This window comes from Corvus hawaiiensis, chromosome 11 (genome assembly GCF_020740725.1).
Source record: "Corvus hawaiiensis isolate bCorHaw1 chromosome 11, bCorHaw1.pri.cur, whole genome shotgun sequence".
Taxonomy (NCBI): domain Eukaryota; kingdom Metazoa; phylum Chordata; class Aves; order Passeriformes; family Corvidae; genus Corvus; species Corvus hawaiiensis.
This window is the reverse complement of record NC_063223.1, coordinates 2,558,222-2,617,842: the sequence shown is the minus strand read 5'-3', so window position 1 is coordinate 2,617,842 and position 59,621 is coordinate 2,558,222. Positions and strand designations below refer to the sequence as shown.

Here is a 59,621-nt window from a genome sequence, read left to right as displayed (position 1 = left end):
GAAGGCTCGAAGCAACGGCAGGGCAGGGCGGCCACAGCCCAGCCTCCAGCGGGGCAGGGAAGGCGGCTTTAGGATCCCGGTGTTGTTTTCAGCAGAAAGAAAAGCGTCCAAAAAAGAACCAGCAGCTCCTCTCTCTCCAAACGACCCAGCTGCCCACACACCCAGGTGAAACAAAAGGAGCACCCAGCGATTTGTATCTTAGTAACAGTTTGGGGGAAAATTCCTTTAACAGAAAAAACACTAGACCTCTTAAAACCCCAACAGGTACAGAGTCAACATCTGTTAACAATCCTGTTAAAGCATTACTGGTAGTGTTACTTTCCTTCACAAGCCAACAGCCTAGTTTATTAATAGTGATCAAGGCCTGTGCCATACCAACAGAGGCAACTAAGGAACTAAAAATTATTTTTGTAGGATTCCAGAATTAATCTCAGAGTTACAGTCAGGGCCAAGTGATTTAACGTCACGCTTATTTTGCCTATGTCGCAGTGTCCAATTAGTTAGTGCTTCGAGATTGGGATGAAACATGGTTAAACGACCAAAAGTAATGGACCTCGCAATGCTTTTCCTGGAATGCCTTCCCATGCTCTGTTGCCACACATCAAAAATATGTTATCGGGCAGGCTTATTGCATTGGTCCCTGTTGCAATTTGTGAGGCAGTAGTGAGATTGCACCAGGCAGAGGCATCACAGTAAATGCCAGTGCCGCTTCTATCAACTCCTGTGTTGTCTGTGTTTGGACCGTTAGCGTAATTAGGGTAGAAACACACAGGAGCTTTTATAGAGCCTAGTACATCCAGCTCTTGCGGCCGCAGTGAGAGAGCAGAAAAGTTACTTATTTTTCTCATGCTTCCATTAGCATTGCCCAAATGCCATCCCACAGACTGGCCAGCATCAGACTGCTGGGATCCCAAACACGCCCACGATGACCTATGCTAACCTGGAGTTGTACAATCACATCTCACTGTCTGATTGTATAACTTGTTCCATTCATCCTTTGTCAAAGGAATGCCAACCAGACACGTCTGAAATGGATCACTAGGACTGGTCATGGAAATACAAAGGGTAGATTGCTAAATTGCTTTGGCTAATGGCAGCCAAACATTGGTCTTGGGTTGTGGGATGCGTGCTTCATTCACAATCCTCGAGAATCTGCTGAGGATGACAAAAAAGGCTACACATGTTGTGCCAGAACCCATTGTAACCGATTAGCAAACTAAAATTGTGATGCCTTCAAGTCTTCATTCCTGCTGCAGCGGGTTTGACGTTCTTCGCAGGTAACCAATAGGGTCCTGTGGATAGAGAAACACAGCCATAACCATGTCCCCACATTAGCAAAGGCACAGGGCCTAACCATTGTCCACTCTGCAGACCTTTGTAATAGACAGGCGGTTGAGAATCTGTTAAGGCATCATGGGAACACCTTCTTTCACTTGCTGGAAATATTTCAAAAATTTAAAACAAATGTTGCTTTGTCCCAATTGTTCCTGAGCTGTTATACCAAGGGGATCCCCCCCTTTTTTTGTTTCAGAAGCATTTTCGTTAAAAGGGCATGTGTGCATTCCACAACAGCTTGACCTGTCGAGGAATGAGGTATGCCAGTTACATGACGTATACCCCAAGAATGAAAAAAGGCTTTCACTGATTGTGAAATGTGTGCTGGACCATTATCAGTTTTTACTACCTTTGGGACTCCTAAGGTGGCAATAGCTCGCAACATGTGCTTAATGACATCTCTGCCTTTTCCCCTTTATGAGCGGAGGCAACAAAAGATTTGGAATAAGTGTCAGCTGAGACATGCACATATTTTAAGGTGACAAAAGAAGAAATGTGTGTAACATCCATCTGCCAGACTTCTTGACACCTAACCCTCTTGGATTTGTACCTACCGTGGTAGATAAAGGTGTTAAGTGTCCACAACCAGGGCAAGAATGAACAATTTGTCTGCCTTGAGAAAACGTACAATCAAATTGTTTACTCAAAGCTTTTGCATTCTGGTGATAGAATTTGTGTGACACCTTTGGGCAATTTGATTTGGAACTGTTGCCATCATCGTTAGAGTGTCTGCGACTGCATCGCCTTCCACCAGAGGCGCAGGCAAAGATGAGGGAGATCTAAGATGCATAACATAATGCCTTCGGTTACAATGTAAGATGGAACCAAAAGTATGTATTCTATTATCATCTTCACAAGCTCTTAAAGCAGGTGGGGCAGTGCTTTTTGTCTCCTACCATCCCTGATAACTCTCTCCGGGGTCTATCTCTGTTTAATGGCATGTCAAGGACCCACCACATGACTCATAGAATTACATCAGCCCACTGGGAGATGCTCTGCCCAGGGGGAGGAACCAAGCATTCCCACCTGCATATAATCTGGCCTTTGGAACAGCACAAGCAGCCCTGCCCTACTGGATTCCCAGAGGACAAGAGCTGCATAACCGCCACTGGACCTTCAGAGGACCAGACCTTTCTACAGGATCACCACTTCAACAGAACCACTTCAGGAGGACTGCAGCCACTGCTTCATCAGACTGCTACCACCACCCTGCCCGGCAGGCTGTCGGCTCGTATCCTGACTCTGTCAGGTTAAGCCAGTATTTCTGTATTATTGCCTTGTTATGTATGCTACTAAAGAACTGTTTCCTATTGCTCATATCATTGCCTGAAAGCTCCTTAATTTCAAAATTATAATAATTCGGAGCGAAGGGGCTTACATTTTCCATTCCGAGGGAAGCTCTTGCCTTCCTTAGCAGACACCTGTCTTTCAAACCAGACACATAAAAGCAACACGATCAGCATCGAACATAATCTTACTGAGTAGACAACAAAATCAACAAATTCTTGTTGTGCACTTGCTTTAAAAAGGAATGTTCAATATGGCTTAGAATGCCAACTATGTATAAGGAACCTGATATTAGGTTGAAAGGTTCATTTGAAACAATTGCAAAGCCTCTACGGCGGCTGCTAATTCTACCAGCTGTGTTGACCCTGGCTGAAAAATCACAGAGTTTTCCCAATCCCCTGTGGAATTTTTCCAGGCAACAAATGCTTTCTCAGTTTTCCCAGAGCCATCGATGAAGACTGTCTTTGCTCCAGGCAGGGGTTTTGACCATGTTAGAAAATGCGGCTGCAAAGAAAGATCTTTTAAAGATTGCAAAAGTTTCCTTTTCAGCAAAGAATTAACATGTTTCCCAAAAAGTCTCTCAGGGCAGTCTCTAATGATTCCCAGAACATATCCTGAAAAGCGTCTGCAGGCAAAGGAATGTGGATGTGAGAAGGATCTTCCCCACTTAGGCTCTGGCATCGTTTTCGTCCTGTGGAAACAAGTCTAACAATCCTGTCAAGTAAAGTGGTCACTGGTTTTGAAAATGTGTGAGGTAAAAATACCCACTCTAGCACCCACAATTGTGATTTATCAACACACCCGTTGGGGTTTTAAGAGTTCTAGGTTTTTTTTCTGTTAAAGGAATTTTCCCCCATACTGTTACTAAGACAACAAATTGCTGGGGTACTTAAGGAAGACAAAAGAGCTACCCATTGTAGGTGGGGTGCGCCTGGCTGCTCTTTTGTTTCACCTGGGTGTGGGGTCAGTTGCTCTCTGGGTTCAAGAGAGAGAAGCTGTTTGTTCTTTGCGGCTGTTTTCTCTTTCTGTGGAGAAAGACCCCAGGATCCCCGGGGGCCCACCTTCCCTGGCCCGCTGGAGGCCAGGCTGTGGCCGCCCTGCCCTGCTGCTGCTTTGAGCTTTCGCTACGCTGTAGCCATGCTCGCCCTGCTTGCCTAGACCTCCGGGGGGTTCTCCGTTTGGATAAATCTCATCTGTCATTTGAGATTTGTGCTCGTCCCTGCCCCTCCAGCCTGCCATTCCAGCGGATCTGGGCAGACACCAGGGCCAGCTGCCCAGGGGTTTGTGAAGCCTTTGTTCCATCCTTCCCCTGACCCCAGACCACCGGTGCCGCGTGCTCCCCAAGCTCGCTCCGGAGCGCCCCCTGCAGCCGCGGGGGAACCATCGCACCTGCCCTGCTCACCGGGAGCCGCCAGCGCCCCTGCCGGCTGCAAGCGGAACTGCACCCGAGGGGAAAGGGCCTGACAGCCGAGAAGGCTGGGACTGGGTTTGTGATTGTTTGCTGTCACTGCCATAGTTACTGTTGTTTGTTTGACTGGTTATATATATATATATATATATATATATATATATATATATATATATATATATATATAAATAATAGTAAAGAACTGTTATTCCTATTTCCCACATCTTTGCCTAAAAGCCCCTTGAGTTCAAAGTTATAATAACTCGGAGGGAAAGGGGTTACATCTGCCATTCCAAGGGAGGCTTCTGCCTTCCTTAGCAGACACCTCTCTTTCAAACCAAGACAGATCTTGGTGCCCAACCGTGGGGCATGAGGGCATTGAGAGAGAGGTGAAAAGGGAATAACAGTTCCTGGATAACTTAATTTTGTGTGCTGGATATAGGAACCTTGCTAGGCAGCACTATGTGGTCTACTTTACCCTGGTTCGGGTGGCAGGTGGTTGTGGCTATATTCTTCCCCTTTGCAGCTCCTTACCTCCATGGGTCCTCTGACTAAGGCTACCGTTGCTGTTACCCAGTTTGCGCTATGGGTCAAGAAGGTGAGGAATTCATGGGTTTTTAACTTCCTCTGGAATGTGGGTACATGGATAAAGGGCTATCACACACTAAGTGCACGTTTTTGGGGTTATGTTAAAAATGGTACCTTCTGTGAGGAAATGACACATGCGGAAGTTTTCTCCCAGCCCCTCAACCAGTTCTTTGGGCCCACCCCACCAATTTTCGAAGGGTTTAGATTCCCTCTGAGTACTAACCAACTGCTGCTGCTAGGCCTGCTCTATTTAGCACTCAAGGATAAGTTGAGATTGGCTTGGATAACTACCCAGACACCAGCCCCAGAGACTAAAGATCCTACCCCAGAGCCTGATCCTGCCCCAGAACCTGACATGGCCCCAGAGAGTAGAGTTCCTACCCCAGAGTCTGATCCTGCCCCAGAACCTGACACGGCCCCAGACACTGGAGATCCTACCCCAGAGCCTGACCCTGCCCCACAGCCTGATACCGCCCAACAGCCCACCTCAGAAATGGACTACCTGAAGTGGGTGGGAGTACTGATGAAGTGGATGCAGGAGATGTGCCAGGAAATATGCCAATTCCTAAGGGAATACACCTCCTCAGCTAGTGAAAAACCCTCTCCCTGCCACAAAGAGGGTGAGTGTTGAAGGATAGTTAGAGGATCAGGGACATGGATCATTGATAAAACCAAAAGGTACAGATCGATAAAAGAACTGCACAAGCAAAGGCCTGCAGAAGCAAAGGCCTGCATGAGAAAATGCCTGCATGAGAAAATGCCTGTGTGAGAAACAGGCCTGAGAACCAAAAGGGAGTTTTAAGGAGGTACAGTGCTGTGCTGATAAGATGTACTGACCATGAGAGGGGAGGAGAACTTTGATTTCTCAAGTCAAAACATAAATAATAGAAGCTTGCCAAATGTAGTCTTTTATCTAACCCAATTATGTAGAAGTAAGAATGCGCTTTCGTAAGTTTAAACCAATTAAAGAACTGATAAGCATGTACTCTCACACTATATAAGTGCCTCTGTACTGCCAATAAATGAAGCTTGCTTTATCAATCACATTGATTGTCTGCATGTCTTCCCCCGCCGGTCAGCAAGTGGTGAGTCCGATGGTGCAGCAGTGGAACCCACGGATGTTACAACCGTCCAGGCTCCAGCTGAACCACAAGGACAACCACAGCCAGCAGCAGTCGCCCTTGTGCAAAGAAGGAAGTATAAAACCAAATCAGTACAACCAGTTAATGATGATGGGGAACCAGGGCCCTCACAACCAGCAGGAGAGCCAGAGCCAGAAATCATCACTGAGTCCCTGTCGTACGACAGTCTCCGTGGTATGTGAAAAGACATTGTGCGAAGGGGGCATGAGCCTTATACAACCTGGCTGCTTTGGGTTTGGGACCTTATGGGCACAAGTGTGCAACTGGATAGTGGTGAGGCAAGGTATCTGGGATCATTGACCCAGGACCCGGGTGTGGACCAGATATTTGTGAGGGAGCCAGGGCCCCTTTCTCTCTGGGAGCAGCTCTTAATGAGTGTGAGAGAAAGGTTCATTCACAAAGAAAGAATGCAGGAGTACCATCATAGAATGCAGTGGAAGACAATTGAAGAAGGGATCCAGCAGCTAAGAGAGGTGGGCCAGCCCTGCAGGACTTGGGGTGCGCAGGGGCCCAGCCTGGGCAGGTGGACATGGCTGATGGGGTGTTCCCAGTGGGACTGGGAGCAGCGTGCTGGCTCTGGGCTGGCCCAGCCGGCTTTGGCTGCTGTGGGCCTGGGCTGGGAAGCATGGTGGGATGGAGGGCCCCGCTTGCTTTGGGGGGTGCTGCCGTGTTCTTGTGTCTGGCAGCCAGAGAGTCTTGGGGTCCCTCTCCCCATAGGGAACAAGCCCTCTGGGCGGTCAGGGCCTGAACCTGAATATTGGTGTGACCTTCAGAGCTGTTGTGATGACTTGCCGAGGCCACTTACTGGCCATCAGGACAAGCATTATGGGAACGCTGTGAGCGGTTGCTGCATTTGTTTCATCATAGTATGCAAAGATGTGTCTCACAACTTTTGGCACCTGGAGGGAACACAGGTGAAGGTGGTGCTGCTGTGTCCAGGGCTGCCGAAGATTCCCATGTGCGGGTGACAGTCTTTGAATGTAATGTGTGTTTGTGTGTGTCTCTTTCTCATTCCCCCTCTCTATCTCTCATTCACTCTTAAATGAAATCCGTACTGTTGATGTTGGCATATGGTCTTGTTTGCACCTTAATTTGGGCCGAGGCATCTTTTAATGAGTTGATCCTACCATTATTTGGGTGTCAGAAGCAGGATCCTAACATCCTCTCTGCTGCCTCAAGGTGGTTTTGGGCACCCCCCAACCCTGGCTTTGGGAGGCAGGAACCTGACAGGGCTCAAGGGCAGGGCAATCCAGCCACAGGTCACTTACATCCACCAGCCACAGCTGAGAGAATTCCATGGCCACCTCCAGAAACTCCTTGGGCGCCTTCTTGTCCCCCAAACATTTCCTTGAACCCCCAACCCTCCCCCTCCTCAGCCCCCCAAATGCCCTTGGGGCCACTCAACCACCTTCTGGAACACCTCAAAAAGCCGCCGGGACGCTCAAATCCAATGGGGACCCTCAGCCTTCCTCCAGGATCCCCCAACCCCCTCACCTGGAACCACTGCAGACCCTCTCACTTGAGACCCCCAAACCGCCACAGGGACCCCCAATCCCAAGCTCATCCGTGATGGGGCTTCATGGCGTGGGGACCCTTGTCCCAGGGACCTGAGCCCACCTGTCCCTGTGTGCTGAAACCACCCGAGAACTGCGTGGGGAGAGCAGCTCGGGTTCCAAGCACACACAATTGTGTGATTGGAGATTTCCAACCGAGTGAGAAAGGCAGCACAGGAGCTGATAACTGGGACAGGAACAAACTCTGAGGGGAGTGGGCAAAGAGGGAAGAGTAGGAGGACGAGGATGAGTAGGATGAGGGTGAGGACGAGGAAAGGGAGGAGGGGTTGGAGGGGGAGGAGGGGAAGAAGGGGGAAGAGGAAGAGGAGGAGGACGACGACGACAACGAGAATGAGGAGGAGCAGGATAAGGAGGAGGAGAAGGACGAGAAGGAGGAGGATAAGGAGGAGGAGAAGGACGAGAAGGAGGAGGAGGAGGAGGAGGAGGTGAACGAGGATGCGGAGGAGGACAAGGACGAGGAGGAGGACGAGGAAGATGAAGAGCAGGAGGAGGAGGAGGAGGGAGAGGACGACAAGGAGGAGGAAGAGGAGGGGAAGGAGGATGAGAAGGACAAGGAGGAGGAAGAGGAGGAGGAGAAGGAGGAGGACAATGAGGAGGAGAAGGCGGAGGAGGATGAGGAGGAGGAGGAGGAGGAGAAGGAGGAGGATGAGGCGGAGGAGGAGGAGAAGGAGGACGATGATGACGACAGCGACAACGACGAGGACGACGACAATGAGGAGAATGAGGACGAAGAGGATGAGGAGGAGAACACTGAGGAGTAGGAGGAGGGGGACGACAACGACGACAACAACGAGGAGGAGGAGAACTAGGACAAAGAGGATGAGGAGGAAGACGAGGAGGAGGAGGAGGAAATGGAGGAGGAGGAGGACGAGGAGGACGAAGAGGACGAGGAGGAGGAGGAGAACAAGGACAAGGATGAGGGTGAGGACGAGGAGGGGGAGGAGGGAGAGGAGGGGGAGGATGAGGAGGAGGGAGAGGAGGGGGAAGACGAGGAGGAGGAGGAAAAGGAGGAGGACAAGGAGGAGGAGAAGGATGAGGAGGAGTATGAGGAGGAGGCGGAGGAAGATGAGGACGAGGAGGAAGAGGACGAGGAGGAAGAGGACGAGGAGGAGGATGAGGAGGAGGAGGACGAGGAGGAGGAGGACAAGGAGGAGGATGAGGACGCGGACGAGGAGGAGGAGGAGAAGGTGGATGAGGAGGAGGAGGACGAGGATGAGGATGAGGACGAGGAGGAGGACGAGGAGGAGGACGAGGAGGACCAGGACGAGGAAAGGGAAGAGGGGGAAGAAGGGGAGGAAGAGGAGGAGGGAGAGGACGGGGAGGAGGAGGAGGAAGAGGAGGAGGAAGAGGGGGACGACAACGACGATGACAACGAGGAGGAGGAGAACTAGGACAAAGAGTATGAGGAGGAGGACGAGGAGGAGGACGAGGAGGAGAAGGAGGAGGTGGAGGATGAGGAGGAGGAGGACAAGGAGGAGGAGGAGGAGGACGAGGAGGACGAGGACGAGGAGGAGGAGGGTGAGGGGGAGGATGAGGAGGGGGAGGAGGCAGAGGAGGAGGAGGAGTGCGACAAGGAGGAGGATGAAAATGACGAGGATGAGGCTGAGGACGAGGAGAAGGAGGACAGGGAGGAGGGGGAGGAGGAGGAGGAGAAGGAGGAGTGGGAGTATGAGGATAATGATGAGGAGTAGGAGGAGGAGGATGAGGAGGACGAGGAGGAGGACGAGGGGGAGGAGGAGGAGGACGAGAAAGAGGACGAGGAGGGGGAGGAGGACAAGCAGGAGGAGGACGACAATGAGGAACAGAACGAGCATGAAGAGGACAAGGAGGAGGACGTGGAGGACCAGGACGAGGAAAGGGAGGAGGGGGAAGAAGGGGAGGAAGAGGAGGAGGGAGAGGACGGGGAGGAGGAGGAGGAGGAGGGGGACGACAACGACGATGACAACGAGGAGGAGGAGAACTAGGACAAAGAGTATGAGGAGGAGGATGAGGAGGAGAAGGAGGAGGTGGATGAGGAGGAGGAAGAGGAGGAGGAGGAGGAGGAGGAGGAGCAGGAGGAAGAGAAGGAGGAGGAAGAGGAGGAGAAGGAGGAGCAGGAGGAGGCGGACGAGGACGAGGAGGACGAGGACAAGGAAGAGGAAGAGGAAGAGGAAGAGGAAGAGGAAGAGGAAGAGGAAGAGGGAGGAGAATGACGAGGACAATGAGGACGACGAGGACGACGAGGAGGAGGAGGATGACGGCGATGAGGATGACGAGGAGGAGGAGGAGGAGGAGGAGGAGGAGGAGGAGGAGGAGGACAAGGAGGAGCAGGAGGAAGAGAAGGAGGAGGAAGAGGAGGAGAAGGAGGAGCAGGAGGAGGCGGACGAGGACGAGGAGGACGAGGACAAGGAAGAGGAAGACGAAGAGGAAGAGGGAGGAGAATGACAAGGACAACGAGGACGACGAGGACGACGAGGAGGAGGAGGATGACGGCGATAAGGATGACGAGGAGGAGGAAGAGGAGGAGGAGGAGGAGGAGGAGGCGGAGGACAAGGACCAGGAGGATGAGAACGCGGACAAGGAGAACGAGGATGAGGAGGACGAACAGGCCAAAGAGGCCGAGGTGGAGGAGGAGGAGGAGGATGAGGACGAGGACGAGGAGGAGGTGGATTAAGATAAGGAGGAGGACAACGAGAAGGACAAGGAGGAACAGGATGAGGAGGAGGATGAGGAGGAGGCGGAAGACGAGGTTGTGGAGGACGACGAGCAGGAGGGGTAAGGGTAGAGATCTTCCTCATCCTGCTCCTCCAATGATGACATCAGGGAATTCCCTGGAGCTGCAAACATCTGCCTTTGCTGCTCGAGGATCTTCTCTAGCACCATGCCAAAGGCCTTCTCCTATGGCAGTGCTGCAGCATCCTGTGAGTCACAGTCTGGAACTGGCGCCTCCAGGAATGTTGCTGCTGGGAAACATCCGTCAGCCATTCCCTGACTGCAATGAGCTGGCCTCCTATTCCTCTGCAAGGCTCTTCCTGGCCAGCTGCATCCTCAGCAATGAGCCAGTTCTGCTGAGAGCCGCGGCTCTGAGGGAGCAGCGAGTCCTGTCCAAAGGGCTTCCTCCATCTCCAGTCCTGCAGCTCTCACGGAGGCACTGGGAGCCATGGACACTCTTGCCACAAGTAGCCCAAGCGTGGAGATCTTCCTCATCCTGCTCCTCCACTGCTGACATCAGGGAATTCCCTGGAGCTGCCAACACCTGCCTTTCCTGCTGGAGGATCGTGTCTGGCAGCTCTCTCAGGCTCTTCCATGGACTGGCATCTGGCAGCTCCAGGACACTTGCTGCTCCTAGGATGCTTTTCTCTGGGAAAATCTTCTTGAACATGGCCTTGCTCCAAATATACTTCTAGGCCTTTCCTGCCCATCTGCATCCTCAGCCACAAGCAGGTTCTGCAGATCGACGTGGCTCTGGGGGAGCAGGGACTCCTGCCAGTGGACAAATGTTGAGAGTCTTTCTGAAGAATGGCTAAAAAGCAAAGGTCATGATGACACAGCAGGCTTAGTAAAGATGCAGACTTGGCAAGGACACTGAATCCTTGAGTAGGAGGTTGTGCGGATAGCAGGATGTGAGTCCAGATAAGTAAGCAGAAGGAAACCATATGGAAGAGGAAAATAAGACCCCTATGTTTGCAGATCTCATAGAATAGCTCCCACCAATAAGGAGCTCAGCTTTTGCAATATGTATGAGCTAATTAGTAGTACTATAAGTATGTGTAGATTATTACAATAAACGAGACTTGCTGACCACAATGCCGTGAGTGCTTGTCTCCCGCGACTCCACCCAACATCTGGCGCTCGAACAGGAGATGTTGCCTTATGCGATGGAGGAGTTGCGTTGGGGTCGGGTCCTGCAGCTAGAAGGACGGTGAAAGAGGTCGCATACGGCGAAACGCAGCGCCCATCTGCGTCGTGCCTATCAACCTCCGCGCCCGAGCGACCGCACAGGCGGGCTCGCCGATACGTGCTGCCGAAGCCTGGAGAGCTAGCAACGGTACCGTAAGTATGGAAAGGCAAGCAGCACAGGAGCTTTTTAAAGCTTTTTTGCTTAAGCGTAACTTTAAAGGAATTGATCTTGACAAAGACCTCCCCGTTCTTTCAACGCATGCGCGCTCTTACAGTTTTTTCGCTGATCCCCACTCCATTCATGAATTAAGTCAGTGGCGCGCGTATGGTGATAAACTTTGGGATCTTGTCTTAGATGACGATAAGCCAGCTAAAAAGATTTCTAAACTATGGAGAGTTGTCCACAATGAACTTTTAATGGTACAGGCAGAGAAAACAGCGGCAGAAAAAATTAAAATTGCTCAGGATCGGAACCGTCATTACGGCGATCACAGTGCCTCTGTTTTCTCTGGCCCACCTAATCCCCCTACCTTTTCTACGGTTCATGTACCGCCTGAGGCTATTGCCTCTGAGTCGCCTTCCGCGCCTCCCCTCCCCCCCACCTCCTACTCCTCCTACGCCTTCCTTGCTGCAGCCTGCTCTGCCGCGGCCCCCCCCCCCCCGCCGCTCAAGCCGGGCGGGGAGCTGCTGCAGCCTGCACCGCCGCAGCCCCCCCCCCCCTCCGCTTGAGCCGGCTCGGGAGCCGCCGCAGCCTGCTCCTCCACCGCCCTTGCCTCACCCGTCTCCGCCGGACTGTTCTCGTTCGCGAAACCCCTTTGTTAGCCCTGAGCCTGTCCCTGGGGCAGAGTCTGACCTCGCGAAGGCCATGGCTAGGGGCCATAGAGAACTCTGGGCTGCGGTTGCTCGTGACGGCTTACAAAAGGGTGATTCTGACATGCTAGCGGCTGCACAAGACAGCATGGCGTTCCCTGTTTTATTTGTCCCGAATCCACAAGGGGGCGGCAATGTTGCGCAGGTGACTAACCTTGATTGGAAGCTGTTAGCGCAGCTCCGAGCAACGGTGGGGAATTACGGTGTAACCAGTGAACCAGTTAAACAGATGCTTGATTATATTTTTAACGCTTTTACCCTTCTTCCTGCTGACATTAAAGGCATTACTAAGCTCATGTATACCCCGCATCAGCGACTGCTTTTTGAGGCTCGCTGGAGGGAGGAAGCCGCTGTTACTGCTGCTATCCCCAGGCCAGCGGCAGATCCCTTGACAGGTGTTACAGTAGCTGAGCTCATGGGTGAAGGGGATCACATGAGAGTAGAAGCTCAAGCGGCACTAGGACCTGCCAAGCTATGGGAAGCTATGGCAGTTGCTAAAAAAGCCATGGATAAGGTCCGAGCCCCAGGTGGGATCCCAATGTATATGAGCATTAAACAAGGCAGAGAGGAGTCTCTAGGCTCTTTTGTTGACAAAGTTATGGAAGCCATTTCAAAAGCTGGGGTTCAAGAGCATATGCATGACCCGTTGCTTAAGCAATGCCTTTTACAAAATGGCAATCAGGCCACCCGTGCCCTTATTACTTCCACCCCAGGGGATTGGACTGTCCAGCAACTTTTAGAAAAAGCTGCGACCATGCCCACTGGCTCGCAACTATTTTTAGCACAAGCCTTAGAAAAATTAGGTGAAGGGCTTAAAGAACAGGCTATCAGCTCTCAAAATCAGGTTATGGCAGCCCTTGCTCCTCTCCAAGCGGCAGCAGCACGTCCCCGCCCAGCTCCAGGTGGCCCATGAAGTGTTATCGCTGTGGGACACCCGGTCACATTCGTCGCAAATGTACAGTCGCAAGAAGTCTGGTGCGTTTCGCCTTCTACATGATCTTCGTGCAGTAAATCAACAAATGGAATTTATGGAGGCGCTACAACCTGGTCTCCCCAATCCGGCTATGTTGCCCCAAAACTGGCCTCTTTTAATTATAGATCTCAAGGACTGCTTTTTTACTATTCCATTGCATCCAGATGACACCAAGCGCTTCGCCTTTACCTTACCTGCCCTGAATAAAGGAGAACCAGCCAGGCGATTTGAATGGACTGTATTGCCACAAGGGATGAAAAACTCACCTACTTTGTGCCAACTGTCCCCTATGGGTTCCGGCTAAATGGACTAAGCCTGTTGTCACTGATGAGCAACCCACAACAGAGGAAGGCGAGAAGAGTACAGAGGAAGATCTCACAAATCCTGCAGGAAGTTGAGCAACGGTTTCGCGTTACCTTCCTTGTGGAATCTGAACAGGAGATAGAGGATCATCTCCTTCCACATCTGCAGAGACATTTTTTACGCTTTTGCCAATCTGCTTGCTTTGCATGTAATTGTAGTGATCATAAGGCGTGGGTAAGATTGCTTTGCGGAGGTTGTAATTTACAGTGGTAGGTCCACCAACGACATCTATCAGAAGGGTTTTGGTGTCAGTCTTGCAGTTTTCACTGGCACCGTGAGACGGCTCAAGGAGCATTAGTACAACTCACAGGTAAAAATATCATTGACAGTTTGCACCTAGTTGAAAATCTTGAAGATCTGAGGCTAAGAGAATTAGCGTGGTCAGTACAGCATTTAGCAAAAAAGATCTTGGCCAATAGCTACTCTGTAGTTTTGCAATCCTCCTGCCAATTAAATATTGGGGTCCCCATTCAGTGGCAAGTTGAACCAAGAAAGTGGGATCATGTTTGCCGGCGGTTTAAGCATCGTGCTGCTAATCGCAGGCTCAGTAATGGGTCACAACCTTCCCTACCCTCCTAAGGTGTTTGACCCTAGAGATAATATCTGGGTCTCCTTGGCACGCGAATTAAACACCACAACATTCTGTGCCTCTTTAGCCACACCCAGTACCCCATTTTTGACATGCTTAATTGGAGTACCTTTAACAGAAAATACATGGCGCAACTTTGTAATTGAGACCCAGAAGCAGTTCAAACCTATTTGGCCGTTGAATTCCACAAAAAATATTACTCATGGCCTACTAGACTATGATATCTGGGATGATAGACTCCCGGTGGGCCCTGAGCCACAAGAAATAGAACTAGTTGATTCCCTTAATGCTACAGCCTGTATCTATATTAATAGTTCACGCAATTTATGCCAAGAGGGCAGCCTTGGTGGCTGTCAAATGAATACATCCAACCCCACCTTGATTAATCCTGTTGGCAATGCTTCACAGTGGGACTTAGAATGGTGCAACGTTACCGTGAGAAATCGATCTCTTGCAGCCCCTGGAACGTTTTTCCCTCGAAAGTTACCCAGAGGGTTTTTCCTAATTTGTGGGAATCGTGCCTGGTCAGGTATCCCATCCAAGCCTATAGGCGGGCCCTGTACCTTTGGCCAACTGAGTCTTGCACTTCCACAACACCATCCTAATGCTACACACCGAATACGATGGCAAAGGTCTTTAGCAGAAACTATAACACCTGATTGTGAGGATGACCTCACGTTATGGAGCAAATTAGAAGTGCTTTTTACCTCCCTTTTTGTTCCTGGTGCAGCTGCGGCACGAGCCCATCGTCACTTAGAAAAACTGACATGTTGGGTAGTTAAACAAGCAAACGGTACCAGCCGAGTGTTGTCTGACCTTGCAGCAGACCTGAGTTCAGTCCAGCACGCCCTGCTTCAGAATAGAGCAGCTATAGATTTTTTACTCTTAGCCCACGGCCATGGCTGTGAAGACTTTGAAGGAATGTGCTGCATGGATCTTGAAGATCATTCTAAGTCCATCCACGCCGAAATTAAGAATTTGATCGAACACTCCCAAAAGATAAAAAAGGACTCCGAATTTTTCGGATTAGAAGGACTTACAGAGTGGATGGGCTTAGAAGGATGGATGAAAAGTGTGATCAAATCTTTAATGCTGTTGCTAATAATTGTTTTGCTTGGTTTACTTATGCTTAGCTGTATAATGTCATGTATAAAAAATTTAATTTTGAAGTCAGTCAATATGACTATGATCATGCAAAAAGAAAACGGGGGAAGTGTTGAGAGTCTTTCTGAAGAATGGCTAAAAAGCAAAGGTCATGATGACACAGCAGGCTTAGTAAAGATGCAGACTTGGCAAGGACACTGAATCCTTGAGTGGGAGGTTGTGCGGATAGCAGGATGTGAGTCCAGATAAGTAAGCAGAAGGAAACCATATGGAAGAGGAAAATAAGACCCCTATGTTTGCAGATCTCATAGAATAGCTCCCACCAATAAGGAGCTCAGCTTTTGCAATATGTATGAGCTAATTAGTAGTACTATAAGTATGTGTAGATTATTACAATAAACGAGACTTGCTGACCACAATGCCGTGAGTGCTTGTCTCCCGCGACTCCACCCAACAGACAAAGAAAACAAAGACAACCTGTAAGAAGAGAACCTGGAGCTTCTAGTTAGAAGAGAAAGGACTATTCAATCAAGGCAGGGTTGATGGAGGAAACTTTCTAAAATGGACCAAGCAGCAGAAGCACAGGAGTTTTGCAGAAGAAATTCCCCTCGCAGCACTTGGCTTAGGGAAAAAGCCTGATGTTGCTAGGAGAGACTTGAGTTCAGGTCTAGTATTGGGTAGCAGACATCGGAACGTTTAGACTATTGGCTTGCCAGGCTCATGCTATTCGAACATGGGAGTGAAACTATTCTAAAAGCTAGAGATGCTTGGAAGAAATGTTTCTGCTCACACCACGACTGGGGACCGTGCATCATTCATACCTTGCACCTGTCCAAAGGCCTTCCTCCGTCTGCGCTCCGGCAGCTCTCACCGAGGCTCGAGCAGGGATGGAGGCTCTTGCCACAAGTAGCCCAAGCGTGGAGATCTTCCTCATCCTGCTCCTCCACTGCTGACATCAGGGAATTCCCTGGAGCTGCAAACACCTGCCTTTGCTGCTTGAGGATCTTCTCTAGCACCACGCCAAAGGCCTTCTCCTATGGCAGTGCTGCAGCATCCTGTGAGTCACAGTCTGGAACTGGCGCCTCCAGGAAAGTTCTGCTGGGAAACACCCGTCAGCCATTCCCTGACTGCAATGAGCTGGCCTCCTATTCCTCTGCAAGGCTCTTCCTGGCCAGCTGCATCCTCAGCAATGAGACGGTTCTGCTGAGAGCTGCGGCTCTGAGGGAGCAGCGAGTCCTGTCCAAAGGGCTTCCTCCATCTCCAGTCCTGCAGCTCTCACGGAGGCACCAGGTACGGTCAAGTCTCCTGCCAGGAGTATCCGACATGTGGAATTCATCCTCATCCTTCTTCTCCATTGCTGATGGCTCTAAGTGCCCTGCACATGGGAACATACGCCTTTGCTGCTGGAGCATTTTTTCCAGGACCACACTAAAAGTCTTCTCCTCTGGTACTGCCACATGGTTCTTGGAACCTTGGTTGGGGAACTGGTGGCTCCAGGACAATCGCTGCTCTGCCTCTGGCTTGTGGGAGTTCCTTACTGGAGGCCTCCTCTTTTCTATATCCTACTTAAACAAGAAAGGCTTCATAACTTGACTGCTCTATGCCACCTATGAGTACATCATCTCTTCTGGAACTCTTTTATAGTGGACACAGAGTTTGTTGAAGCTCATTCTCACAACTCTTATCGTGACTATGCCTCATAACTCTTACAACTCTTATTAGTTCATAACCTGGATTACACATCGTCTCTGTCCAGATTATAATTTTAAAATATACAATACAATTCTCAAGATCCTCTAGCTACAAGATGCAACCACACATCTTTGTCCTTTTTTATTTTTGCAAAAACATTGGCAATTGTTTCTCTCTTTTATATTTTTCCCTTCGGAACTCATCTTTTTCCTGTTTTCACTTCCTCTGCTCAGAAGACCTTTCCTTTGGTTTATTCTTGTACTGATTCTCCAATCTTTCCAGGCTACTTTATAAAGATGTAGCTGGTGCAACATATACTTATTAGATAATTTTTGTTGTTTTGATTTATACTACAGGAAGATGATAAAACACGCATTTTACATTACCTCAGACAGCAAAAAATTTTTTGCATTTTTAATGGAAAATATATTTTTAAAGTTTGGATAGCATAATTTTAAAAAAATAGTTTCATTACCTGTCCAGTAGCCATAACATAGATCTATATCCATCATCTAAAAGTAAAGCCAGCTTTTGATTTGATACACACATTGAGACTTTATCCTGTAGGAAATAAAGCAGAAAAAATATGCTATTAAGTTTTATCTTCAGCTGCACATCACTTCTAACCTTGAGTGAAGGCTCTGCATTATGGAATAGAACCAATTGAGGCAGTGCAGCTCTCGGTTAACACATGATCAGAACCTTAGACTGCTAAGGAAGAGCAGGAAATAGTTTGGCTGCCACCACGAGGCAACAGCACATTCTCCTGTCGACATTCTCATGGTCAGAGTGAAACTGGAACCGAGCAATCGCATTCCTTTACAACCACCCTTATGCTGCAGAGATGGAGCCCTGAGCTCAGCAATGCCATTTGTGACAGAGCTTTCCCAGGTGGGAAGGCATCCTCCCTTCCCAGAGGTATTGCAAGTTCCCCTCTCCCCACTCCATTCCATCTGGAAATGGAATACTGACAATCCATAAAGGTTACACACTACAACACTGGCATGGATTCTTTTCCTTAGGTAGATCTAAGGCAGTCTGGGAGTTGCTCAGCCTCTTGTGCCCTCCTCAAGGGAGCATTTGTAACTTTTCTTCCTACAATAATCCAACCAAACAACTTGGTTACTACTCCAAGTAATTACCAGAAGCTTTGGCTGTGTTTTCCCATTCGATTTTATTTAACCCAATATTTTGCAAATATTGACACTTCTATATTTGAAATTCCCAGCATATTACAGAGATTTCATAGGTGATCTTCAAACTTGAGAGGTGATATTGACCACAGAGTAGCAATAAATAGGAAATATCAGGACAAAAGTTAATCCAATACACACCCCCAACAACCCTCCAATTTTTTTTATATTATTTTTTTTTTATTCTGGAAGAAACAAATTTAACAGCACTGCCATGCATGCAACAAAGTGACCCAGGCATGAAGATGAGCAAGCTGTTGGTCCTTCACATTCCAGTTTTCAAGGGTGACATTAGTGGGACACTGCTTGGAGCACTGCAATGATATCAAAGTAATCCATTAAACTTCCTGCTAACTGGAAATTTCTTTTAAGATGCATAGATAATACATTGCTTATTACTTACACATACAGTCAAAAGGAAAAAACAAGTTTCACCACATTCTCATAAACCTCTGGAAATAAAGTCCTGTAAACTTAACTGCCTTTCTCAATTTGAGAAATTGCTACTGCCATAACATTACCTGTACAGGACCTTGTCAATTGGATGCTTTTGCCCAGACTCCTTGCTCCATATATGTCATTTACACCACAGAAAACAAGACAGAATCCTATCCAAGCAAAAATTCAGTGGGAATGGAGAATGACTTACTCGGCAACACCTGATTCTCTCTGTGCAACATGCACTACAGCTTTCTTTCGGGCTGATCAAACACTTCTTATGCTAAAGATCATCATCCTATAATCTGGACTACGGACTGACTTCCTGGCCCGACGTGCCTCATCGCCGCCACCCTGATCCATTATCTGGACATTGACAGAGCCTGACCATACCCTCTGCAACCACCACCTCCCTGGGCAACCTGTGCCAACGCCTGACCACCCCAACAGCAAAAAAAAAAATTTTAATATGTCATCCGAATCCCCACTGTCCCATTTGAAGGCCACTCCCTCTAGTAGCCCGTAGGCTTCTTTTTGGAAGCGATGTGAGGGGAAGGCGGCTCGCCGCTCGCTCCCCTTTGCCCACACGGCTGGCTCCCTTCCAGGCCCGATCCCACCCACGGCAAGGAAGGAACGCACCTACCCACACGCCTGGGGCCACTCCCCCACGGAGTGACCGGGGGCTGGTCACTCCCTCGCCGGGGGGGGTCACTGCCCCACCAGAACCCGAACCCGAACCCGAACCCGAACCCGAACCCGCGCCCGCGCCCGCGCCCGCCCCGCCGCCGCCACTGCCGCTCCCGCTCTGCCGCCCCCACAGCCCCTCAGCGGCACCGGCCCCTCCGGGCCCCGCCCCCGCCCCGCGGCCCCGGCCAATCCCCGCCCAGCCCCGCCCGTCCCGCGGCTCCCCATTGGTGGCGCGCGCTCCGCCCGCGGGCCGAGCAGCGCGAGCGACGCAGCCTCCACCCCCTGTCCCGCTGCGCGCGCGGAGCGCTCGGCCGTGCCCTGGGGAGCGGCGGCCGCGGGGCCCGCGCGGAGCGGCCGTTCCTCCGTGGCTGCGCCGCCAGCATGGCCGGCAACGTGGGCGCGCAGAAGGCGCTTCGGCCACCGGGCAGGAGGGATCACTGCAGAAACCCAAACGTTCTGGAAGAGTGGGAATTGGTGTCCAAGGACACAGTTTACACCTGCACTTGGCTCGCAACATCCCCCTGCAGCGCTACGGGCTGGTTACTTTAGGCGGCCACAGAGCCCTTAAAGGGAACTGGGCCGCCTTGACTTGTTAGCAAAGCGGCCACAGAGTCCCTAAATCAGACTGGGCTGCCTGGAGTTGTTACTAAACTCCCCACATTGCACTGACCGTTCTGTGCAATTTCCAATGGCCCCGCAGAAAAAGACCTGGGGGTGGTGGCCAAGAGCTGCTGAACACGAGCCCAGGTGTGCCCAGGTGGCCAAGAAGGACATTGGCATCCTGGCCTGGGTCAGCAACAGTGCGGCCAACAGGACCAGGGCAATGACTGTCCGTCCCCCTGTTTTGGGCACCGCTGAGGCCCCACCTTGAATCGTGGGGTCAGTTTTGGGTCCCTCACTGCAAGAAAGACTTTGAGGTGCTGGAGCGTGTCCAGAGAAGGGAATTGAGCTGGGGCAGGCTCTGGAGCACAAGTCTGAGGAGAAGCGGCTGAGGGAGATGGGGGGGCTCAGCCTGGAGAAAAGGAGGCTCGGGGAGGACCTTCCCTCTCTCTCCAACTCCCTGGAAGGACACCGGCTTGGGTGGGGATTCCTAACCATAAGGTATCTATCCCATGATCTTTTGCGCCAAGAGGATTGTCACTGTAACTAGGATTTGGCAGCCGGGAAACCTTGGGGAGGATGGAGGGCTTTGCTTTAGGGCACTTGTTTTTAAAGGCTGCCCAGGCAGTCGCACATCGTGCAAAAGGTGTACGCTCTGCCCGAGACTTACGGGAATCCTGGAATTCAGTGACTGCGGTGTAAAACTGCCTGCTTCCCTTCCGCCGGCGGATCGGGGCAGTCGCTTGCGTGGTTGCTGCGGGAGCTTTTGTGCATTCGGCTTCGGGACTTTGCTAGGCTGCAATTCGGCAATGTGATCGAATGTGCCTGCTTTCCCTGCCTGCTTGCCGCTCGGGAATGCACAGACGGTGCACGGTGTGCCGCCTGGAGCCGGGGCTGTGTCCGCCGTCCCCTGAGTGCCCGGGGAATCACTCCCTTCGCTCCGTTGTGTCCGAGCCCCAGCTGCCCCCGTCCCGCTGAGGGGCCAAGCGTGCAGCGGAGCGCCCCCTGCCGGCCGCGAGTGCCCCCGGCCCCGCCCCCCGCCGGCCGCGCGGGATCCCGGCCCCGCCCCGCGCCCGCCGCAGCCGCCAGCGGCCCCTGCCGGGCGTGGCCGTAACTGCAGCAAAGGGCAAACACGGCCCCCGGCGGGGGAACCTCCTGTGCGTGTGCTGGGGTTTGTTCTGTGCATATTCTGTGCTAAAGAACTGCTACTCCTTTCCTGCATTTTTTCAGTCCCATAATTTTCGAAGTTATAATGATTTGGAGAGAGCGGTCTTCTTGCCATTCCAGGAAGGTTCCCACTTCCTTAGCAGACATTTAACTTTTAAAACAGGACACTTTGTTAAAAAAAACCAAACCCGGGAACATTTCATAATTTCATGTACTACATGATTTCACGTCTAAAGAAACCGGGCTGTCTGCCCTCTTCTTCTCAGGCAATGCATTCCTCTGTCTTCAAGTACAAAAGCAACAAAGTGATTATAGGTAACAGTGGCAGAATACGCTGTGTTACTGTCACAGGGACTCCCGGCTTACTTCACCAGCTCCTGTCTGTTGTTTGCTGCTGCCCAGTGAAGAAGAGTCACATTTTCTTTTTCTGGTTGGCGAACATCATATCCTGCTTCTACCAGTTCTTTGCATCTCTCTGCCATTCCATACCTTAAATGAGACACCACTGATTTACTTACCATTTGTTAAATATCCTCCAGTTTGGAGACAGTCGCATCCTAAAGAAAAAATACATCTCAATAAGCATCCCCCAGCAGTTCCTACTTGAGCAGATTCCACACTGCATTCAATGGAAACCCTGTAAAAAGAGTGGGGCTGTGCCTTGAGGAGTAGAAACTTCTACTTAACAAATCTGTCTGAAATGCTTTTGGTTTATTTACAATAGTAGCTGTAAGTCATGTTTCTTCTTCCACTACAGGGAGAAAATGAAACTGAAGATGTTTCCTCTGTAAAAAAGGAAGCTTTGTAACAATGGACCTCCCGCTCCCGGAGGAAACGTGCCATGGCCCTTGGAGAAGTGGCAGTCATCGCTCACAGGCCATTGGAAAAGGGATAATTGTAACCCCCAGCTCAGCCTCCAGACCAGGGCTGACACACAGGACTCTCGCTATCCCCTCACGGTGGGATCCTGGCTGGAAGCATCACAGCTTGGGTCAGGACTTTGGGTAGAGACTTGGAGAGCCATTCAGGGCACAAGAGGGTTGGCAGCACTCAGAAAAGAAAAGAAAAATGAAAGAGCAGGCGCATTTATGAAAAAACCCTTTTTTTACCGACCCCTGTTTTGGTAGGTCACGGCAGTAGACAGAAGGTAGCACAGATTTGTAGCTGACACCCGGGCCTGTTCCTGTAACTAGACTGGTTACTGCACTTTCCATCTCCATCAGTTGTTTTTAGGGTAGAGGAAGATATTTGGGAGGGGCACATTGGGCCCAACACCATGGGAGCAAGTCCAGGATGTCAACAGCTTTCAGTTATGAATGAGCAGGAAAGCTAAGAGACAAAGTCAGGCTTTTTTCTCATCCTGAAGGTGGAGAAGGGAAAATTGAGAGCTGACAAAAATATACCGTATTGGGGTGCACAAGTGCAGGGAGAACCCTCCCTTGCTGGCCAGGAGGTGCTATGAGCATTCAGTGATTCTTTGTTGGCATAGCAAAGTCTCCAGAAGGGAGCTGGGGAGAAATACCACTCCTTCCCCCCAGTGTTCTAAAGCTCTGGGCTACACGGTGCAACAAAGTTACCAAGAATCACTCCGTTACATAACACAACTCCCGAATGTGAGACGGAGTTAGAGGCTGGTAACACCAGGGGGGTTCCCTTGGAGTCCCTAGGGATCACTTTCTCTGCCGCTCCTTCCTCTGCCACGGGGGTCTCCTCACGCTCTTTCCCTGCCCCAGCGTGGGAGGCTGAGCCTGCTGGAGGTGTCCATCTGTCCCAGAGTCTCTTTTGGCATCTGCGCATCCCTGCACAGCTCCTGTAGACACTGCTGTCCCCTGAATCCAGGCAGACCGGGCTGCATTTGCCTGCTGCCAGTGTGAGGGGAAGAAAGAGCAAGAGTTCATTAGGGCTTGACCTGAAATGACATTTTGGTGCTTCTGCTTTTTGTCACAGCTTTGGAACCTGAGCAGCATCTCTGTCCCTGCCACCCGCTGGCCCTTGGAATGCACACATGAGCCCACGTATCACTTCTGGTGAACCCAAGTGGCCGCGTCAGTTTGAAAGGGCAGCTGTTGTTTCACTGTTGCATTTCTTGGCTGGTTACAGCCCCTCCGGCCTGTACTACAGTCTGTGCTTGAAGACACAAAACTGCCATGATGCCTTGAGGAAAGGCATCAAAAGCTTGACAAAGGCTGAAGGGAACACTCTGATTACCCCTTTTCCCAAGAGGGTTCTTTAGCTGAAGTTGCTAAACAGGACCAGACTTGACACCGCGGCATGTTTTATTTCTCGAGCCCTCAGTCCTGCGTGGGACTCGGTAACCGGGTGCTGCAGAGGCTCCAGCAAGGCATCAAAGACGCCTGCCCCGCACCCAAGGGTGGCGCAAGATCTCCTCCAGCGCTGGCCTGTCCGCGGGGTGCTTGGACAAACACCAGCGGATCAGATGTTGGCACTCTGGGGAGAGAAGCCAGAAAGCGCCGGTCACTTGCAGAAGGCTCCTGCCCAGCTGCTCCCGGTGCCCACAAGGCCCGGGCCGTGCTGCGTGTGCTCAGAGCTGTGCCGGCCTCCCGGCTGACTCTGCCCTTTGCGGGACAGCGGCACGGCAGGACACGCGCCACCTCCTTCAGCCAAGCGGGCCACACCGACCCTGTTGTCACGGGCCGCCTCCTGCGGCCAGCCCTTGAGGGCAGATGGGCCTCCCATGCAGCTGCGTGAGAGCCACGCTGGGCTGCACGGTGCCATCTGCCAAAGCCTGCCTTCTTGAGGCCGGACACCAACCTGGAGAGACCTGCTGCCAGAAGAAGAGCTGCCCCGACACGATGTCACGGTCCTCCTGGAAGGGCATGTTCCCGCAGACCATGACGTACAGCAGCACGCCCAGGGACCAGATGGTTGCCGAATGGCCGTGGTAGCAGCCAAGGCAGATCCACTCGGGTGGGCTGTACATGTGTGTTCCTAGGGGACACAGGCAGCGCTGTCCAGGTGCAGGCTGCTGGCTTCCAGAAGCAGGGGCTGCACCGGTGGCCACAACTTCCCCCCGAGGCCACCGGGCGTCCCCCAGCCAATTGGCCAAAGCCAGGAAACCATTCTGCAAGGCAAACAAGGCCAGCAGAGCAGCCCAAGCCCTTGCGGGCCTGCCAAGCCGAGCGGCCGGGGCCTGGCTCTGTGGGCAGGGCTGGCAGCCAGCTCCTGGGGCACAGCATCTGCCCCGTGCCAAAGGGCAGCCGGCAGCCGGCTGAATGCCGCACCCCACAGCCCAGGAGGGAATGGGGCCATGCAGTGCCTGGCACTGGGAGCAGGGCCCGGCCTGTGGGCTCACCGGCAAATCGCGTGAAGGCCTGCTCCTGGAGGAAGGTGCCACAACCGAAGTCGATGAGCTTCAGGTCGCCGCTCTCCGGGTCCACGAGGAGATTCTCTGGCTTGATGTCACGGTGCAGGACGCCACAGGCGGTGCAGTGCCGCACGGCCTCCAGCACCTGGCAGAAAAGCCAGCGCGCCATCTCCTCGCACAGGAACCCCTGCTCCAGCAGGAAGGCCAGGAGATCCTGCGATGGCTCCGGACGCTCCATCACCAGCAGGAAGCTGTCAGGCAGCTCAAACCAGTCGAGGAGCTGGATGATGTTGTGGCAGCCAGAGCCCACCTTCTCCATGAGCACGATCTCCATGGGAACACGGGTGCCGTCGGGCTGTGAGGAGGAGACAGTGCCTCCAGCAGGCCTGATGCTGCCCCGTGGCTCCGCTGCCCCGTGCCTGGGATGCCCCAGTGCCCCCTTGGGCAGCCTCCCTGGTGCTTGGGCTTCCTCCCGCCCAGGGGATGCTTGGGGGGTGCCCCCCTGCCCGGCCCCACCACCGGTGTTCGGCATCCCCGGGCCCGCCATGCTCCGGCTCGCACGCTGAGCCCACGCCCGCTCCCCCCGCCCTGCGCCGCCTCCCGCCCTCGGGGCCCGGCCTTATCCCTGCCCGCCGCGCCCCGCTCTGTCGCGGTGGCCCCGCTCACTCACCAGCTCGTACCACTGCAGGACGCTCTCCCGGGCCACGCGTTTGATGGCCACCTGCAAGCCCACGAGAGACGGGGCTGAGCTCAAGCCCTGCCCCGCCCCGCCCCTGGCCCTCCTCCCGCGCCCCGCCGTCCCGGCCACTTACCGGGCTCCCGTCCGAGAGGCGGATGCCCGAGAAAACGGTGCCGAAGCCACCGCTGCCCAGCTGCGGGCCCAGCTGGTACAGCTCCTGCAGCTTCTTCTTTTGCCCTGCGACCGAGACCGAGCCATCAGCCTTGCTCCCAGGGCCCCCCCGGCCAAGTGCCCGCGAGTGAAGCGGGCCGAGCCACCGCGGGCTACGTTGCTCTGACCTGCTTCCTGCTGCGCGCCGGGCAGCGGCCACCGCCTTGCAGCCGTCGGGCTGGCGAGCGGCAGAGCTGGGGCAGGGGAGCGCGCAGAGGCGGCTGCAGGAGCCGGAGGGCAGCGGGGCAGGGCGGCACCGTCGCTGTCCCCGGCGTCGTGGGCTGGACTCTGCTGTTGAGGACTGCCGGGGCTACAGCCCGAGGACTCGCACAGGGGGGTGTCAGGAGCAGCTGCAAACCAGGGAGGGGTTTTTTGAAGCCGTGGCCTCAGAAGCACTGGAAACAGCCAGAGACTCTGCTGCTCTCAAGGGCCCTGGCCTGGCCTGGGGATGCCCCTCAAGAGCCCCGAGGGAGCCTCAGACAGCTCCTCAGAAGATCTCACCTGCTACCAGAAAGGCCTTCCTGGTAGTCGGTGGCCGTCTCGGAGCAGCTTCCTGGAGATGGACGAGCCTCCTGGGTCTCTTGAGGGTTGTCTCCGCCACCAGGCACGGGCTGTTGCCAGCTGGCACAGCCGGCACAGCGTCCTGGGAGCTGTGGGCTGGCAACTGCTGGCTCCAGCTCACTTGCTGCTCCGCCACCTGCTCCTGAGAAGGCTCCCCTGGATCGGGCTGGGCTCCCACTTGGACTTCTGGGCTTTCCCTGGCCACATCAGTTGTCAGGGTTGCGCCCGTATTGTTGAAGTCCGTGAGTCCAAGGGAGCTGGGAGACCTGTCCACAGGCTCTGCACCTTCTGCAGGCTGACAGGTCTCACTGAGCGTCTGCGGGGGATAGAGGCTGTCAGAGATAGCCGAGGCTCGTGGCAGGATGGAGGATCTCTGACAGCCTGAGCTTCTTGCCTGGATGGCGGGTCCCTCGTGGTGTGCCATCCTCGCAAGGGTTGAGGCTCTCCCAGGGATGGAGAATCTTGCTGGGAGCAGCCTCTTGAAGGGATGGAGGCTCCTGGAGGAGCTGGACGAGCCACAGCAGGGCAGGTGGCCTCGCTTCAGCAGCTCCTCCAGTTCTTTCCACAACGCCTGCCACATCCCAGAGTAGAGCGGCACCCATGTCCCATTGCGAGCCCAGAGCAGCAGCATCAGTTCCTGCAGCTCCTGGGCCACTGCCATGCAGGGGCCGCAGCTGCAGGGGCTGTGCAGGGGGCTCGCGGGAGCACGTGGCCGCTTGCGAGGGGTCGCCCGAGGCCTGGAGGACCTGGGAGCCACAGGGGCTCCTCGCTTCCTCCGTGAGCCTCTGGGCTGCACCCCGGGGCGCTTGCGCCTCTTCAATGTCCGTGCCTGCCGCCTCCGTGGTTGCCAGTGGCCAACGGCCCACCAGACAGCCACAGTGGCCAGCAGCAGGACAAGCACAATCACCAGGATGGCACCGTCACACATGGCTCCGGCACGTCCCATCGCGACTGCACTGGCAGCTGCAGGTGCTGGCCTGTGTTACATAGCGACTGCGCGGTGATGTCACAGTGCTGTGGGCCAGGACAGCCGTGTGACATCCCAGCCCTGCCTCTCGCCAGAGCTCAGCCCCTTTGTGCCATCACAGCCCTGCCTCACCCCAGTGCTCTCCAGTGCCACAGGAGGAAGAAAGGGGCTCCCTGTGGGCACTTGAGGGCCCTCTGGAGCAGAGTGGGTGGAAGATTCTTGTCTAAGTAGGACACAGGAATGAGGAGGGGAACAATGATGGTGTCACGCCCTTGCTGGCAGAGCATGGGACATGGATTGTCCAAAGGGACACTGTAAAGTCCTTGGGGAGGGCAAGCCCTGCTCAGCAACATCCAAACCACCCACGTGCTATCCACCACATTCCCATCCTGAATCCAAATCCAACTCTGTCCCACTTCCTGGGAAGAAAATGGATCCTATCCCATTGAAAACCAGTACATCAGCCAGTTCTTCACCCAGCACACCCTGTCCCTGCTCATCTCACATCTGGACACCTGCTCCAGAAGGATTCTGTGAGGGATAGGATCAAAACTCCTCCTAAAATCCTGAAATACAACCTGCAATGCCTTCCCATCACCCATGAGACAGGTGACCTTATGGCAGCAGGATAATCAATCAGGTAGACCAGAATTTCCCTCTGTTATCTCACGCTGCCTACGGCTGACACTGGCATTGTCCTTCCATCACTTCCCAGTAGTGCCAAGTATGACCTTCTCCACCATTTTTCCTGTAATCAAGATTAGATTAAGAGGGCTGGAGTTTCCTGGAAAGTCCAAGCACTTGCTGTCAAGTCGCATACAGCTGGAGAGCATTGAGCCAGCATGGACCTCCTTGGGCTTTCAGGAGCTTGGGTAGATGATTTAGAGGGTTCCTGCTGGGACATACTGGGATGAATCCCATCCAATGCCACAGCCTCATGGATATTGTTCTGGTCCAGGCTGGGCCCAGAACAATATCCAGCAATCCCAAATGGAAGATCACTGTCCCTCACACCACTCTGCCTCCCCCGTTGGACACCCTTCAGCACCCAGAGAAGCCGGTGGTACTTGGCAGAGCCAGGGTCTGTGGGACAAGGACACTGGCAACAGCTAAAAGCAGAGAGGATGCCCAGAGAGCCCAACTCCCACAGGATTCTGCCATCCTGAGTGGGTCAGCCTGTCCTGAGAGGATGCTTGCCATGGCTTTGGGCATCGCGGCCCTGCTGGCCCTGGTGGGCTGCACAGCCATGGAGGGCTGAGCTGAGTGTCAGCCACCCACGGAAAGCTGGGAGAAAGACGGCGGACAGGACGTGGGATCCCAGCGACCTCCCGCCCCCAGTGCAAACGTGGTGGCCACACCTGTCCTTCCAGTGGCCCCTCAACAACTGGTCTTCCAGTTGCTTCAGTGCCTGGAGGGACCCCTCAATCCCAACAAGGTGCCAAACCCCAGCGTCCTGCCATGGACCTGTCCGGGGGTCGCCACCGAGGGTCCATCCATAAGCAGCTGCTCCAGGAGGTCAAAGAGGAGGCAGTGAGGAGAGCCCAGCAAGGCAGGGAGGGGAGGAGATGAGGGGCTGGGAAGGGAAAGGGAGGACCACGCACTTGGTCTCAGAGGACCAGGCACTGCAGGCTTGGCATTGCTGGCTCTCAGGGTGCCCTGGATGGGCAAGGTGGTGCCAGGTGCCATCCCACCATGTGCCCCGGCTGTCCTCTTGTCCCCACAGCCATGACCTTGGGACAGATGGCTCTGCACATCCTTGCCCTCCTCTTCTGCCAACACAGTTCAGGGAAAATACTTCCACTACTCCACCTCAGTAAGGGCCCCAGGTGGCTCCATGCTGCTCAGGGTGCTGGAGGTGGTGGCAGAGGAGAACCCTGAAACCTTTAGGTGAGAGCCAGAGGGGCTGTGGTAGTGGGGTTGGGCATCCCACCACCCAGCCCGGAGCCCACTCCCTCTTCCTGGCAACTTCCGGACATCCTGGGGCCCCATGGTGGTCTCCATCCACGAGCTGGCTTCCAGCATGGATGACAGAACATACTGGCAGTGCCACAGTGCTGGGGACACCCTCAATGAAGATGGGTGGCCCAGGGTGGGGGAGCACCTGCAAACCACCAGCTGGGGAGTGCATCCAGGCCATCTTCAGCTCCTACTGATGCCACTGAAAGACACTGGGAGCCGCCATGGAGCAAGGAAGTATCATTCCAGCATGTCCCTGGGTATCTCTGTGTGGCCCTGGGAATGGCAGACAGTGCCACAAAGTAGGAGGTCCCTTGTATCCCCAGCTTCCAGGGCAGGAAAAACAAGGAGGTATTGTTTCTACAGTCCCACCCTGGCATAACTGGAGGGGAACCCAGTACAAGACACGAAGAGCCCCTAGGACACAGGTGGCAGGGATCCAGCAGATGGCCCTGCACCAGATTGGCTTGTGGCGCCAGGGTGGAGGATTTGGGTTATAAACCTCAGGGATCAAGGGGACCCCCAGGATCCAGGGGATGGGGTGGGCAGCACAGAGCAGAGCCGATCGAAACGGCGATGGGGAAGGGATCAGTGCCATCTGCAGGGCAGAAGGACACTGGATGCGGGAGTGACCGCAGAGCCACCGTTTGATGGAAATGGATTGTTAGGGGTGTCAGGGGCTGCCATCGTACCAGGGACTCACCACACTGGGGCCCTTGCTAACAGGCAGGCTGGGTGTGGACAGAGAGCAAGTCAGTTCCCTGGGACACACGGGACCTCTCGATCCACTCGCAACTTTAGGTCTAAGGGGGGAAACTGTCAAGAAGTTCTTTGATTATTCAGGGACCAAGTGGGATAGAGGAGCAGGTGCATTTTATTCAACCACTATTGGTAAATGTGGGGGATAGGTTTGAAAGGCATGAATTTCTGTTTGTTCCTGATTGTGATTGTAATTTACTGGGAAGGGATTTGATGGCTAAACTGGGAATGTAAATTAATATTGTGAAAGGTGATAAGGAAGCTACTACTGCTGTAACTGTCTGTCAAATGCCGGAGAAGGCCTATGCTGAAATAAACCCAGAAGTGTGGGTAGTTCCAGGGAAATGTGGAAAATTAGATATAGAACCTCTCCAAATCACTTTGAAGCCACCAGGACAAGTGTTGTTTAAAAAGCAATACCCTCTTTCAGGAGGGAAGGAAGGGGTTACAGCCTGTTACTGAGTCCCTGTTAAAGGCAGGTCTTTTGGAGCCACGGATGTCTCCCTATAACACTGCTATCCTGCCAGGTGAGAACCTGGCAGAATTTTAAAGTGTTAAAAAGCAGATGAACTGAGGCTCCTGCCCTAGTCCTTCCAGACAGGGAAGAAGTACTTGCATTTTATGTAGATGTTGAACAGGACCACGCCAGAGGAGTTCTAGTGCAAGAACACCACGGGGCAGTACTTGAAGGCCGATGGCCCATTCTTCTGAAATGTTAGACCCCTCGGCGAGGGGTGGTCCCATTGTTTGCAAAATTGTGCAGCCACGGCTTTCATGGTAACTGAGGACGGCAGGAGGCTCTCTAACCCTTAAGCTTCACATCAAGTTGAGGCTTTGTTGACCAAAAGAGCCTCTCATGGAACAGGAGGATTTAGAATTAAGTAGGGGGGAAGGGTTTAACCCCACCTCCTGTTTAACTGGTCCCGAGGGAGGAGACCTGAAGGAAACTCATGACTGGATTCAGGTAATAGATCTCCAGATGCCGAGGTGATATTCAATTATCCCCCTTGGAATTAATGTTTGGGATTTTTCTTTTTCTGGAGCAGTAAATCAGGATATTGATGGAGGTCTCTGGTTCTGTTCCCAACAGGACAGCCATTTGGCACAGCCCATGAACACGGTGTCGGAGTCCATAGAGGTGTAGGACGGATCCTTGTTGTCCGCTTCTTTCCCTCTCCCACTCCCCACTGCCACCAGCTCCCCCTGGGCAATGAGGGGGCTCCCGGCTGAGCGAGGGCAGCGCGAACGTGCAGCAGCTCAAGGATCCGCTCCCTGCACATTTCCCGGGACAGGGCTGCCCTGGGCCTTGGCATGGACAGACGGTCCCCCTTCTCTGCTGGGCGTGACCCTCCTGCCCCAGCCTCGCTCAGTTCGATTCATGTGCCTCCCGTGAGGGGCACCCTTCACACAGATCCTGCTTCTGATTCCTTGGATCCACAGCACTGTTTTTCCTGGATTTTAGCCACGGCTTCCCCTGTGTAAAGGATAGGCATACATAGGAGGAGTGTGTTGGGCTCCCCTCCACCACTGTTAGTGGTTTCAGGCCCCCAAGAGCTCTTGTGTCTCCCTTTTTCCCAACAACATCCCTCTGTCCCCTCCTTCCCGACGCTTCCCCTCAGCAGCACCGAGCCTTTTCCCGCCCTTTTCCCCTCAGCGCTGGCCCCGCCCCCGCTCTGACCACGCCCCCTCGGCACCTCTCAGGCACTGGCCACGCCCCCTCCCCGCCCTCCCCTCCCCTCCCTAATTAGTGACCTTAGTTCGTCCCTCGTTAATACGTCACTAATTAGGCCCCTGGCGGCCAAGAGCAGGGGTTTGGAGGAGCTCTGTGGGACACCCTGGCTGCGTGGGGCAGGCCAGAGGCGCCCGGTGTTGTCCCTCCACTCAGGGCAGGGATCCGGGGCACCGCGGCCACGCGGGGAAGATGCTCCGTTCCCAGCCCACACCTCCACGAAAGGGAGAGGAGGAAAGCAGGGTGCCAGAGACACAGAACCCCTCAAGACTTCCCCAGCTGGGTCTTCTCCGCCCCGCCCCGCCCCTTCCAGCTCTATGCCGTGTTTACAGGAGCTCAGAAAGAGGAAAAAAAAGAGAAACGAGCTCCACAGTGAATTCCTGAAAGAAAAATCCATCAATGGCCAGGAGGCTCCTGTGGCTCCTTCCTGAAAATCAGGGCTGTGGGGAACAGGGTGCAAGGTGTCCCAGGACACAGATCTGGACACTGATCCCTCCTGGATCTCCTTGGCACCCCTGTCCCAGGAAAGGATGGTCCTGAATATCCTCCTGGAGCTGTCCCAGAAAGGTCCCTGCTCCCTGGTGCGGGATGGGAGGGGTAGAGGTGGTCCTCTCACACTCATCCCACTCATTCCCCCCTGCGCTGGCTTTGCCTCTGGGGTGTTGATTCCCCTTTTTAGGGTGTCCAGCCCTGTTCCCATAGGGAACCTTGGCAGCACCCATGGGCATAACCAACCTTTGTGGGAGGCTGGGAGCACTGGTGAGGGAGGGGGCTGTTCCTGGTGACCTGGAACTTGGCTCCTGCTGTGAGCCAGGGGCTTTCTGCCTGCTGGGCTGGGGGAACACCCTCTCTGAGCTCTGTGACAGCCCCAGCCCCACAGCCACTCCTTGCCACAGCTCCTCCCAGACAGCATCCGCTACAGACATGTCCCCCACTACCGTCCCTTGGCCAGGGGCCTTGTGGCTCATGCCAGACCCTTCTTCCTCCCCAGGGAGCCTCCTCCCAGGTAAGGGGGGAGGCCCCCACAGCCCAGGACTCTCCAGCTCAGCCCCCCTGGAGCCAGGCCGCCGCCTGAGTCCCACATGCTCTGAGCCAAGTGGGGACTGGCGGCCGTCTTGGCCACAGTGACCACAGATAAATCGAGTTTCCAACCTCTGACAAGAGGAAAAGGGCCAGCAAAACCTCAGCTCGGGGCATGAGGAGAGCAGACTTCAGACTGCTCACGGAACTGCTAAGCAGGGTCTCCAGGGACAATGTTTTTGCAGGTGCTGGGGTCCATCAGTGCTGGTCAATTTTGAAACATCACCTCCTAAGGGCGCAGGACCAGGCGATTCCCAAATGTCGGAAGCCAAGCAGACGAGGCAGAAGGCATCTTCTCTGGGAAAGAGGATGGAAAAGAAAGCTGTGTGCCCAGTGGAAGGAAGGTCAGCAGAAGAATACAGATGTCAGGAAAATTAATCCACAAACACCACAGGTTTATGTCCAAACAAGAGACAGAGCAGTCCTGTTATTTTATTTGAATAAAGGGAGAAGTCATGGGCATTTCCCATGGGATCTCTCAAATTGTTAGAGGACGCAGCTTCCTTTTTCTCCTAATTTCCCAGCTGCATTTCCCTCTCTCCTTCCCCACTGGCTGAGGTACTTGAGAGGTACAGACTTCCCGAATGGCTTAATACAAACCCCCTTTCTAATGTGTACCCCCCACCCTCATTCTTTTCCTTGTGTCTCTGTTCTTTTTCTCTAAATCCAGGGATTAGCAGAGTCTTGAGTGAGTAACAGTCTGTGTCAATTAGTGGAATTCCTATGGAATTTGTGGTTCCTCGCTTTGCTTCTTTCACCTATCAGTATCTGGCTTTATCTACCATCAGGCCCACAGATAGTTTGTAAAGACACCTCCTTCTCATTCCTTCCACAGAGATGTCTCTTGCCACTGTAGGGAGAACTTTGGTGCAGTGAAAGCTCAGCTGGAGAGGAAGAAATGTGGGGCACAATAAAAAGAGTGTTTTTAAATATATTAGTGGAAAAAAACATTGTAGAAATAACATTGTCCCCTTTCAGGATGTGGATGGTCACCTCACAAACAGGGACAGGGACACAGCCCAGGTGTTTAATGCATTCTTTGCCTCTGTCTTCAACACTCCTCCCTCCCTTCCCAGTGGAAAACATGCACTGTACCAAGGGACACTGCAAAGTCCTTGAAGAGGGCAAGCCCTGCTCAGCAGAAACCAAACCACCCCTGTTTGATCCACAGCATTCCCATCGTGAATCTGAACCCAGCGTGTGCCAGCAATTGGGAAAAAAGGAACCCTGTGCCCGTCAAAACCAGAGCAGTGGGAGGACCATGAGCACTCCTTGGGAAATCCTGACTTATTTAGAAAAGAGGCAACGCAGAAGTCGGTGAGTTGTTACAGAAAACTCTTCCTGCCCTCGACAGCCAGTTCAGGAGAGCTCCCCAGAGACACAGGAACTTCAACTCCCTTTGTCTCTGGAAGATCTTCTCAGGAACAAAGTAGTGGGTGTTTCCAGTTGGTACCGCTGCAGTGTCCTGGGAGCCATGGGCTTGACACTGGTGGCAGCAGCACTCTTCCTGATGTGCCACTTGCTGCAGGGAATGATTCCCTGCAGCAGGCTGAGCTCCTGGTCTTACTGCCAGGCTTTTTCTGGCCATGTGCATCTTCAGAGATGAGCTGGTTCTGCTGATCCCTGAGGTGGGCACAGGGCTGTGACGGCACAAAGGGGCTGAGCGCTGGCGAGAGGCAGGGCTGGGATGTCACACGGCTGTCCTGGCCCACAGCACTGTGACATCACCGCGCAGTCGCTATGTAACACAGGCCAGCACCTGCAGCTGCCAGTGCAGTCGCGATGGGACGTGCCGGAGCCATGTGTGACGGTGCCATCCTGGTGATTGTGCTTGTCCTGCTGCTGGCCACTGTGGCTGTCTGGTGGGCCGTTGGCCACTGGCAACCACGGAGGCGGCAGGCACGGACATTGAAGAGGCGCAAGCGCCCCGGGGTGCAGCCCAGAGGCTCACGGAGGAAGCGAGGAGCCCCTGTGGCTCCCAGGTCCTCCAGGCCTCGGGCGACCCCTCGCAAGCGGCCACGTGCTCCCGCGAGCCCCCTGCACAGCCCCTGCAGCTGCGGCCCCTGCATGGCAGTGGCCCAGGAGCTGCAGGAACTGATGCTGCTGCTCTGGGCTCGCAATGGGACATGGGTGCCGCTCTACTCCGGGATGTGGCAGGCGTTGTGGAAAGAACTGGAGGAGCTGCTGAAGCGAGGCCACCTGCCCTGCTGTGGCTCGTCCAGCTCCTCCAGGAGCCTCCATCCCTTCAAGAGGCTGCTCCCAGCAAGATTCTCCATCCCTGGGAGAGCCTCAACCCTTGCGAGGATGGCACACCACGAGGGACCCGCCATCCAGGCAAGAAGCTCAGGCTGTCAGAGATCCTCCATCCTGCCACGAGCCTCGGCTATCTCTGACAGCCTCTATCCCCCGCAGACGCTCAGTGAGACCTGTCAGCCTGCAGAAGGTGCAGAGCCTGTGGACAGGTCTCCCAGCTCCCTTGGACTCACGGACTTCAACAATACGGGCGCAACCCTGACAACTGATGTGGCCAGGGAAAGCCCAGAAGTCCAAGTGGGAGCCCAGCCCGATCCAGGGGAGCCTTCTCAGGAGCAGGTGGCGGAGCAGCAAGTGAGCTGGAGCCAGCAGTTGCCAGCCCACAGCTCCCAGGACGCTGTGCCGGCTGTGCCAGCTGGCAACAGCCCGTGCCTGGTGGCGGAGACAACCCTCAAGAGACCCAGGAGGCTCGTCCATCTCCAGGAAGCTGCTCCGAGACGGCCACCGACTACCAGGAAGGCCTTTCTGGTAGCAGGTGAGATCTTCTGAGGAGCTGTCTGAGGCTCCCTCGGGGCTCTTGAGGGGCATCCCCAGGCCAGGCCAGGGCCCTTGAGAGCAGCAGAGTCTCTGGCTGTTTCCAGTGCTTCTGAGGCCACGGCTTCAAAAAACCCCTCCCTGGTTTGCAGCTGCTCCTGACACCCCCCTGTGCGAGTCCTCGGGCTGTAGCCCCGGCAGTCCTCAACAGCAGAGTCCAGCCCACGACGCCGGGGACAGCGACGGTGCCGCCCTGCCCCGCTGCCCTCCGGCTCCTGCAGCCGCCTCTGCGCGCTCCCCTGCCCCAGCTCTGCCGCTCGCCAGCCCGACGGCTGCAAGGCGGTGGCCGCTGCCCGGCGCGCAGCAGGAAGCAGGTCAGAGCAACGTAGCCCGCGGTGGCTCGGCCCGCTTCACTCGCGGGCACTTGGCCGGGGGGGCCCTGGGAGCAAGGCTGATGGCTCGGTCTCGGTCGCAGGGCAAAAGAAGAAGCTGCAGGAGCTGTACCAGCTGGGCCCGCAGCTGGGCAGCGGTGGCTTCGGCACCGTTTTCTCGGGCATCCGCCTCTCGGACGGGAGCCCGGTAAGTGGCCGGGACGGCGGGGCGCGGGAGGAGGGCCAGGGGCGGGGCGGGGCAGGGCTTGAGCTCAGCCCCGTCTCTCGTGGGCTTGCAGGTGGCCATCAAACGCGTGGCCCGGGAGAGCGTCCTGCAGTGGTACGAGCTGGTGAGTGAGCGGGGCCACCGCGACAGAGCGGGGCGCGGCGGGCAGGGATAAGGCCGGGCCCCGAGGGCGGGAGGCGGCGCAGGGCGGGGGGAGCGGGCGTGGGCTCAGCGTGCGAGCCGGAGCATGGCGGGCCCGGGGATGCCGAACACCGGTGGTGGGGCCGGGCAGGGGGGCACCCCCCAAGCATCCCCTGGGCGGGAGGAAGCCCAAGCACCAGGGAGGCTGCCCAAGGGGGCACTGGGGCATCCCAGGCACGGGGCAGCGGAGCCACGGGGCAGCATCAGGCCTGCTGGAGGCACTGTCTCCTCCTCACAGCCCGACGGCACCCGTGTTCCCATGGAGATCGTGCTCATGGAGAAGGTGGGCTCTGGCTGCCACAACATCATCCAGCTCCTCGACTGGTTTGAGCTGCCTGACAGCTTCCTGCTGGTGATGGAGCGTCCGGAGCCATCGCAGGATCTCCTGGCCTTCCTGCTGGAGCAGGGGTTCCTGTGCGAGGAGATGGCGCGCTGGCTTTTCTGCCAGGTGCTGGAGGCCGTGCGGCACTGCACCGCCTGTGGCGTCCTGCACCGTGACATCAAGCCAGAGAATCTCCTCGTGGACCCGGAGAGCGGCGACCTGAAGCTCATCGACTTCGGTTGTGGCACCTTCCTCCAGGAGCAGGCCTTCACGCGATTTGCCGGTGAGCCCACAGGCCGGGCCCTGCTCCCAGTGCCAGGCACTGCATGGCCCCATTCCCTCCTGGGCTGTGGGGTGCGGCATTCAGCCGGCTGCCGGCTGCCCTTTGGCACGGGGCAGATGCTGTGCCCCAGGAGCTGGCTGCCAGCCCTGCCCACAGAGCCAGGCCCCGGCCGCTCGGCTTGGCAGGCCCGCAAGGGCTTGGGCTGCTCTGCTGGCCTTGTTTGCCTTGCAGAATGGTTTCCTGGCTTTGGCCAATTGGCTGGGGGACGCCCGGTGGCCTCGGGGGGAAGTTGTGGCCACCGGTGCAGCCCCTGCTTCTGGAAGCCAGCAGCCTGCACCTGGACAGCGCTGCCTGTGTCCCCTAGGAACACACATGTACAGCCCACCCGAGTGGATCTGCCTTGGCTGCTACCACGGCCATTCGGCAACCATCTGGTCCCTGGGCGTGCTGCTGTACGTCATGGTCTGCGGGAACATGCCCTTCCAGGAGGACCGTGACATCGTGTCGGGGCAGCTCTTCTTCTGGCAGCAGGTCTCTCCAGGTTGGTGTCCGGCCTCAAGAAGGCAGGCTTTGGCAGATGGCACCGTGCAGCCCAGCGTGGCTCTCACGCAGCTGCATGGGAGGCCCATCTGCCCTCAAGGGCTGGCCGCAGGAGGCGGCCCGTGACAACAGGGTCGGTGTGGCCCGCTTGGCTGAAGGAGGTGGCGCGTGTCCTGCCGTGCCGCTGTCCCGCAAAGGGCAGAGTCAGCCGGGAGGCCGGCACAGCTCTGAGCACACGCAGCACGGCCCGGGCCTTGTGGGCACCGGGAGCAGCTGGGCAGGAGCCTTCTGCAAGTGACCGGCGCTTTCTGGCTTCTCTCCCCAGAGTGCCAACATCTGATCCGCTGGTGTTTGTCCAAGCACCCCGCGGACAGGCCAGCGCTGGAGGAGATCTTGCGCCACCCTTGGGTGCGGGGCAGGCGTCTTTGATGCCTTGCTGGAGCCTCTGCAGCACCCGGTTACCGAGTCCCACGCAGGACTGAGGGCTCGAGAAATAAAACATGCCGCGGTGTCAAGTCTGGTCCTGTTTAGCAACTTCAGCTAAAGAACCCTCTTGGGAAAAGGGGTAATCAGAGTGTTCCCTTCAGCCTTTGTCAAGCTTTTGATGCCTTTCCTCAAGGCATCATGGCAGTTTTGTGTCTTCAAGCACAGACTGTAGTACAGGCCGGAGGGGCTGTAACCAGCCAAGAAATGCAACAGTGAAACAACAGCTGCCCTTTCAAACTGACGCGGCCACTTGGGTTCACCAGAAGTGATACGTGGGCTCATGTGTGCATTCCAAGGGCCAGCGGGTGGCAGGGACAGAGATGCTGCTCAGGTTCCAAAGCTGTGACAAAAAGCAGAAGCACCAAAATGTCATTTCAGGTCAAGCCCTAATGAACTCTTGCTCTTTCTTCCCCTCACACTGGCAGCAGGCAAATGCAGCCCGGTCTGCCTGGATTCAGGGGACAGCAGTGTCTACAGGAGCTGTGCAGGGATGCGCAGATGCCAAAAGAGACTCTGGGACAGATGGACACCTCCAGCAGGCTCAGCCTCCCACGCTGGGGCAGGGAAAGAGCGTGAGGAGACCCCCGTGGCAGAGGAAGGAGCGGCAGAGAAAGTGATCCCTAGGGACTCCAAGGGAACCCCCCTGGTGTTACCAGCCTCTAACCCCGTCTCACATTCGGGAGTTGTGTTATGTAACGGAGTGATTCTTGGTAACTTTGTTGCACCGTGTAGCCCAGAGCTTTAGAACACTGGGGGGAAGGAGTGGTATTTCTCCCCAGCTCCCTTCTGGAGACTTTGCTATGCCAACAAAGAATCACTGAATGCTCATAGCACCTCCTGGCCAGCAAGGGAGGGAGACAAGGAAAAACAACCTCAAGTGGCCACAGACCTCCTCCTGCTTCTGCTGCATTTCACATTTTTCAGCCCCAGAAGGGCATCCATCTCTATTACCCTTTCTATTTGCTTCTACCCTTCCAGGAGATTTTTCTTTATAGCAGATGCTTTTCATGTTTAGAAACCACAGCATCCTCTGGGGGACAGGGAAACACTCCCACGTACAGATGAGGGAATAGGCCCCTGAGAGGAGGCAGCTGCTTGAACAAGATCTAAAGCAGAAAGTGAATCCAGAGCATTTGTCTCTAGTTTTGTCTCTCTATTGAGCAGAACAGCACTAGATGATCTTCACTCACGTACAGTCATTTCTTACAACCTTATTGGCTCTAGCAGCCTCATAAAAGGAGTTCATCTGCAACCTGTGTCCTGCTGCCCTTGCTACAGGGACAAGGTGTCTGTGGCTTCAAAGCTCTGATCAGCCTAGGCTCTTCTTTCCTTTCTATGCATTGTGCTGGGCTTCCTGCATGGTTTAAAGAAACCAGAGAGTTTGGGAAACTAGTTCTGGATGTACTGATACCAAACAGGTGCTGTGCTATAGTACGTGATAAATCAGTGTGTGTGGCATTGAGCAGAAGCCAGGCAGAATCAGGGAGAGCTGAAAAGCTTCTAATTACATCTGAACTGCCTGTTCCAGGGATTCTGTGATTCAATGGAAGCCTGGGAACCAGAGGAGAGGCCTGAAACTACAGAAACCAAATAATGAAACATCTCTTTTTCAGACAACTTGCAGGAGAAGGAAAGATGACGCAGGAGTTGGGATCCAGAGACTAAAGGGCACCTGCTCTGCCCCAGTGTTATCGTCACTGCAGCTTCAGGATGTCTGGGGGTCCTTTGAGGCAGGTGAGGCTTGGGGAAATGCACAGAGCTATACCATATAGCTATACCATAAAGCATTCATGCCAACAGCAGAGAAGGCAAAGAGACACAGGAGATGATGGGTTTTTCCTTGTAAGCCTGAGGAATTCACAGGAATCCCCATTTTCCCCAGCTTCCCTACAGTATCAGTGTTTAGACATCACCCTGCCATGGAGGATTGTAGGTACGAAAATGCTGTTAGCAAGGATTTTCTTGTTATTTTCTAAGTCGGTGAGAGATTTTTCTCTCTCACAGAAGCGGTAGCAGGGAATGTAAACAACCAAACCACCTGCAACCTTGGAAAGTCTTGTTTATGGTATAGTAGAAAGATATTTTGACAATGGATGTTTTAGGATTTTAGCCAATCACCCCCAAGGGGTGGCTGGTCCTTTGTCCAATTAGACTATGAAGAAAAAAGTCTATAAAAGAGTTAGTAAAATAATTAAAGAAATCAATCTTGCTGCACAATTCCTGCCTGTTGGATCTTCTCCTCCTCCTCCTCCCTATGGCTGCGGGACACGGTGATATACCGTAGGAACCAGGCCTGTGGTAATAGAGGATCCTCAAAAATCTCCCTTTATAGTGAGCAGAGAAACTGGTATTTCTCTGTAAGTGGCCACGATCCCCCTTGGCAGTGCAGCTGTTACTGCAATTTTACTTTGGGGAAGTTAAACACCAGTCTCATCTCTAAAAGCATCCTCACCCACTTTACAAAGTGCCTCAGGAAGGGTAAAAAGAGGGCCTTTAACACAAGCACACACCTGTTGGGGTCCCTCCCCCGCCGTGTAGCCCTGGGAGAGGGGCCCTGAGGGCACAGACACGGGGTTTCCCTGCCCCTGCTCAGCCTCGTTCCCATTGGTTGGTTTGTGTTCCCTGCGCGGGCGAAGGACCCTTGGTCCGGTGACTGGAACAGTTCCTCAGCAGAGCCCCGGCCATGCGGCTGGAGAAATAAACATCTCTCTGAAACATCTACCAAGAATCCGTCCATATATATAATTCCTTTCCACAGGACTCCTGGTTTGGTATATGCATGTTGCAGTATCCCCACTGCAACACACACCCTCCTCAGCTGTGCTGTTAAATGCCAGGTTGCAATCCAGAGACTTACCTTCTCCACTCGGAAAGGGAATTCTTTGGCTGATACTTCTATAGAGGGATCAATAAACTCACAAGTAAGGACTGTTTCTGTTATTGGCTCTGCGGTTGTGCTTTTCCCAGTGGTGGCTTCACACAGCACGTAATCCTGCGCCGCCTGCCTGCAAGAGACACTTGTCACCAGCGGGTGCTGGCATCCAGCAAATTGGCTCACCACCCACCACAGGCCCTATTCCTGCCACAGAGTTATGGTCACTGCCCCCTTTTCTTCCTGTGATGCAGCTTATTTATTCTGCACTCAATTGTCTCTAACACTGCACCCCAACAGCCACAAAAGGCACTTGTGAGACCTTCCCTCCCTTCTCACACAGCTTTTGTCTTACTCTGTGCATACCCCAGATAAACCACTTGGCACTTGTTTAATTCACTTTCTTCTTGGGCTCCTAGTCTAAGTGTAACTTATTTCTCTGTCTTTCCTTGCTGACTCAGCATGCAACACTGTTTGCCCAAAAGAGCAGTATTTCTTTCCACCCCTATTTTGGGATCAGCACTGGGTTTTGGTAGATGTGAAATCACGATAAAGCCTTAGCTGGCCTGATGGTGGCCAGCAAGGAAAACAACTGGTGCTGCCATGGAAACATGTGGCCTTAAACCAGTTTCTTGAAGGCCCCTGCTCATTCCCCTAGGCAAATGTCAAGGGACTGCGGAACAAGCCCAGGGGAGGGGATCTGATGGTTCCCCAGGCTCAGCCCTTGGTGGGGACCTCACCTGCGGAACACTGGAGAAGCCTTGCACCACCATGTGAGCTGACTCGTCTGGCTGCAGCTCCATTGACTGTGGCTGCAGCTGAAACAGGGGCTCTGGGAATCCTCTTCGTCCCTGGAGCTACTGACAGATGTGAGGCTCTGGCCCTCCTCCTCAGGTGGTCTGTAACATGCCATGGTCCAGTAGAGCCAATGGAAACGGTAGCCCCCATTTGTGAATTTGAACCGACAAAAGCAGGGAATGAGGCTAGAAGAGAAGACAAGATGGAAAACAGTATGGGAGTAGCGATATTTCCCTTGGTCATCAGATTGCTCCCAATGAACAATTTGAGGTGTTAATAGCTTGGAGACTGTCTTCATTTCCAGGTCTTAATATGGACCAGAAACAGTGTCTGATAAGCTGCCCTTCTGATGTCATCATTGCTAAGAGAAATATGTTTATAATGGCAATGTAGCATTTTCCAGGAGATGCTGACAGGACCTGATGTTTTCCTCCAAAATGTTTGTTCTGTGGTGATTCATCCTGTTACTGTATTTTGTATTAATCTGCGCCCAAAACTATTACTCAATCTTTGAGATCCTGCACTTGGGGACCCTGTAGGGGGGGTACGACCTCCATCCTGAAGTCTGCAGCGACAAAACCCTCATTGATGAGGTGAAAGGTTTGTGTATTACAACATAGCGCTGGGATCATGACAAATTCTATCAGTCTTGGACTTGGGTAGATACCCGCCCGCGTTCCAGTGCTCCGTAAAACCTGTCTCTGTTCCAGAAAGCAGGCAAGAAAGATTTGAAAAAAAAACAAACCAAACCACAACAGGGAAAGCTAAAAAAGCTTAAACAGCTCAATCCTGCTCAAGTTATTTCTTTAGGGACAACTACCACTCTCCAGCTGAAATTCTGGGCTTTTGGGGGAAAAAAAAAGAGGTTTCCACGCGTCGAGGGTAAGCTCTGGGTGAGCTTGTTGACCTAAAACTGTTCTCTGTGCCAGACGGAGCTGAGAATCTTCCCCTTTACATTTGGATGACAAGAAAGACCGAATGTGCTGGTGCATGTCGCTGAGAGGGAAAGTGCATAGCCCAGGCGTGTGTCAGCAGAAGAAGTTGGCTGGAGCATTTCGCTGCCGTCACGGTGCTCTGTGCGAGAAGTAGACGACGCTTCGACTCCAGCAGAATGAAAGCGCGACATGGCTACTAAGGAGGCCAAACGAAGGCGCAGAGCACCGGGCTCGTGTCCGCAGCGTACAAACTGAGAAAGGAGCGTAGCTGGCACTCGTTCGGCGTGCCTGCCTAATTCACGTTAGCATTGAGAAGGAGGAAGTTCAACGACTGCTACTTACTTGTGCTACTACTTATTCCTCTTCCAACCATCCCTGAAAACACTGGCGCTTACCTTTCGGCTCTGAGATTCAGAAAACACAGCCAGCGGTCGGTGCCAAGGAGAGGGGAAGTAGAGAGTGCAGCGGGGTGTTTAGGTGGCTTTACGTGAGGCAAGGGGAAGGTGCAGCCCAGCATTGGCTTTTCCTTCTAGTTCTTTTCTTCAGGAGAGCAGCTAGCAACCGAGCTGCGAGAGCCAACAATAGGATGGCACGTCTGTCAGAGAAGCCACGGTCTACAGTGCTGTAGACTGCTGTGCACAGTTTTAATGCTGCTGTCACTACATGGTACTTTTGGAACGTCTTCTCCCCTGACTCTCCCATCTCTGTGAGCTCTAGCTGCTTGAACTTGGCCACACTGAAGGTGTGTGGACATGACTGCGCTGCGAGTATCAAGTCTTCCAGAGACGAGGGATAGTCAACAAATGCTTTCTCACCTGGCCCATCTCTCAGTCTGAACTGTGGCTGCAAACGCTGCGCTGCAAGGGTGGACTTAGCCACTCTGAGAGAATGTGATGACGCTCTATAGATAGTTGCGAAGGAAAGTGCTGGTCACTGGAATGTTTCGCCTAGTTTACCGACTTTAGAGGGACTATGAAGGCCAACGCCTTGTTCTAGCACTTGTTCTCTGCGTGCAGCTGCTGGATGTTTGGAAGGGCTTTGGGATCCGCCAGAGGTGGAGGGTAGGATAGTACATAGAGCTTGAAGGAAAGTGCGTATCTCCAGGGCCTTTGATGCAGTTCAGTGGGTGTGAGTTACATTGAGCATGTTCATGATGGCACAGAAAAGGTTCTGAAAGAAAGAGGCCGTGCTGGAACTGCCTTGACTTTTGCCGCTTCGAAACTGCACAGCCAACAATGAAAAGATTCCTCTTGCTTCCCCGCGACGCGCAGGATCACATCCTTTTGTGTCTCCAAGAGGCAGGATGCACAGCGGAGCTCTTCCACCAACTGCTCGCACACGACTGGGGCCGCGCCAGCGAAGTGCTTGGCTTTTTCCCCGGCACTGTCAGCGCTCATCGAAACAACCGCACGATGGCGCTGACGACTTGCAAAAGAAGGCCAAGCACCTGGCGCTGCTCGAAACCACCCCAAGGGCAGAGGCAACTTGGAAAGGTCCTTGCACTCAAATCAACAGCACATCAGGACAAAAAGATTTCCCTCATCTTCCCCTTCCAAGAGCAGACTCTTCTTTACACCACACTCCAAGAGCCAGACAAACCTCTTTGGCCCAAACAAATCTTTTCCCTTTCGCAGATTCTGCCCACCAACTTGAAACCATCTGGCAAAAACAGAGCTCAAAACAGTGCCAGCTGAGGAAGCTCTTGCTGCCTGCAACTTCAACTGCACCCCTCAAACCAGCAGCACACATGCTGTTCTCAGCACTTTCCTTCTCAGCTCTAGGTACCATCCTATGCCTTCCCTCTCCCAGAGTCAGGATCCAAAGACAACAGCACCAGGGACTGCTCACACACTAAAGGCACCAGGACAAAAGGCTCACGAGCTTGGCCTTTGCATTCCCTCTGACAGCTCAACAGCTCTAAGCTAGAGAGAGCTCTGCCTCTTGGAAAAAGCCTTTAAAATCCCTAAGAGCACCTCATGTGCACATCCAAACCTGCTTTCCTTGCCAAAGAGAGCAACTACAAGCCCATCTTCAAAGAAACAGCATCCCTTCCTCCAAAATACAACACGTCCAGCGACTGATCCACCTCTAGTATTGAATATGTCCAACAATTGCCCCTACACGCCCAGGGGCCAGAAGAGAAATGTCTTGCTGGACTATTCCTCCCCATGGTACCTTAACATCTGCTCCAGCAACACTGGCACTATGTCCTTGCCTTCCCAAGGAAAGGCACTCCGAGTCTCTTGGCCTTGCCTTGCCTTCAGTACCTTTTCTAGTTCTTCTTAAGCTACCCTTGCTCTGCTTCCTTTGCCTACGTCTGCCTTGCCTCGCACTACCTACAACTTGCTGTCTTTGCTTTGCCCTGCTTACCACTCTTGGCCTTGCCTTCCATGCAGGCAAGGCGCTGCAAAGCAAGTGCAGGCAATTGTGGGCAAGTCAAGGGAGAGGTAAGCAAGACCAGAGCAGTGAGGGGAAAGCAAATGGAGTGGTAGGCAAGAGAAGGCCCAGAAGTTAGAGGCAAGGCTGGCCGTAGGAAGGAAAGTCCACTGATGGGTAGGCCAGGCAGAAACAAGAAGGACTCGGCAAGCCAAGGCCCTGGAGGAAAGCAGTAGGCAGGTCAAGGGCGGGGCATGGACGTGCAAAGGAATGCAAGGCTCCAGAGGGCTCCAGAGAGCTAGCAGGGCAAGGCAAGGAAACTGTTGTGTTGCCAAGGCAAGGCAAGGCAAGGCAGGTGAGAAGTACATTCAAGGACTGCTGGTACACAAAAGTGGCCAGGACCAAGTGCTCTGTGTGGCCTTGATCCCGCGTGGGTCATGTCTCCTCTGCACCTCAAAGACTTGAGCTACCTGCTTTCCTTTGTATGCAAAAGAACTCTCATTCTGGTCCCCGAGCTCAAGGGCAAAATGTGAATTGCCCTTCCAAGATTCAAGACATGCAAGGATTGCTCCCAGACAAAGGCTGCCCATAGAGATGAGTGTGGCAACATGAGTCCTCCCCTGGTCTTCCTCTCCTGTGATCCTGAAACACTGGAGATGCTTGAGAGCTTTGTGATTCCTAGGAGGAGCAGAAAGGGCAGGGCAAGGCCATGAAATGTCATTGAAAAGGGGTCTTGAATTCCAGGTGGGGGAGGGGTGAGCAAGGTCATGCAAGGCAAGGGAGGGGTTCAAGGGCAGGGCAGGGCAAGGCAAGTGGTGGCTTTGCGAGGCGAGGCGAGGCAAGGCAATGAGGGTCCTAGAAGGAAAAGGAAAGGTGAGGCCAGACCTAGACGACTGTGAAAGGAAGTCAGGTGGGGGATGAGTGAGCAAGCCAATGCAAGGCAGGGGAGAAAAGGCAGGTTGAGGGAAGGCTACAGAGGGGGCAGCAAGGAAACGCAAGGCATGGGGAAGCATGTGAGGAGTGGGTGCTGCCAGCCGGCCGGGATGGCAGGGGCGGGGCCACTGCAAGTAGCATGGTGGGGATGTGGAGGGGGGTGTTAGTGTGCGGGAGGTGTGTGTGTGTGTGTGCAGCGGAGTGCAGGGTAAGTGCAGGTGTGCGTGTGTGCATAGGGGGGTTTTGTGCCAGGTGCTGTGCCAGGGGGAGCCGTCCCACCTCCAAGAAGGTGTGGGAGTGAAAGGAGTAACATGGATATGTCTTTACAAAGAGACCGTGTGAATCCGTCCTTAGACAAGGCTAGGAATTTACTGGTAGGGGAGTAACAGAAGAAAGTGTTAGTTCTAGAAACTGTTACTAATCGACAGAGACTGTTGCTCAGCCAAGGCCCTGTTAAATTCCTGAACCTAGAGCAAGGTAACAAAGACTTAATAGCATTAGGAATAGTTCCATTTTCTTCCTTATCCATACCAAGAGGGGGGTGCATATTAGAGGGGGACATAGAGTAGGCAGTTCCGGAAGTCTGTAATTCCCGAGTACCTCAGAGGGTGCTGTTGCCAGGAACTTAGCATAAAAAGGGGGCTGCGTCCCGCAATCAGTTGAGAGACTCCATGGCAAAAGCCCCATGGCCTCTCCCTGTAGTTGAAGAATGTTCCAGGACTCCTCTGTCTCCTTTTTGGTGGATGAAGAAACTCAGAAAGCAACACTTCTGCCAGAATTCTCCAAGATGCCCCCTTTGCTCCCAGCGACTCCATCACTGCCCAGGAAGCTGTCTTTTCTACCAGAGGAGTTCGAGATACAGTTAAAAGCCGTGTGGCAGAGAAAAAAGGCAAGAATTGGTTTACAAGGGATGGCAAACAAGAGTTTGGCCCTACCAATATTAAAAGAACTCCATGAAGAGAGTCCTTGCACTTCCTGAGGATTGGCAGAAGCCTTCCTCATGCTGTATGTTGCTGGGGGTCTTTTTAGACTGGCAAAACGAGCTGTTGAAGGTTGCTTGATCTGTGCTAAAGCAAACAGCCAAGTTACAAAGTAACTTGCCAGGGGAAGGAGGCCTTGGGCTGCATGTCCCTTCCAAAGATGCCAGGTGGATTTTCCTGAGATGCCCCAAGTGGGAAGGCTTCATATCTTCTGGTAATGCTATGTCAACTAGCAAGGTGGCCAGAAGCATTTCCAACTGCTTCAGCAACGACAGGATCAGTTATTAAGACATCTTTGGAACAAATCATTCCAAGATACAGCATTGTAGAAGCAATAGACTCAGATAGGGGAACTCATTTTACAGGAAAGATCCTTCAAGGGGTTTTGGCTTCTTTAGGAATACAATGGAACCTCCATAGGCCCTGGCACCCCCAGAGCTCGGCTCGGGTAGAAAACAATGAATAGAGAAAGAAACACCTTTTGAAGCTGGTAATAGAAACCAAGACGCCATGGCTAGGGCTTTGGACATTGGCTTTGGCGAGAATGAGAGCCCGACCCAGAAGAGAGATTCCGTTATCCCCCTTTCAGTCGTTGTTATGAATTACCCTGATAATTCTCAACCTAGTGGGGGAGTAGAGGTAAGTGATGTATATTTAAAACCATCTGTGGCCAGGATACTGCTTCTTGTGAAACCCCTTCAACAGGAAGCTCAGCTGGCACAAGCCCCGCCTTTGGACTTTGCTGCTTGTAACATCCAACCAGGAGATTGAGTCCTAGTTAAGGGGTAGAAAGAAGTGCCAGTGGCGGTGAAATGGCGTGGCCCATTCCAAGTGTCACTGATGACAGAAACAGCCACCAAGACAGCTGAACACAAGTGGACCCATCACACTCGGTTCAAGGTCTCTGAAGCCTCAGAGATTTGCACATCTCAGCTGGAGGAGAAGGCCGGGAGGCCGTGACTGACACTCTGCAGGAGTGGGCCAGAGCAGTAGCCAGTGCTTCGACATCCGTGGAAGCCCTGCATGCCTACCCACAGACTATCTGCTGAAATAGTCTGTATGGACATCCCTCCTCTAGAATCTCCACTCACTGGGGGGCTAATATGTTAAGTGGTTTCTGTGTCTTCAATTGCCACAGGTGGTGCAGAAGACAATGGGAAAATTAGACTAGCTAATTAGATCACATTATTAAAATATTTTCCTTACTAGTTCTACTTTTATATGGTCAGCTAAGTTTAGGCCAGGAGTGGGAGAATCAATTTGCAGCCTTAGGAGAAGAAGTAGCAAAAGTTTTGAACCTTAGCAATTGCTGGCTCTGTGGAGGGCCAGGAGGATCTGAAGAGTGGCCATGGTTGACTAGCCCAGCTGAACCTAAATGGTGGGTCAATGGGAGGGCCACAATGGCATGGGATTTGGGGCCAAAGAAGGAAGTCCATGTGTGGAAGGCCAAAGAAGGAAGTCCATGGCCACTTCATTCTTCTCCAACAGGCACTTATTGCCTAAACAGGACAGGGTGTGTCTATGTAGGAAAAGGCATTTGTCAATTGACTTTCCCTCTGGGTTTAAACAATTGGGTTTGGACCTCCAACTGCCCTCCTTACAATTGTTCCAAATATCAAGACAAATGCAATCAAATAGCTGTTCAGCTCACTAATGGTAGCTGCATAAGGTGTTCTTACCACACTTACCAAAAATATTTGGAAGCCTGTAAAGCAATGGGGAGGGACAAGGGATTTTTTTGACCACCCTATTTTTAAGCTGTCCCCGAGAAAATTCCACAAGTATAACACACATTGTTTGTGATTATCAGTGGAAATGGCAACACCGGATTGGAACTCAAAGCCTTTTAGTGAGTTCTGCTCCAAATCCAACCAAGCAACTTGCAGATGTAAACGTAGATGGGAACCCTGTGTGGGAGCTTGGAAATGCAAATACTGTGACCCTTATGGTATAACAACTATTGTTGGGGGACTGTTAGGCCCAGGAATCCCTCTGTATTTTGACCCACCAATTGATGACCAAGGGCAGGAAGGCCTGTCTTGATTTGAAAGACAGGTGTCTATCAAGGAAGGCAGGATTCTCCCTTGAAATGGAAAAGAAAATGCAACCCCCTTCCCTCCAAGTTATTATAATTTTGAAATCAAGGGGCTTTTAGGCAAAGATATGGGAAATAGGAATAACAGTTCTTTACTATTATGTATCTATATGTGTATAACCAGTCAAACAAACAACAATAACTATGGCAGTAACAGCAAACAATCACAAACCCAGTCCCAGCCTTCTCGGCTGTCAGGCCCTTTCCCCTCGGGTGCAGTTCCGCTCGCAGCCGGTGAGCAGGGCAGGTGCGATGGTTCCCCCGCGGCCGCAGGGGGCACTCCGGAGCGAGCCCGGGGAGCCCGCGGCACCGGTGGCCTGGGATCCTGGGAAGGGATGGAACAAAGGCTTCACAAACCGCTGGGCAGCCGATCCCGGTGTCCGGCTGGATCCTCGGGAACAGCAGGCTGGAATGGCAGTCTGGAATGGCAGGGACAAGCACAGATCCTGGGTGGCAGACGAGATGTATCGAACTCAGGAGCTGCAGTGGGAACCGCAGCAGGCAGGACGTGCAGGGCTACAGAGCAGCAAAAGTTCAAATGCAGTGGCAGGGGCAGAGAAAGGCAAGTTTGGGAATCCTGGGGTTTCTCCAGTAGAAAGAAGGCAGCTGAAAGCAGAAAGCCTGCAGTGCTGATGAGATGGCAGCAACCTCTCTCTCCATCTCAATGCTGAGCACCCACCTCCCGCACACCCAGTTGAAAGAGAGTAGCCTGTTGGACCACATCCTCACTGGCTAGGTCCTTTGTCCTCCCCAGATACCCAGCAATTTGTTGCCCCGGCAACATATATGGGGAAAATTCCTCAAGAGGGAAAACAGAAGGGGAACTCCCAAAACCCCAACAAAGGCCCCTTTGCTAACGGAACACGGGCTTTGAAAGAACATTATTGGATTTGTGGCCAACATGCTTAGCTCACGTTACCTCCAAACTGGTCAGGGATATGGTATATGGGGTATATTAGACCGTTGTTCTTTTTGCTACCACAAGGTCAGGGAAATCGCTTAGGAATCAAAATCTGTGATGATTTAATTAGAGAAAAGCCCTGGCTGGAGGGAGCACCCAAAAACGGGGAAAAGATGAATGGCCACCAGAACGAGTTACACAACACAATGGACTAGCCACTTGGAAACCTAAGGAATTAATCTCAGATGCCTGGGAACCCATTTATCATTTGAATGAGATAATTAGGTTACAAGCTGTCTCGGAAATAATAACCAACCAACCAGCCAGCCACAGCTCTTGACCTTCTGCTGACCAACCCACTTAAATGAGGAAAGCGGTATTTCAACATTGGATGGTATTAGATTATCTGTTAGCAGAAGAAGGAGGAGTTTGTGGGAAATTCAATGACTCGAGCTGCTGTTTGCAACCAGATGACAGCAGAAAAGTGGTCAAACAAATAACAAAGGAAATAAAGTCAGCTCATGGACCTGTCCAAGTGTTGAAAGGATGGTAATGGGACATGTTTTCATGGTTAACTGGCCAGCTATGGGCTAAATGAAGACCATTTCTCCTCTTATATGCTCTTATTAGCAACTCTAATCTTTTGACCATGTGTGACACCATGCTGGGTGCAGCTCTTTCAGCAGGTGGTCAAGGGGATGCTGCTAGCAGCCATGCCTACCTGATCCAGAAATGACTACAAAAGGACAGAAAAGGATGTCACTGCAAATAATAGCAGAAGCCAAGAAGACTCAAGAAGAAAAAATTAAATCAATGGTAATTAAGGTTTGTAAAGACAAATACAGATCAAATAAAAAGAGGAGGGATTAAAAGGAATGAGATGGATGAGTCTTTACAAACAAGACCGTGTGAATCTGCCTGTAGACAAGGCTAGGAACTTATGGGGAGTGAAGTAACAGAAGAAACGATTAGTTCTCTAGAACTGTTACTAATTGTTATAAACGTATTGTGATGTTGGCTTTTCGCATGTTACATAATGTTAGAAAAACTTTACCTAGGTTCTGTAATGTAATACATGACATAGAATGTGTATTGTTTATGTAGTCAATTTAGAAAAGATAGGCAGAGAAAGCCTTCACATTCCTGGAGTATCTTATCAGAGAAGAAGAAAACCAGAAACCAGAGAGAGAAGAATTTATGGAGAGAACAGAGACATAGTGGAGCCAAGGAAGAAGATAAGGCTGATGGGATGATACACAGAAACTCCAAAGGATTTATGAATCATGCATGATTGTGATGAATATGCAATAAGAGATGTACTTTTAAAGACAATCTTTTGGATGTAAAGGTGTGCCTTTGGCTCTCTGTCAAAGCACCCGGCCGTAACACCCTTTTTGCTATTGTCTCCTAATTGTCCCTTTTATTAAACTTCCCTTCAAATTTTACAAAGAGTGACCCTCGTTTTTCACAATTTGGTGGCCCATACGGGGAAAAGGCCTCACCTCTGAGGTCTCCCGGGGAACCCAGAGTGGAGGGGGCGGCCCCGCCTGCTTTTGGCGGCCTCGCTTTGTGCTTCCCGGCGAGGTCAGGGGGGTTTGCAGTCAAACACCCGGAGGACAAGAGAGGAGACAAAGCAAAAAGAAAGGAAAGAAAAAGCTCCCTAAGATACCTCGGCAGTTAAACAGGCAAAATCTTGTGCACGAAGACTCAGAGAAAGGTGAGTATTTTTTCTTTCCTCTTTTTTTTGGGGGGGAAGCGGATACGGGGGATGAAAGTATGTGCATGAGGCGCGGGCTGGTTACCCCCAGACCTGCGAAGCGAGTGTGGAGCCTCTGAGGCTGCAGTTCTGCTCTCCCACAAAGGAAGCAGTCAGTGAAGAGGCGAAGCAAGAGACAAAAGGAGTGAGAGAAGCCCCGGTTTAACTGGGATGGGGTTTCACTGGAGGGATTGGACTCCTTGAAGGAGGGGAGTCAAGAGTTTCCTAGTACAAACCACAAGGAAACGAGACAAAAAGTAAGAGGGCCTCTAAAGACTTGCCAGGTTGAGGGCTGAATCCAAGAAATCTGGGGTTTAAGACGGCCAAATTGAGGACTTAATTCGGGCTTAATTCTGCCAAGTTGAGGATTGAATCCAAGAAACCTGGAACACTGGGCCCATGGGTGAATATTGGCCAACGATTTGAAATTAAAAGGTACCTTAATCTTGTGTGGTTGTGACTGATAGTGCTTGAGAAAGAGATATTGGAACAATAAAAAGGAGTGAGTGAGAATGAATGAGAATGTATGTGATAGAAATGGTAAACCTTGAAATAGAACTTTATTTTCTGGAGGGGGGCATATTTTATTAAGAGGAGGGAACTTCTGTATTCTAGGTGAGGAAAGGAGAAAGAGATGGTGGGGTCTGGATTGTCTTTAAAAAAAAAAAAAAAAGTGGGAAACAAAGGCCTGGGAAGGATAGGTAAGATTCTGAGAAAATGGGACATAAAACTAGTAAGCAAGAGTCAGGGAATAAAAAAGGGAATAGAGGCGTGCCAGCGGAAATACCCCAGGAAAGCCCTTGAGGAGTTATGCTGGCTAACTGGAATACAAACCCAAGTACAAAGGAAATGAGCAAAGTCAAAATGATCCAGTTTTGTATGTTTGGTTGGGCTGAGAAGGAAATAAGATCTGACCATGTATTCTGGCCCAGATATGGCTCTTTGGATCCGTCAGGCTTTACAAGTATTTGTAAATTCAAAAGAACCCTTTAACACAGAAGAAGGCAAGTACGCTTCATGCTGGGCGGGAAACATAGAGTCTAAGGGGATAAGAATTTTAAAGTTGTCAGAGACCCAAGAAAAGGAGCAAAGGGCAAACAAGAAAGAGAAGGGCTGGGAGCCCCTGGAAGCATCGCCCCCTCCATTCCCGCCTGCCTCGCCCCAAGCCCAGGCTCCTGTGGCGCCGCTCGCAGCTGCAGCACCGCTCCCGGAGCCCGAGGTCCCGCCTGTGCCGGCTCTCAGGCACCGCCCGCGGCTCCACCGCTTGTCCCAGAGGCGGCGGCTCCGCCGGTAGCCCCGCTGTTCCCGCCGCCCCCTCCAGCCCTCACGGGTCCTGTGGCAGCCCAGCCCGCCACTTTTGGGGTTCCCCCCACCCCTACGCTGGCTCCAGCCCCGGTCCTGGCTCCGGCCCTGGTTCCAATGCCTGCAACCGTTCCAGCAGCCCCTGCCCCCGCTGCGTTCTCTGCCGCGGCTCCATTGAACCCGGCTTCGGCCCCCCGGGCTGCGCTGGGTCCGCCGGCAGCTCGGAGTCCTGCCGCCGTGGCTGCTGCGGACCCGTGCAGAGGCTCCACGCCAGGCTCTGGGATCGACCGGCAGAGCTTGTCCCCTTGGCGGTTCCGGTGGCAGTCCCCACCTATGTCCCCCCACTCCTGGAGGAATCAGCTTCTGAGAGGATTCCCACCTCCTACCCCCACTCCCTCGCCTGCACCATTCCCCTGGCAACGACCAAAGCATGGGGAGCTCAGTTACAGAACAGCCCCCTCCCGACACTCCCCCAAGACAGGAAAGAAGTATCATAAGAGAAAAAGGGCACAAGAACTGGGATCGTGAGGTCCGTTTGTTCCCTTTAAGGGAAGTTCCAATGGGGGCCAGTGGAACAGGATTTGTAAATGTCCCCCTCACTTCTTCAGAGGTCAGAAATTTTTAAAAAGAGATTAAAGGACTATTGGATGATCCTACAGGTACAGCTGAACAATTAGATCAGTTTTAGGCCCAAACATTTTCACTTGGGAAGAGATGCAAGCAATAATGAAAATATTATTTTCTCAAGAGGAATGAGAAATGATTAGAGTTGCAGGTATGAGAATTTGGGAAAGAGAAAACCAGCAGGGACCACCAGGGGACCAGAAGATGCCATTGATGCCTCCTGCCTGGAATCACAATGAAGAGGTTGGGCAAAGGAATATGAATGATTACCGTAATTTAATAATCAAAGGAATAAAAGAGGCAGCACCTCGGGGTAGAATTTAAAAAGGGCTTTTGAAGGGCAACAGGCAAAGGAAGAGTCTCCAACTGAATGGTTAGAGAGACTTAGGACAAATATGGAACAATTTTCTGGGATAGATCCCGAAACAGTAGCTGGGCAGGCTTGATTAAGAGTCAATTTTGTCACTCATGCTTGGCCAGATATTAGGAAGAAACTAGAAAAATTGGAAGACTGGCATGAAAGATCATTAAATGATTTATTAAAAGAGGCTCAAAAAGTTTATGTCAGGAGAGATGAAGAAAAAGCCAAAGTAGAAGCCAAAATAATGGTAGCCACTATAAGAGAAAGTAACTTTCAAAGGAATCTGAAGTCCCTGGATACCACTCCTAGAAATTTGGGCTTTAGAAAAGGGGAAAAGGGAAAAAACAGGAACTCAGTACAAACAAAAAGTCAGGAGCATTCTAGAACTGCTTGCTATTACTGTGGAGAGGAAGGGCATTTTAGAAGAGAATGCCCTCACTTAAAGAGGGATGTGAAAATCTTCTGAGAAATAGGCCCAGACGAGGAATAGGGATGTCACCAACTCTATTTTCTGGGGGACAGATACCATCTAGAGCCTGTGATAACATTAAAAGTCGGTCCCCAGGAGGAGGAGTCAGAATTTGTGGTTGATACAGGGGCTGAAAGGACCTGCCTAGTGAACACTCCAAAAGGTTGTAGTATAAGTAAAGATACCGTAAAAGTAACAGGGGCAAAAGGAGAAAGTTTTACAGTTCCTGTCATAAAAGATGTGGTAATCGAAGGGGAAACCAGAATTTGGATGGGGGATGTTTTATTAGTCCCTGGGGCAGGTGGCAATTTATTAGGGAGGGATTTACAGGTGGAGTTGGGAATAGGAGTTATACCAGAAGAAGGGAAAATGACGGCTAGAATTTTAAAACTTGGTCAAGAAGATGAAAAGAAAATTAACAAGGAGGTGTGGGCTGGAGAAGGGAATAGAGGAGGACTGGACATTGACCCCATAAGGATCACGATTGAGAAAGAAGAATGTCCCATACGTGTACGTCAGTACCCTATATCCTTAGAAGGACGAGAAGGCTTAAAACCAGTAATAGAGGGACTAATAAAGGATGGGACATTAGAACCTTGTATGTCTCCTCATAACACCCCTATTCTACCAGTAAGAAAGCCTGATGGGACTTACAGATTAGTGCAAGACTTACGGGGAGTTAATAAGAGGACTCGGGCTCGTTATCCTGTGGTACCCAATCCCTATACTCTCCTGAGTAAAGTCCCACCCCAGCACGAGTGGTTTAGTGTAGTGGATTTAAAGGATGCCTTCTGGACCTGCCCCCTGGCTGAAGAAAGCCGAGATATTTTGCCTTTGAATGGGAGGATCCAAATCCCGGGAGAAAGCAGCAACTGAGATGGACAAGATTACCACAGGGATTTACAGAATTGCCAAACTTATTTGGACAAGCTTTAGAAATAATATTACAAACTTTCCCTACTCCACCAGAAATACAAATCATCCAGTATGTGGATGATCTCTTATTATCTGGGGAAGCTGAAAGTGAAGTCAGAGAAGCAACAATAAAACTCCTGAATTTTCTTGGAGAAAAGGGGTTAAGAGTATCAAAAGGGAAACTTCAATTTGTAGAATCAGAAGTAAAATATCTTGCTCACTTAATAAGCAAGGGAAGTCGACAATTAAACCCCAAGAGAATCGAAGGGATTCTATCACTTCCCCCTCCCTCTTCAAAGAGAGAAATTAGAAAGCTACTTGGATTATTGGGATATTGTAGACTATGGATCGAAGGATCCACACTAGCTGTAAAATTTCTGTATGGAAAGTTGACAGAAGGAGATGATATAAAATGCACCAAAGAGGATAATGAGAAATTAGAGGAACTGAAATTAAAACTCGCCTCAGTACCAGCTTTAAGCTTATCCTCATTAGAAAAACCCTTTCATCTGTATGTGAATGTGGAAAATGGAGTAGCTCATGGAGTTCTGGTCCAGGAGTGGGGAGGAGTGAAGAGACCAATAGCTTACTTGTCAAAGATGTTAGATCCAGTAAGCCATGGCTGGCCAATATGTATTCAAGCTATAGCAGCTACTGCAATCTTGGTAGAAGAAAGTCGTAAGCTTACTTTTTGGGAGCAAGCTGATAGAGTACACACCTCATGCAGTTCGAAATGTGCTAAACAGGAAGGTGAAAAACCGTTAACAGACTCTAGGGTGCTAAAATATGAAGCAATTCTGATAGATAGTGATGATTTGGCATGAGAAGTGAGTAAGAGCCTAAATCCAGCTCAATTCTTATATGGAGAGACAAAAGATAACCTGACACATAACTGCTTAGAAATTATCCAGTACCAAACCAAAGTTGGAGAAGATCTCAAGGAGCAAGCCCTTTCAGAAGGAGAAATTGTCGCTGTTATCCCCAGAGAGATGGCAAAATCACGACATAAATCCAGGTCAGATGATATGGCCGAAGCAGAGCTAAGCCTCCTTTAATGCCAAAACCCCATCTTTTATAGCATGTATCACAAAAGAGAAATTACATGATTGGCCCTTGGCTAGCCACACACCACAGTGAGTAGTTGAGTGGTATAACCACCCATTTCAAAATATTATTCTCACAAGACTGAAAACAGTTCCACTGTTCTCACAACAGCCTGCAGGTGTAGAAATGGTTTACATTCTCTCAAACTGTTGTCTATCCAGTTTGCATGAGAGGGAAAGCTTTCACAGAGAAGGTGTGAGAAGCTGGATTTCTGTTTCTCAGCTAAAGCATGAGAAAGGAAAAACTTCACAAATTATTCAGCAGCTGGAAAATTCCTCTGCTCCTGCCTTTTAGCATCCACAAGAAATAATATATGTAGATGGTTCTTCCAGATGTGTACAAGGAAAAAGAATGTCAGGATATGCTTAATTGATGGGAGGACTATGCAAACCATTGAAAAAGGAAAATCACCCTCAAACTGCTCAGCTCATACTTGTGAATTATATGCCCAAAAAAGGGCACTGGAATATTTAGCACACAAGAAAGGAACTATATATACTGATTCAAGGTACACTTTTGGAGTAGTACACACCTTTGGGAAAATTTGGGAAGAAAGGGGATTACTTAATTCAAAGGGAAAGGGGTTGATACATGAAGGACTTGCTAAGGATGCTGCAGAAAACTGGATAAAAAGGGTTATGCTAATTTTGACCTCAAAGAACGAAGAATTGGAGACTCTAAAATTCAGTGAAACAGAGTGTTGCCGATCCAGCCCACTACTGGGCTGGGGCAGCGAGATGCCAATTGACCCCGGACCCTCCCGTGGAAGACACAGACTCTCAGGCTGGGTCGATGGGCGGCTCAGAAGCTTAAGCCGCATCCCCCCGGGACTGTGCCCCGGTCCAAGGTGCCTCCCCCTATTTGGGAAAATTCCCTCTTACTCGGTTGTTCACTGGTTCTTTGTTGTATCTCCCAGTGGTTCTTGTTGAATTGTATCCTCCCCCTGGCTTGTAACTCATTGGTTGTTTTTCCCTTTCCCCGCGCTTTTCAACCCCCCTCTAAAACTGAGGGAAAAGCCTCTTGGCGGGATCCCAGATTAAGATCATTGCCATGTTCTGGTTGCTAAACTTCTGACAATAAACCTGTTGGAAGCCAGACCAGAACCCTCTCTCTCTTCCTTTATCTCCGAACTAACGTGAGCCGATATCATCAGCTCCTGCCGTGTCTCCTCTGCAAAGGAGCCAGCGAGCTCAGCCAGCAGCACTTTTCCTGATGCCAAAGTCGCTTCTGCGATGCACAGAAGTAACGCAGCTGGACTCTCTCTGACTGAGGGCACGCCAGAGCTCGTGCAGCGAGCACAGAACTGCGTTAACAGAGGAAAAAGAATTAAGTAAGATAGGGAGAAAGCCAGACGAATGTGGAAAATGGAAACTTCCTGATGGAAGACAGTTACTTAATAAATCTCTCACCAGAAAAATATTAGAAGACATGCATCAAAAAACTCATTGGGGTACCAAGGCTTTGTGTGATCACTTTCTAAGGAATTATGGGTGCATTGCAATTTATGGATTGGCTAAACAAATAACTGAAAGATGTATGGTTTGCCAAAAAGTAAATAAAAAGGTGATGAGAAAAACAACTCCAGGAGATCGTGAGTTAGCTCTCTGACTGTTTCAAAGTATCCAAGTGGACTTTACTGAACTCCCCCAAGTGCAGAGGTGGAAATTCTTGTTAGTAATAACAGACCATCTTACTCATTGGGTGGAAGCTGTTCCCACTGTCACAGCCACAGCCAATGTAGAATGTAAAACCCTCTTAGAACAAATTATTCCCAGGTATAGAATGATTAATAGGATAGACTCAGATAGAGGGACACACTTTACGTCAAAAGTTCTGCAGCAACTAACTCAAGCCTTGGGAATAAAATGGGAATTACATACCCCATGGCAGCCACAGAGTTCAGGACGGGTAGAGAGTATGAACCAAACTTTAAAGAGAACCTTAACTAAACTAATAATTGAAACTCAAATGTCGTGGGTAAAATGCCTACCTCTGGCTTTATTGAGGGTTCGGACACAAGCCAGGTCAGACCTGGGAGTGTCACCTTACGAAATGATGTTTGGGTTACCCTTTCTGACCACCCAACATGAAACTGCTACCTATGACGTAGGGGAAATGAGTGTTAAAGGATATGTCAACACAATTGTAAGGACCTTTGAAGATTTGAGGTTGAAAGGGATAATTCCTCAAACCACACCTTTAGACATTAAAATCCATAACATCCATCCAGGGGAGCGGGTACTAGTAAAAACGTGGAAAGAGCAATCTTTAACTCCACAAGGGGAAGGTCCTTTTCAGGTGCAACAGCAACTGAGCGTCATCACATTCTCTCAGAGTGGCTAAGTGCACCCTTGCAGCGCAGCGTTTCCAGCCACAGTTCGGACTGAGAGATGGGCCAGGTGATAAAGCATTTGTTGACTATCCCTCGTCTCTGGAACACTTGAAACTTGCAGCGCAGTCACGTCCACACACCTTCAGTGTGGCCAAGTTCAAGCAGCTAGAGCTCACAGAGATGGGAGAGTCAGGGGAGAAGCCGTTCCAAATTTACCGTGTAGTGACAGCAGCATTAAAACTGTGCACAGACGTGCCATCCTATTGTTGGCTCTAGCAGCTCGGTTGTTAGCTGCTCTCCTGAAGAAAAGAACTAGAAGTAAAAGCCAATGCTGGGCTGCACCTTCCCCTTGCTTCACGTAAAAACCACTTCAACTCCCCACTGCACTCTCTACTTCCCCTCTCCTTGGCACCGACCGCTGGCTGTGTTTTCTGAATCTCGGAGCCAAAAGGTAAGCGCCAGTGTTCCCAGGGATGGTTGGAAGAGGGATAAGTTAGAGCACAAGAAAGTAGCAGTCGTTGAACTTCCTCCTTCTCAATGCTAACTTGAATTCGGCAGGCAGGCGAGTGCCAGGCACGCTCCTTTCTCAGTTTGTACGCAGCAGACACGAGCCAGGTGCTCGGCGCCTTCGTTCAGCCTCTTTAGAAGCAATGTCGCGCTTTCATTCTGCCGGAGACGAACCTTCGTCTACTTCTCGCCCAGAGAGCACGGCGCCAGCAGAGAAATGCTCCAGCCGACTGCTTCTGCCGACACATGCCTGGGCTATGCACTTTCCCTCTCAGCGACATACAGCAGTACATTGGGTCTAAATGTAAAGGGAAAGATTCTCAGCTACGTCTGGAACAGAGAACATGTTTAGTTCAACCGGCTTACCCAGAGCTTGCCCCCGACGCGTGGGAACTTGTATTTGCAGCACATTCCAGTGGCAGTCCTCTTTCCTTTACAGCCTGCACAGCGCCGTCAGATCGCGGAGCTCTCTGTACCTGCCTTCTCACTTCCAAGTACCACCGCGCACATTAGAGCCTTGCAGGGAAAAAAGACGCGGATAGTCGTCTCGCACAGAAGAACGTGCCAGGATGAAAAGATATTCTTCCTTTCTCCTGCTTCTTGGCCGAATTGTGCTGCTGTGTTGAAAGTCTTGGCCAGCGAAAAGCTACTCCAGCAAGTGCTTCTCTCTTGATGCATTTCGCTGAGCGAGAGCTAACGAAAATCCTTGCACAGCACACTGTGGCTGCGTGCAGTACACACGCAGAAGGGCGGCACGGCTAAAAGTCATCGCTGGGCTTCAGTTCTGTCCAAAACACAGAAGGCAAACAAGGAAGGCGCTGGGCGCTGATTCAATATACTCAGTGGAGCAAATTTCAAATGTCCAGCCGAGAGCTGCTTCACTAGCACATTCAGCTGAGAATGCTCTGGCTGCTTCAGAAAGGAAGGCGCAGCCCTTGCACTCCTGGACACTACCTGGCCAGAAGCAGGTTCTTACACCTTCAGTGCTGC

At 52.1% G+C, this 59,621-nt stretch overlaps 2 protein-coding genes and 1 long non-coding RNA gene across 3 annotated transcripts; 1 reads left to right on the top strand and 2 right to left on the bottom strand.

Annotated features, from left to right (window-relative positions):
- Positions 1-16,587: 16,587 nt before the first annotated feature.
- On the bottom strand, positions 16,588-18,997 carry LOC125331781. Its single transcript, XR_007206186.1, has 3 exons — positions 18,647-18,997; positions 17,280-17,365; positions 16,588-16,674 (listed from the first exon to the last, which is right to left on the bottom strand). It is a non-coding gene; the product is annotated as an uncharacterized LOC125331781 (long non-coding RNA).
- A 4,179-nt stretch (positions 18,998-23,176) lies between these two features.
- On the bottom strand, positions 23,177-26,610 carry LOC125331679 (serine/threonine-protein kinase pim-2-like). The gene is made up of 8 exons (XM_048315968.1): positions 26,263-26,610; positions 25,605-25,980; positions 25,232-25,453; positions 25,027-25,130; positions 24,885-24,935; positions 24,203-24,569; positions 23,662-23,838; positions 23,177-23,337 (listed from the first exon to the last, which is right to left on the bottom strand). The coding sequence occupies exons 1-8, from the start codon at positions 26,608-26,610 to the stop codon at positions 23,234-23,236; spliced, it is 1,749 nt and encodes a 582-aa protein (XP_048171925.1). The 3' UTR covers positions 23,177-23,233.
- Positions 26,611-33,937: 7,327 nt separating this feature from the next.
- On the top strand, positions 33,938-37,371 carry LOC125331678 (serine/threonine-protein kinase pim-2-like). The gene is made up of 8 exons (XM_048315967.1): positions 33,938-34,285; positions 34,568-34,943; positions 35,095-35,316; positions 35,418-35,521; positions 35,613-35,663; positions 35,979-36,345; positions 36,710-36,886; positions 37,211-37,371. The coding sequence occupies exons 1-8, from the start codon at positions 33,938-33,940 to the stop codon at positions 37,312-37,314; spliced, it is 1,749 nt and encodes a 582-aa protein (XP_048171924.1). The 3' UTR covers positions 37,315-37,371.
- Positions 37,372-59,621: the final 22,250 nt, after the last annotated feature.

What these genes read in the sequence shown, in the direction of transcription:
- LOC125331679 (XM_048315968.1), bottom strand. Translation starts at nt 26,610, where the DNA reads ATGGGACGTGCCGGAGCCATGTGTGACGGTGCCATCCTGGTGATTGTG. An exon ending in GGGCTCGCAATGGGACATGG is followed by an intron (nt 25,981 to 26,262) that starts GTGCCGCTCTAC and finishes TATCCCCCGCAG; the next exon opens with ACGCTCAGTGAGACCTGTCA. An exon ending in GCCTCTCGGACGGGAGCCCG is followed by an intron (nt 24,936 to 25,026) that starts GTAAGTGGCCGG and finishes GTGGGCTTGCAG; the next exon opens with GTGGCCATCAAACGCGTGGC.
- LOC125331678 (XM_048315967.1), top strand. Translation starts at nt 33,938, where the DNA reads ATGGGACGTGCCGGAGCCATGTGTGACGGTGCCATCCTGGTGATTGTG. An exon ending in CGGCGCGCAGCAGGAAGCAG is followed by an intron (nt 35,317 to 35,417) that starts GTCAGAGCAACG and finishes TCTCGGTCGCAG; the next exon opens with GGCAAAAGAAGAAGCTGCAG. An exon ending in CTGGCAGCAGGTCTCTCCAG is followed by an intron (nt 36,887 to 37,210) that starts GTTGGTGTCCGG and finishes TTCTCTCCCCAG; the next exon opens with AGTGCCAACATCTGATCCGC.